General features: G+C 52.2%; 3 protein-coding genes across 3 annotated transcripts in view; 2 read left to right on the plus strand and 1 right to left on the minus strand.

Moving 5' to 3' along the window:
- The first annotated feature begins 10,893 nt into the window (after positions 1-10,893).
- Positions 10,894-18,173, plus strand: KLF11 (KLF transcription factor 11). The gene is made up of 4 exons (XM_084261674.1): positions 10,894-10,943; positions 13,137-13,391; positions 14,697-15,690; positions 17,635-18,173. Exons 1-4 carry the CDS (start codon positions 10,902-10,904, stop codon positions 17,937-17,939), a joined length of 1,596 nt encoding a protein of 531 aa, XP_084117800.1. The 5' UTR covers positions 10,894-10,901; the 3' UTR covers positions 17,940-18,173.
- An 8,612-nt stretch (positions 18,174-26,785) lies between these two features.
- Positions 26,786-41,035, minus strand: CYS1 (cystin 1; the record flags this gene model as incomplete). Its single annotated transcript, XM_084262230.1, has 3 exons — positions 26,786-27,243; positions 32,048-32,100; positions 40,781-41,035. The coding sequence occupies 3 exons, from the start codon at positions 41,033-41,035 to the stop codon at positions 27,135-27,137; spliced, it is 417 nt and encodes a 138-aa protein (XP_084118356.1). The 3' UTR covers positions 26,786-27,134.
- Positions 41,036-66,424: 25,389 nt separating this feature from the next.
- RRM2 (ribonucleotide reductase regulatory subunit M2) overlaps positions 66,425-69,653 on the plus strand; it is a gene marked incomplete at its 5' end in the record, with an annotated part of 5,579 nt that continues 2,350 nt past the window's right edge. The window contains 6 exons of the mRNA XM_084262405.1: positions 66,425-66,535; positions 66,628-66,705; positions 67,003-67,134; positions 67,285-67,401; positions 67,917-68,050; positions 69,020-69,114. Of these exons, the coding sequence (XP_084118531.1) occupies positions 66,425-66,535; positions 66,628-66,705; positions 67,003-67,134; positions 67,285-67,401; positions 67,917-68,050; positions 69,020-69,114 (667 nt within the window). The remainder of the gene's footprint in view (positions 66,536-66,627; positions 66,706-67,002; positions 67,135-67,284; positions 67,402-67,916; positions 68,051-69,019; positions 69,115-69,653) is intronic.

Raw genomic sequence — 69,653 nt, forward strand, 5'->3', positions numbered from 1 at the left:
GGCTTGCCAACGCTCTGGGTACCGCGTGCTCCTCTCTCTGCTCAGTGGCCAGAGTTGAGCAAACTCTGGATGCATCCACAGCTGAGGGTGTGTGAACAGAGCCTGGGGGCTCCAATCTGAGGGGGAGAAGCCAGCCTGCAGCACAGTGCTGGAGAGACTTGGCCAACACATACAGGAGTCCACTGCCTGCAGCCACGGGACTTGCACCCGGCCCGACACTGTCACGCTGCTCGGGCTTCCCTTCTTCGGTCACAGGGAATAATGTTACTATGGCAAGGGAATTTCTTTTTTAATTGATACATGGAATACATATATATTTACACATTTTTATTGAAAATGGAAGTTTTATTACAGAAACTCGGTCTAGGGTCAGGGAAGTAGATGTAGAGTTTCCATAGAGGTAGGTTTGACATGAATGTTCTTTCTTTCTACTGCTTAATGAAGTATGTGAACTAAATCTGACGATTGTTTTCCACTATAAGATACTCTGGGACACGGGTCTTGTAACAGTAGCAGCAATGTCATGTATGTTTTATGAAACCTATTTTTTGTTTTGCCTGCTGTTTTTTAATTGAAAATGTATTTTAAACCAAGCTATTAAATTTTATATGTCTGTTTCTAACCATGAGTCTTTCATCTGGTAAATGCAGCTGCCCTTTGCCCTTTATTTTTCCTTTGACAGGGGATCGATAAAACAAAACCTCAGCAATCAGTTAGCAGTTTCTCCTCACTGCAGAAGAAAGTAATCCCAATGCCAGTTAGTCCCATTCTCTGCTTGATTTTATCTGACGTTGTTCAGGGTTATTGGGCACTGGAACAGGCTGCCCAGGGAGGTGTTTGAGTCACCAACCCTGGAGGTACTTAAAAGATGGGTAGATGTGCCCAGGGATATGGTTTAGTAGAGGACAGGTATGGTTGGACTTGATCTCAAAGGTCTTTTCCAACCTAGTGATTCTGTGGGTTTTGAGCACACAGAAGCCACGCAGGAGCCTTTCCTTCCGCAGTAAAACCAAAAAGCTGTCTGTGAGGTGCGGGTGTGTTATGGGTGGGCGATGCCTGATGGTCTCTGCCAGAGGCTGAACAAAAGCGTCTGGGGCATTGCCACCATGTGCAGCGGTTGGGGGTGTCTCCCGTGGCTGCAGGCCTGGAGGGGGGGCTTGCAGAGGTGCCAGCTGCTGTCCCCGGTCTGAAGGATCGTCCCATAGTCACCTGCCTGTGATTGCCACAGGGAGCAGTGGGTGCCCTTCCCCAAGGAGCTACAGCGCACCACCGGTGACTCTGCAGGCATTTTGGCTTTCCTGAGACAAACACACGTAATTCAAGCCCCAGGTAATTCTCCAGACTAACTTGAACACTGCCCCTGCTCCAGTGCCTGGAGAGGTGCTTGCTGCCTTAGAAAACACCTCTGGGAGCTTTTGCTTTAGCTGGCTCCCTGGCCCCTGCAGTGGTGGGGGGGGGCTGCTCTGGGGAGTTCTGGTGCCGGCACCTTCCCCATTGCTGGGCTTGTGTGGGGGTGCCGGGGGCTTGGGGGAGCAGTGTGGGAGGCAGGAGCTTTCTGGGTGAGAAAAAGACAGGTGACACTTTATTTACTTACTCAGCTCTGGTAAAGGCTGTGCTCATGCAGTGTGTCCCTGGGGTAGGAAGGTGCCGTGGGATATTGCCCAGTAAGTCCTGGGGTGCCCTGGGTGATGCAAGGGTGATGTAAGGAAGGCTGGATTCTGCAGCTTGTTCAAGCATATTCTGTCTATACATAAAGTTACTTGCAGGAGCCTTTTCTCTTGCTTTGCATGAACATGGAACTCCCCTGCTCCTCCATTTGGTTGGGTTGTTATTTTAGATTATTTGGTTTGTTGTTATGATTAAATTATTGCATGTAGATGACCCCTCAACTAGAAGAATTGCTCTGATAAAATATGAGCTCTTACGACTTGCTTTGCAGTTTGTCCTTGGGCTGCTACTCCCCCGCTGCTCTTGGTTGGGGATCCTCTGCCTAGTTGGTGATCCTGCAGAAGGGATAGTTCAGCTTGTCCTCTTGGGCAGCTTCAGTAGCAGCTGCGGCCGGAGTGTTTGCGGGGTTTTGGATTGATGCTGGGGCGGTCGTTGGGTTAGGGCGATGCCCCCTCACCCCATCGATCTGTTTGCGCACGCGGCTGGTGGATGCGCTGGCTGAAGTGTTACTTATTTTGGCATCTCTCCAGCACTCAGCAGGCACCGGGTGCGTGTGCAGGTACCGGCCCGTCACCAGTGCCACCGGAGGCATCGTGAACCTGGCGCTGGCTGGCAGGTCACACGTGGTTTGGCAGGTGAGAAGCGGGAAAGGTGCGTGGCTGAGCCTGACACAGCTCTGGAGGGCAGGAACGTGGTGGAAAAGTGTTTGATGGCTGGAGGTGGGGACAGCCCCAGGCTCAGGGATCGGTGGCAGACAGGGATGACAGAGCATGGTGCGTGGGTGGCTGTTGCCGCCAGGCTGGAAAAGACAGCGTAAATCCGAGTGAAATCTGGAGCGGGGGTGAAGTGACGTGGGGAAAAGCAGATGATTCAAGTCCTGTTGTTCCTGAGTATGAGAAAAAGGAGCCCTGTGGTTCCACAGTGTCGGGGAAATCAAGTCCCAGGTCTCCCCAGTGCCCAGTAGGTGAGAGGAGCTGGTTGGAGCCTCAGTGTGGCTGCCCTGCTGAGTGCAGCCATAGTTTGGTGGCTCCGTGGCTCAGGGTGAAGAAGCCACAGTCGGTCCTGCCGCTACCAGGCAGCTCAGCTTGAGCCAACTTGCCCGCTCCAGCCCTCACATGTGCCTGGGCAGAGCCTGCTCCCTGCCGGGAGAGACACGCTGGCTGGAGCGGCTGCTGTCCTATGTGCCACAGGGCGATGCTTGGCCCTGCTCAGAGAGGTGATGGGTGCCTGGGAGCAGGGGTGCAGGGATCGGCTCTGGCTCTGCCAGGCACCTGTGCCAGCGGCTCTGGGGCTGTTGCCAGCGCCTGGTTTGATGCGGCTTTTAATTCTGTCATGAGGGTTGCTTGATTCGGGCTTTTTTTTCCTTAAAGTAAACAATTGCATGAGCTTTGCAAACATCAGTAAGTAAACAAAAATGATCACTCGTTGGTCAGGTCTGCAGATCGTGTCTCAGAGCGTGCTCCATGGCTCTTCTCGCCAGATATGCCTTGCTTTGAGCCTGACAGCCAGCGCTGGCCAAGGGTTTTTTTTGGGGGGGGTGTGCACTGGGACCCCCACCTTGTGGGTGCTGGGGCCCTAAACCAGCCCTTGGTCCCCTGCTTGCCTCTGCTCCGTGTGCTCAAAAAAGACCTTGGGCTGGTGGGGAGGGGCTGGCCCAGGCTTGTCACGTACAAAGCCCCAGGTCAGGATAACACGTGAGCCAAAAGGAGACAGTTACAAGAGCAGCGATGGCCAGACGAACGGAAAATCCATCGTTGCTTCAGTCACCCCTCACCCTGCCGCATGGCCAGTCCCAAATGAGCTGGGCACCTCTTGGCACTCCTGTGCTGAGTATGCCTGCAAGCGATGCCAGGCCTGGGCAGTAGCTGGGCCATGCCCATGGCGGAGCTCAGCAGGGGTGACGGTTTTGGGGGAGAGGAGCCCAAATCCACCTGATCTCTGGTGGGCACAGCTCATCCTCACTTGTCCCTGCGTGTTATGGGGCCAGGAACTGCAGCGCTGCCCATCCGTGGCTGGCAGCTCCCTGGGGAGCCCACACCGACTTCCATTGCTTTTTCACAGGAAAAGTTTGAGCCCTCCTCTGGGGCTGCGCAGGAAGTTTTGAAGATGTCTCGAGAGAAAGATAAATTTAAAAGATAATTAGGACTCTGAATCACTCTTGCTTTATTTTTTTCTTCTTGCCCATCCCCAGTTCCTGAATGCCTGGGGTTAATGGTGCTGTTCAACATTTTTCTGTACTTAATTTCTTGGCAGCTTCTCCCCCATCACCCTGCTTTGAAAACCCTCTCTCCCTGCTCCTCAAGGTTTTCTTCACGCTGCATTACACGTATCCATTACCCCACTGTTGTTTTGCTCCGAAGGTACAATCTCCAGGCTTTTAGGAAGCATATTGGAGCTCCCCGACGACGGCGCTCGGGCGGATGTAATCCGGCGTGACAGGCAGCATGAATGCCATAAAGTGCAGAGATAGCGGGTGGAAAGCTGGCCGGCGGGGACCTGCTGCCCACAGTGGTGCTGGGATTTCATCCCCAGGTGAAGGGAGGAGGAGGAGGAAGGGGAAAAAAGGCCCCTCACAGCCCAACAAACCTGCCTTTGGCACTGAAATGGAAGCGTGGACTTCTCAAGGGATTGGGATCTCTGTTGTGCAAGAGGGGTGGCACCAAGTTAGGTTTAAGCGAGTACCAGTTATGACAAAAAGAGTCGGGTCGTGTTTGGCGGCCCAGCCAGGCAGGATACTTCACTGAAGCAGCACGTTCTGCTGCTGAGCAAGGGGGTGGAGGAGATTGAGTCATCGGTGATCAGCGATGCTGCCGGGGGAAGCATCACCAGAGCAAGAATTGTGGTTTTCCAGCTCCTTGGCTGGAGCAGGGATGGGATGCAGATGTCACTGGGGCGAGACAGCCTCCATAGGCACTGGAACAGGGATTGAAACTGTCAGGAGACTCAGTTGCTACTGAAAAAAACCCCAAAGGCTCAGAAGAACGTAGATGGCTTCTATTCACTCAGCTCTCAATGGCAAAAGTCCGTGTCAGCAGCAAAGCCCTAACATACGCGTACGTGTGACGCAGGCAGTTAATTGTGAAGCACGGGGTTAGCTCAGCGTTACAGGCACAGAGCACGGGCTGGGCGTGTAGCCAGCAGCTGTACGGCTCCAGTGCAAGCGCTGGTGAGGGGTGTTCCCCTCATCCCATCTCATCCCAGGCCCGTACCCTCCTTTGCTTTGGCTGCTGTTAAACAGGAATGCATCCCTGTCCCCACATCTGCCGCCCATTCTGCTGCCTGTGGCTCTGCTTGTGCCCCCTGGCAGGAAGGTGATGTGGGAGGGGGACACAGAGACCGTGTGTTTTTGGAAGCAACGCTGTTCCACCCACCAGAGACAAAGGGGGAGTGTCTGGTGGGCGCAGATAGAGACCCCCATGACAGGAGTGGGCACAGCGCAGGCCATGGAGGCTGAGGGGAGGGCGATGCTGCAGCCAGGCACCTCGCTGGGGAGAGGGGTTTATTTATAAATGTGGCGGGCTAGCGATCAGGTTGCGGTTCGGCTGCCAGCGCGGTGTGACAGCTAGCTGCCATGCCGAGCGCTGGGCACAGCAAGACGCGGGGTGGCACGCACGCAGGTGCTATTTCAGGCGTCTGTGGTATCTTACAGGAAGCAGCAAGCCAAGCCGAGCTCGCGGAGCAGGGCTACCTTGGGTTTTATCTCCTGCTTATCTACTTGGGTCCCCGTGCGTCTACGAGCAGCGAGATAGGGAGGTCTGTGGGCTGGTGGCCTCACAGCCAGGTTCTTCATGCCAAGAAACGTCTGGAGGCAAGAGGGGCTGAGCCTTGGTGGCTGCGAGGACACCCACGTGCAGGAGGGAACATGACTCCGTGTTCGGTACCGAGGTCAGTCGCTTGACGGCGGCTGTCTCGCCTGTCCTGTGCACAAGCTCTCATGCATACCGCTGCCCAGGTACACCCTGGCTGGTCTCCTCAGCGCCCTTGTGTCTCCCTTCCAGAGGTGGCCACTGGCTGCAGCCCAAAAGAGTTATTTTTTTACATGGGTCTTCCTTGTTTGCGATGCTTTGTCAGGAGAGAGCCCAGGAGGGAGAGGCCCTTTCTGCATGGGAGTGAAGGGGGCTGCAGGACAGGTGGTGTGGATGGGAGGTGCAGAGGGATTAATTCACCTCAGGGTCAGGAGGCACCATGGGGCTGGGGCAGAAAAAGTACAGGTGAGGCTCTAGCCAAGGAGTAAAACAGGCCCTTGTTTTGCAGTCTGCGTAGAGACGAAGCAGCGACCTTTTGTTGGGCAGCCGCTGACCTCCCTGGCATGTGACAAGGGCCCGGAGGGGGAAGCCTTTGAGGATGCTCAGTAGTGTCTCAGGTTTTCAACATGACAGGGTACAGAACTCGTATGTCTGAGCCACACAGAAACTCCTCTGGTGTCAGCTGGGTGACCTGGGGGCAGCATGAGGAATGGGGAGGAAATGCCAGGGTCTCAAACAAACCCCAAGAGGAGTCAAAGCAGATGACCCTTTGCGAGCTGCCTGCAGCAGCTGTGCAGGAAGACCTTGTCACCCACCTCTTCTGACTGCACGCAGACCTTGGCTGACAAAGAGACAAAAACAAGTAGGACAAGACAGGCAGATGGCCACAATGGGTCAAATCCCCCCACCCACTGACCTTCTTCGGGCTGGGCACCAGTGTATGTGTGCACACCAACGGGCTGGAGGAGACAGCAGCACTAGTACTGGAAGACATTCTCTCTGACCTCACTAGCTGTGCCTGTGAGGTCACTCCTGCCCGCTAGAAGCCTGTGGTACCGGTCAGCCCTGGCCATGAGCGGGAACAACATCCGCTGGTCGAGAAGCCAAAGTTCTCTGCTTACACAGGACCTCTTCCCAGCATCCGAGCGCTGCACAAAAACACTCTGGAGTTAATAAAAGGTGAAAGATGATTCAGGCTGAAACGTGTTTGCACAGAGGCGTGATGCCTGCCCAAGCAAGTCGTGAGATGACCAAAAGAGGGGAACATCTGTCAGCGTTGCTAATGCTTCAACCTGCTGCAGAAAACACGCGTGGGTGGTTAGCACTAGTACTGAGGTCAAGAGAATGGTGAAAACGATGAAGACATCCACTTCAGCAGAACAATAAACACATAACGTGTCATTTTTATTTTTGCTGGTATCTGAATCCATCCTCTGGTGCCACTAAAACAAGATGAGGGCACGACTAGCAGCAGTAGAAAAACCAGATGGTGCACTCACGCGAGCAGCCGGTGTGCTAGCGCGTCATACTGCCATCACTTCATCGTGCCTGATACGCTGGCTCAGCTCCTCACCTGTAATCGGTATCTGTGGATTGGATTTGTTTAATTCAGTAAGGAGGATGTTCCACATGCTCGGAAGGAATCTGTTTGAGGGGTGGTTTCACTCCGTGGTGCTGCCAGGTCTCAGGAAGTTTGATGCAGTCGGTACTTTTTCAGGTGGGAACATGTTTTTGGGAGTGGAGGGGATATAAAAAAATAATTGGCAGTGCGTGTTTATTCGGTAAGCACCCCGAGTCCAAAAAAAAGTGGGATATGGTCTGTGTGACTCTTCTCTTAAACCCTTCCCTTTTGCTGTAACCTGGCTGTGTTTCCTTATGCTGGGCTGGCTGCTCACCCGCTCCTTGGACACTCATCCACGCACAGAAAGCTCAGGCTGCTTCTGAAAGCGGACACGAAAAGACACAGGAGAGGAAAAGGCGACTTTCACCTTGCATCAGCTAGGGCTGGCCCCTGAGGCCCGTGCCTTCCGTCCTCCCTTTGGGCAAAGGCTGCTGTGTTGCAGCCTGTCCCTGCTAGCAGACACATACTCAGTTTGCCAGGGAGGGCTGGGGCTGCTCAGCAGTGGCCTGAGGGGGATGGACACCCCCTTCCCCCCCACCCCATGCTGTGCTGTTCGATAGCCCGCAGCCATTAGTGAGATGTGCCCTTGGGTTGCTGGCAGCGTGACAGCGCCCAGGGGCTGCACGTCTGCACTCCCCATCCCTCCGACATGCTGCCTTGCACCGTGCTTGCCTCTCTCCATGCCTCGGGAGCATGGCCTTTCTGCTCTGCAATGCTGCTGGGCATAGCAGCAGGCATGGGAGCAGCCAGCCACTGACCTGTCTTTGCTGGTGAGGAAAGCAGCGACCCATCAAAACGTGCTTCGCACAGGCCCTCAGAGCCTGTGGAAAAGCACCTGGGTTTATCGTTGCTATTGCACCAGGGAGAAGTACTCCTTGTTGGTCTGTCTGGTTTGGGATTTTCCCTGCTCTTTCTCTTCCTTTCCCTCCTCTGCCCCTCAGGGGTACCCTGTACACAACTCGGTGCCCGTAACTCCCTTCTGTAACTCTGCTACTCCCGCTGAGGTCGGTGCGGTCAGCGCTGGGGCGAACCCTCACTCCCACCCCATCTGGGGGCTGCCGTGGCCATTCCCATCGGCTCCTTTGTTCACTCCATGGCAGGGAGTTTCTCCTCTGGCCACCGCCACCTTCTGTCCAGCGAGGGTGTTTTAAGGCAACAAGGGGCTGCAGCAGCTCCAACCGCTCCATCCTTCAAGCGCACAGTGGAGAAGGGAGAGCGGCCAGAGAGATGTGTCCTACACATCCATCACAGTCTTTCCTTTCTTCTGAAGTACCTTCTCATGCCTCCTGCACGGTGCACAGGCTGTAATCATCTGTATTTACTGACTCCCACCCCGCTCGTGAGGCTGTGTGTGCTCCCTACGGCAGCCAGCTGCTGCCACCGACATTGCAGGAACTCGAAAGCTGCACCCAAGACAAATGCTCTGGTCTATTTTTAGCTGCTGGTAAACATAAGGAAAACCGTCTGAGCCCGTCACAATCTTCCTCTGGTCTCTTTTGAACTGTTTGTTGTGTAATTATCTGCAAAAAGGGAGGAGTGAGGGCTGCCTGTGTGCCCTGCTGTTGTTTAGCCGTCTACAGAGTTAAATGTTTTCCCTCCGCCTCGCACACATGTTGGGCTCTTTGCTCGTCCTCCCGGCCAAAGGGATAAGATAACCCGAGCGGAGCCTTCCCAGCCCTCCACCAAGGCGACGTGCATCTGCTCCTCCCTGCATCGAACAAAAGCCTTGTCCATCTCTGTCAAAGAAAGCTTTTCCCTGGAGAGTTTGCCAAGAGCCTGGCTTAAACAGGCTTTTATAAAACTCACTCGTACGTGGGGACCCAGATCCAGGGGGTACTGGAGCAGCAGGAGCATGGGGGCATAGGCTGGGGTCACAGCAGGCAGGGCAGTGGCCACCAACAAGGCAGGGGTACGTAGGCTCCTCCGAGGTCTTTGGAAAGGAGTACTAGGGATATTTGGGCCCTGTCCCAGGTTATTACTGGCTTCAGGAGGGGAGCCACAGCCAGTGTGGATCATCGCCCCTCTACTGGCCCTGGTCAGGCCCCACCTGGAGTACTGTGTCCAGTTCTGGGCTCCTGGTACAAAAAAACCTACAGATGTCCTGGAAAGAGTCCAGCAGAGGGACACAAAGATGATTAAGGGCTGGAGCATCTTCCCTATGAGGAAAGGCTGAGTGAGCTGGGGCTGTTCAGCCTTGAGAAGACTGAGAGGGGATCTGATCAATGTTTATAAATATCTGAAGTGTGGTAAACAGGGGAAAATGGCCAGCCTCTTCTCAGTGTTTGTGGGGACAGGACAAGGGGCGATGACCTCAGGTTGGAGCACAGGAAGTTCCACACCAATGTGGGGAAGAACTTTGAGTGAGGGTGACAGAGCCCTGGGACAGGCTGCCCAGAGGGGTGTGGAGTTTCTTTCTCTGGAGATACTCAAGACCCGTCTGGATGCCTCCCTGTGTGACCTGTCCTAGGGACCCTGCTTTGGCCAGGGGTTGGACCCGGTGGTCTCTGGAGGTCCCTTCCAACCCTTAACAGTTCTGTGATCCCGCGAGTCTGTGATCGGATGTTGCTCGGGAAGCGGTGCTGCTGGTGGAAGCCCACGGTGAAATCGGTGGGTGTAGCAGAAATATGGAGGAGCGAGGGAGTATTAACTGGGTTAATCTTCACCTTAGTGCAGCCTCGAGAAAAGAAAGGGGGGAGAAGCAAGAGGGGGGAGAGGAGGAGGAGGAGGAGGAGCAGAAGGAGGAGGTGGTCTGTCAGCCGTTAGGGCTGGGGGCTCAGTCTCATACCTCGGGGTAGGAGGAACAAGGGCATCAGGGACCTTCTGGGGCAAATGGCTTGTGGCTGCACTGACACCCCCAGTCCCCATGGGACAGCACCCATCCCAGCTGCGGGGTCGGGGATGGCGGGGAGCCCTGGAAACGGGGAATGGAAGAGAGATGAGGTTAAACGCAGCTGGGCAGAAGTGCAAAGAGGCGAGGGGAGGGATGGAGGGGCAGGGGCCGTCCTTTTAATTCGGTGTTCGATGGGCTGGGAAAGGAAGGGGATGCTGAAACGTGCGGGGGGGGGGTGGGGGGGGAGGGGGGATGCAGGGCCGGAGGTGCTGCCTCCCGCATCCCCCGCACGCGGAGGGCAAAGGGGGATGTCACGTCTCGGGAGGGCGACATGGATGTACCCCAGCCCGGCACGCGGGCGCCCATCCCCCCCCTCGTCGTCCACCCCCCCCCCCGCTGCGGGGGGGGGTGTGGACGACGGGGGGGGGGGATGGGCGCCCGCGTGCCGCGCCGCACGCACGGCGGGAGGGGGAGGGGAGGAGCCGTGCCCCGCCCCGCCACACCCCCGCTCGCGCGGGCATTCCCGGCCGCCTCCCCCCTCCCTCCCCCCCCACCCCCGGCTCCGACCTTTCCCCTAGTTTCCAGCGCGCGCTCCCCCCTCCCATCGCGGGGCCCCGCCCCTCCCTTTCCCATGCCCGCCCGCCGAACGCGCCCACGCGCCGCCCTTCCTGCCGGCAGCCTCGCGGCACGCCGCGATCACGCCGGCCGCCGCCGCTCATTGGCCAGGAGCCGGCAGCGGCGGGAAGGTGATTGGCGAGGAGCAGCATTCCCTCTCCACCCCCCCCCAACCACCTTCTCCCTGCCGCCCCCGCCCCGCCCCGCCCGCGTTGTCTGGCGCAGGGAGCGCTCCGACGGGCTCCTCCTGGCGCGCGGGCTGCTCGGCTGCCGGCGGCGGGGGAAGGGAAGGGAAGGGAAGGGGAGGGGTGGGGAAGGGAGGCGGCGCGGCTGCTGCTGTGTGCGCGCCCCCGCCGCTCCTCCTGCTGCTGCTGCGGCTGCTGCTGCTGGTCACACCGCCGCCGTCCGCCGGAGCCACGCCATGCACGGCTCGCCCCGCTCGGAGATGGGAGATGCGTCCGCGGTGAGCGTGGGGTGGGCGGAGGGGAGGATGAGGCGGCGGGCGGGCGGGTGTCCCCCGAGCCGGGGGCAGCCGGGGGCAGCCGGGCACGTGCGCTGCGGCGGGGCGCGGGGGCGACCGTTACCGCCTCAGCGGGGGCGGCGGCCCCTCGGGACCGTTACCGCGGGGGCGGGTGGCCCTGGTGCGGTCGGTTGGGACTGTTACCCGCGGCGGGGAGTTGTCGGTCGGTGCCGTTCCCTCAGGGACGGGTGTTGCTCCGGTCACCTGCGGCGGGAGAGGGGGTGGTGGCTCTCCCGCCGCGGCAGTTTGGGGGCGGCGGCGGCGGGGCGGGAGCTGCCTTCCCCCTTCTCCCCTTCCCGCCATCCGCCCCTCAGCGGCGCCGCCCGGCCGGCGGCACCCGCCGTGAGGCGGGGAGCGGGCAGGGGTGGCGCGGCCCCGCGGGCGGGAAGGGGCGCTGCCCGGCTGCAGAGGGGGGGGGCGGACCGGGGCCGCGCTTCCCGCACTGTCCCTGCCCGCCCGCCCGCTGCCTGCGCACGTACGGCTCCGGCAGCCGGCGGGGTGATGTGAGGACAGGCGGCCAGGCGCGGTTAGCCATTTCCCTGGCAGCGGCAGACCCTGGGCTGCCGCCGCGCTCGCCTCGAGAAACGGCTTTTTTAGGTTTGGGGCTGCTGGTTTGGGTTTGGGTTTGTTCGGGTTTATTTGAAGCGGTGAATATTTTATTTTTTCCTCCTGTTTCGTGAGGGAAAACTGCTCTCCTGAAAGGTGGAGCTGGCAAATACACATCTGCTGGCTCGTTGCCTTCGGTCACGCTTTGAGAGACACAAGCAGGCTTTCTGCCCGCTTAGTGCAAAGCCTCGCCTGGTGTGGCTCCTGTTTGACAGGGGGTCTAGGTCTAGGCTTGCAGGCGACATCGGGTTTTGCCTTCGTTCCAGCCCTCCTTGCTTTCCTCGGAAATTCTTAGAAGTCCCTCTCAGAGCAGTTAATTGCTTCAGAGTGCTTTAACCCCATCCTGCCCTCAGCCTTGACATCTCCGTGTGTGGTACCTCCTGCTTTAGGCGAAGGTCCTCTGTGAGTGTACTACTGGTATTTGGGTCTATTATGTTCTAACGTGTTTGCCATACACGTCCCTGCAGTGGAGACAGTGTCCCACAGCTTTGTGTCTCTGTGGCAGGGATCGTTCCACTTAACTGGGTAACAAACCTCATTGACTGAGGTGTAAGTGATGTCACCCAACAAGAATGGTTCCCTCTGGGTCTGTAGGCCATGCTGATGGTGGTGTGCGTGGTGGTGCTTTTTTGGTAAAACCCTTTTGCTGCAGTATAGAAGTATGCTGTATAATAACTGCGGTGGACTCAAGAATCATGGTCAGTGCTCCTGAATCTCAGCCTAGAGACAGAAAGAGTTTGAATGCTTAGTTGAGACTGAGTGATAAACCAACAAGCGCATCATAGTTTTTTTGGAGTCTTCTGGAGACACCTAATGAAGTTTGGGTAGCCTTTCACAGACAAGTGTATTGGGCACACACATGCGAATTTTCTTGTGATGTTTACATTTGGAAACAGTATGGTTACATTGTCTTCATGTTTCCTAGAGCTCATTTTGGGATGTTGAGCACCTATCATACCTTTCCAAACTACAATGCAAACAGTTCCCAGTGCACTTTGAAGACTTACCTTCCTTCCCTCCACCCACCCTGGCTTTCTTATTGGTAAAAATAAGATTAAAATGCTTCTGCAAGGTGTGGTACTGTGAATCAGTAATCATACCTTAAAGCATCTTAGTGCCAGCTGAAATTTACCTTCTGAATGCTACCAGAATGATGTTAGTGCTGAATAGCAGTTGTCTTTAGCCTTGTCTAAAGGGGGTTGCAAGTCAGGGTTTTTGTTTGCATGCAAGTGTGGGATGTCTTTATTCAGAGAAGTGTAATGCAGGAAAGTAACTCTGGAAATGTGAGCTACAGCTTGTCTGTTCCTTTCACACAAATCACACATTTTTTTTTTTTGTTTTTGTTTTTTTGGGTAACGGGTGGGAAGAGGAGCTGGTGGGGGAGGGTAAGAGTTGAGCTGGTTGGTAAAAGTCTTGCTGCAGGCATGGGATCTGTTTCAGATGACCTTCATCTCCGAGCAGACAGTATGTGGGTGGTGTCAGCTTTGTATTCTGACTTGTCCTAATAGCCAGTAATCCGATTATGTTTAGGTTGACATTGTGGACATCTATGAGTCTATCCGCGAGAGGCAGCGTCATGACAGCGAAAGGTCTACCTGCAGCACCTTGGAGCAGAACGACATTGAAGCTGTTGAAGCGCTTGTTTGTATGAGCTCCTGGGGTCAAAGATCGCAGAAAGGTGACATATTAAAGATAAGGCCACTTACGCCCTTCTCAGATTCTGGTGATTTCACAATGCACGCTGAGGCTACGTCTGAATTACCAAAGGACTATTTATCTACGCTGGTAAGAAAAACATGAATGCCAAATAAATATGCCTGACATCTGGGTGTTAAACCTCTGCAGTGTTGTAACTTGGCTGGAAGCATTGCCTTGCTCAGGTGCCACTGTGTGGAAGAGCGAGGGTGCAGCCAGTGCTGTGTGTGTGTGTAGCATAGTGAGGTGGGCATATTGAGTTTGTTTTTTTTTTTTTCTTCTGCCGTCTCTGGCATGGCAAAAGTAGGGGTTTGCTCCTTTGTTAAGTCTAGATGTGAAAGCCCTGCTGACAGGGTATTTCATTTGTCAGGTGTGCTGAGGGTGCTCTTAGGGTGTTTTTTGTAGGTTTCGTGGAGTGCTTCAGGTAAGGATGGCAGTGAGCCTCATTGATTCACACTGACTTATCCGCAAGCGTTGCATGAAAAGGGTTCTTGATGACATTTGGCTTTGCTCTGGTCATTGTAAGAGAAAGTACAGATTACCATTATGAAATAGACAATTTAATTAGTTTCTATGCTATGTGTTTGTACATGTAGTCTGTTATTCCTCCAGAGCGTTGCTCTACTCCAGCTGACTAATGTCTGTTGAATCACAAGGGGGGTTTTTTTGTTGCACTTTATGTTGCAACAAAAGTAGGTATTAAAAAAGGGCTTGGTGCTGTTCATGTTTCAGATGTTGAAGGCCCATTTCAGCTCCTAATATCAGGAAAGTCTCAGGTAGCATGGCAGCTGGTTGATGGACTTCTTGTAGGCCTGCCATTCAGAGCTAGCACTGTCTCTTGAGCAGCACAGGAGATAGGCATGAGTTTTCAGTGGTAAAGGAGAGCTGGTGGCAGCGAGAGAGCACAGAAGGAAATGGATGGATAAGAGGGGAGAGCCCTGTTCCATTTGCATTTGTCTCAGGAGTAGCCACCAGCCAGTGGGGTAATCATTGATAAAACATCTCAGGCTTGCTGGAAGCTTGACATTGAGATGGTACTGTATTGCTGTCTGCTTCTAGTCGATTTTCTGTGAACAGTGGAGCACCTGTAGCCTCTTACAGGCAGTAAGGCGAGGAGAAAGGAATGAGAGACTATTTTGTAATACAGTGAGTAGACATGCAGTGTTTTATGCAGGTGTACATCTGCCTCACTGCCTTCCCTTTATTATTATGCTTCTGAGCATATTCAGAATAGCCATCAGGTGAGACAATGTATGCTTCAATCGGTTTGTCCCAAGAGACCAGTTTTGAGGTTCTAGGGAGGGGATGTCGTTTTGCCTTTCTTTTACAGTAAAGAAAGTGAAAACTCGTGCTGTGAAATTGCACTGCTATATCATGGTGTTATGTTCTTTACAGTGCATGACCCCTCCGCACAGCCCTGACTTTGTTGAGATGTCAGCTGCTATGCTCCTCTCCTCGCAAGTCACTTACTCCAAACCAAGGACTGTCATGGCAAACACAGCTGCCTGCTCAGTCACATCAGCGACCGGGGCCTCTCCCATAACCAAGCCATCTGTTACCAGCGTGGAGCAACAGTGCAGCCAGAAGCCAGCAACGTCTGAATCCTTTGCCCCTCAGCCTTGCCGGGCCATGGCAACAAGCGTGATACGTCACACAGGTGATAGTTCTGCTTACCATCACATTCCTGCTGTGCAAGAGAAAACAAAGGTAACTTCAGGCTACAGCACTGCCAGGGACTGGTGTGGAGAGGAGGACCGAAGACATTCCAGATTGCCGCAGGTCACGTGTGCTGCAAATGATTTAATTAAGAAAACCTCTCCAGTCCATCAACCTTACACGCATGACTCCAGTGATACTGTGACCAATAAAGATCAGCTACCAGCCCGGCCTGTTTCGCCACAGACCCACTTACCAAAGACTTGTGAGACCGACTTGCAGAAAAGGGCTACCCCAGTGACACCTGCCCCGGTTTCAAGCCCCCAGGTTCTCTGTCAAATGATCCCTTTAAATGGACAAAGCAGTATGATCAACGCCTATGTCAAGCCTTCAGCTCCAGCTGTCTCGACTCCCATGAAACCTATTTTGCCACAGACAGCCCCACTCTCTCAGCCTGTACTCATGGGACCTTCTGTGCCTCAGGGGACCGTCATGTTGGTTCTTCCACAGACTGCTGTCACACAGCCACCTCAGTGCCCTCAAACAGTAATGACTGTTGGGAACACCAAGTTACTGCCCCTTGCTCCTGCTCCCGTGTTCATCGCTTCTGGTCAAAGCTGCACCCCTCAGATGGACTTTTCCAGACGGAGGAATTATGTCTGCAGCTTCCCTGGGTGCAAGAAAACCTATTTCAAAAGTTCCCACCTCAAAGCCCACCTTCGCACCCACACTGGTGTGTATGACAGGACAGGATTTTTGTTGCTCCAGCGCTGGCTTGTGCTGGGGTGCTGTTTCTGGGGGTGGGAGGAAAGGGAAGAGGCAGGTGATCGGGTAGCTCCCCCTCCTCTCAGAGAAGGGAGGAATGTTTATTCTCCGCTGGCAAGCAAAACAAGACAGACTTTGTTCTGAGACCTCAGCTGACCCTGTAGTATTAGTTGAGTTTCACATGCTTTAGTGGGAGCAAAGCTTTGCCGTGTGTGTGTGTTTAGATTTGTGTGGAATCCTGCCATCTGGACTAGATCGAAATGATCTTGTGCAAGTCCCTTTTCAGGGGCACGGAGAGGTTTGCTGTAAAAGCAAACCATAGTACATGCAGTTGGTCTTAATTGTTGCACAAGTAAAAGAAAGAAGGTCAGAAACTACACAATTTTCCCAGAGTTTTGTCAGGCAAAGTGATAAAGCATTGAGATTTTGGTGCTACTGTGTTAGGAGGTAGAGCTGCTACAGGAATGTTGCAGTTTATTCAGTTACACAAAGGGAATTTTAAAGGTAAATGAAAATTAATTGTAATTGTGAGCTGATTTGCTCTGTAGATGCTGGTCGGTGTGGAGACAATATGCTGTGTTTTACCCTTTTTCTATCTCCCAGGTCTTGTTAGGGTAAAACTGAGTTCTTGGGGACTGTATTTGATGTTGAGGGATAGGTGTAGCCAGAGGTTGGTACAGAATAGCTCATCCAAAAGTTTGTCTAGTTTTGGTTTTCCTTGGCTTTTTTTTCCTCACCCTCCCTTGCCCTGCAGACACCGTGATTTATTGGATGTCAGGTTCCGTGTCAGGTTTTAAATTAGTTTGACAGATTGTCTCTGCAGCTCCTTTGGGGAAAGAGCTTAAACCCTGTCTGAAGCTGATAATCCTTGTAAACCAGAGCTCAGAGGTAGATGATGCTGCTACTTCTGGCTTGAGAGTAAGTGCTGCAGGCTGCTGAGCTAACCTGGCACTACAGGATAAATGGACGAGCAACAAGTGTCAGCTGATGCTGCTCCATAGGGAGGCTGTGTGTGTCCCTGTACCACAGTTAAGACTAGGGGATCTATGGGAGGTGAAGCACACTGGCCAGCCCATGTTACAGGCTTGGGGGGCAGAGTAATCCAGCCTGCTTTTCCCTGCATGCTGAGTAGCTGGGTGGTATCACATGCAGCAAGGGTAGAACTTTACTCTCACTAGTTGAATGAGAACATGTCTGTGGGCCTTCCTTTCCACTGGACACATGTTCTGCTCCAGTTACTGTAAGTTTGAGTCATGTGGTAGATGTAAGCATCTTGAGCCTTATAATCACGTTTAGTAGGTCACGTTGTTTAGGGTAGGTCTGATGCTAAGCAGGAAGAGCAGAAGCTGACATGGACAGCTTTCCTGACTGCTGTCATTCCCAGGCAGGCAGTGCTGCTGTCTGCTGGACTGGTGGCTGCGTGGGGGTGGCAGGGCAGGCCAGGGCTCGGTGGTACCCGCTGGGGCTGTGTGCTTGTGTGTGTAGGACTGGGGCACTGGAGCAGCGCGTCTCCAAGGCTCCCATCCAGGCTTCCTCTTCACCTGCAGGATTTGCTGATGACGTGCAGCAACCATAGAGCTGTGGTCACACGGGGATGGGGCACAGGGTTGCTTCTAGTTCAGTCAGCCAATAAGGTAGCTTTATGAAGAATATTTTTCTTTAAACTGGGGTTTTGTACAATTAAAAAATAAACTTGATTGAAGAACATCTAATACGAGGGGTAAGAGGGAGTAAGAAATAATGCCAGCGCTTTTCTCTGAAACACAGCTTGAGCTTAAACTAAAGTTGGCTGCACACTTGAGCAGTTCCGTGGAATTGATCTGGTTTTGCAAGGCAGGATTCAAGTTAGTTCTTTGATAAAACTGTAACACAGCTTCTCAAAAGTAAGTTGTGCTTCTTTTCTGTCCTGCAGGAGAAAAGCCTTTCAGCTGCAACTGGGAAGGCTGTGACAAGAAGTTTGCCCGCTCAGATGAACTGTCGCGCCACCGGAGAACTCACACGGGAGAGAAGAAGTTCGCTTGTCCCGTGTGCGAGCGTCGCTTCATGCGCAGTGATCACCTGACAAAACACACCCGCCGCCACATGACCACAAAGAAGATCCCCAGCTGGCAGACAGAGGTTGGCAAACTCAACAGAATTGCCACAGCGGAGAAGCCGAAAGGCAGCAGTGCTCTGAGTATGCTCATCCCCGTGCCATCGTCTGTCTGTCAGGGCTAGTGCGAGAAAGCTCCTTTTCTGCAAACTTTCTGAAAATCAGGAAGAGCTCTGATGGCTACAACAAAACTGACAATGGCTTCCCCCCACCCCCCATGTGTTTGTGCATACTTTATTTTCCTTTAGGTCCTCTGTTAATAATGCTGTGTGAAATCTATTGTGTCTTTCCTCATCCCTTCCCTGTTTGTTTTTTTTTTTTTCAATACCTGGGCAAATGCAATCACCAGCACTTCAGGAAAGCAGAACTCTCTGGAAATTACTTTGGCAATAGGTTAAAGTCACTTGTAATGCTTGCTGTTAATGTTCTGATGGACAGTAAAACAGGGTGATTTTTAATTTTTATACTAGTATTTTCTATACCAAATATATTTTGTATTTATTCATTTTGGTTTTGATATGCAGGCAAAGTACTTGACCTGCATTAGTAGAGGGGTGCAGGGTGAGACCCAGAGTTTTGGGTAAACCTAAAGAATTGGGTTCAGAGCATTTTGTAAACGCATAATATTTGATGACTTGTACTGGTTGGGATTTTCACACTTGCAGATCCTGATCCTGCAATGGGCTGGTGCTGTTACACCCTCCTGATGCAGGTGACATTGGAGATTTGAGATCTAAGTGTGTTGCCATTTTTAAAACAAACCAAACCAGAAGGACTTTCTTTCAGAAGCAGGGTGTTGAAATCCTCAACATTTTATAAACTCAGACCCTTTGCAAACAGTAGCCGCTGTGACTTTCGGTGCAAGTTTGACATACTGGGCATTCCAGAGTCCGTGCCCCCACCGAGCAAAGTTTGGAGGAGCTGTACTGCTCTGGTGGAGGTAGAAGCACAAACACTGTTTCAAAGCTTTGACACTACAAATTATGCTTTACATCAGTCCTGCTAAACCAGCATATCAGAATCTATAGAAAAATGCAAAAATGGCAAGATAACCCATGAATAATTAGCTGGGTCTCCATTTATAGTTTTGGTTTTGAGTACAGGAGAAATAGAAAATTAGGGAGTTTTTTATGTATCGTGGATGCTTGTGCACCTTATAGGAAATTGTTTGAGGCTTTCATTTACCTGTATCAAAGCAACAGAGGAAGTACTAATCATGTCTTGACTTAAGAAATAGCCACCATGTCAACTCGATGATGCTTTTCATGTGGCCTTATACTTATCCACAGTACTTTGTATAAAATCACCCTTTTCTATTAAATGAGATATGCTCCTTGTTGAATGGATTTTCTTTTACACCAGGTGTAGCTGTGGCTCAGAATTGGAATCACTGGCTGCTGTGTTGTAATGGCATGGTCTTGAGTAACAAAACAAAATGCCTGTAGCACAACTGGACTGCTCAGTTTCCGTGGTGTGGAAGGATGTGCATACCTATTGTAGCACAGCTGACTGTTGTGCCATGAAGTGCTGGGTGTCCTTTTGCTGTGAGACAGACAGCTAGCTTGCTTGCTGCATGAAATATTGCTATAGTGTTTGCTCCTTCTGGACTCTTCTCCCTTCAGGCATTCCTGCACTGAAGCGTAGCTGAGAAGGACTATTTATCCTGGATGTGTAAAATGTGGATGACTAGGAATGCACTATCTCTTGTACTGTTCTGTTATGAAATCCTGGGTTTGCTTCTTGTGTGGGCAAAGCACAGTTCTCCTCTAAATGCAGGCTTGAGGCTCGTGGTCAGCACTGCCCTAGCACTTCTCCCAGATAGGCAGAGACCCGTTTCAGTTGAAAGCAGAAAGTGTTGTAATTATTTACACTTAAGTCTGTAATGAACGGTAGCAAGTTTTCAAACTGCACTGAATTAGCTGATTGTGCTGTGTGCTGGAGCTTTTGTGCCTGACCTTTCATGTGTCCACACCCTGTTCACTCACACACTGACATCCTGCTGACGGCAGCATCCATGCTGCTGAGTGCGTGGGCAAACCTGGCTGCACGCTCCAAAGGGCTCACCTGAAACCCCCTTCCTGGTAAAGTGGGTGCTCCTAGTGCTGCACCCATACCCTGTTTTCTGAATCCCTGTGGTGGAGAATGACATTGTGTCTCTTTCTTTTTCTGTTGCTCAGCAGTCCCTCAGAACAAGAAGCTTGACTTTTGGATGCTGTTTAGCATGCTTATAACCAGGGGAAGAGTGTCTTGTCTTAGTCCAGTAGCCAGTTTAGAACTTAATTATTTCCTTTTTTCATGGACTGTTTGTGGTGTTCACCTGAGCAAAGCAGTTTGGAAACTCGGGTCTTAATGAACTTGTTACCTTGTTGCATCACGGTGGGGGGCAGTGATGGACTGGAGAATATGGAATTTCAAAAAGTGTGTGTTGCGATGCGGAAAAGCAGCTGCTCCCTCTTGGTTGGGCTTCCCTGGCCTGTGAGGTGTGTGCTGCCTCTTCCCACCCCTCCTCCTTCTCTCGTGGATGTGCATGAACAGCTAGCTGAGCTGTAACGTGGCTGCAACTGCTCCCTTTGCTTTCTGTTCCTTCTGCTGTGTAAGGGTTGTTTGTGGATTGAGCATGACTGGGGTGACTGCTCTCTTTGCACTTTACTGCCTGAACTACGTTGTTCAGTCTTTTTATTTTGAGCCTATATTTTAAAGAAATGCAATCACATTTTTGTACCTGTTTTTAACTTTTATTAAATAAAAAGTATGTCATGTGACTGGTTCTAAAGCGTAAAAAAAGGTGAATTGCAGAACTCTATAAATCCATCTGGGTGGAGTTGTATATCTAGGCCAGTGGAAGACTTTGGGGCTCACGTTTTGCTTACCTGTAAGGCAGGACTGTTTGGGTTCTGCTGGAGATTGACCAGTGTTTGTTTACAGCTCTACACAAGGGCTCTTGCGTGTTTGGCAGAGCGTGTGCACCGCTGCCAGGGTGTGGGGCTTTTGCATGCTGCCTGAAAACAGAGGGTCTGGGGGTGCAGAACTCGGTTGGTGTGGCCTGCAGAAGCTGTTGACAAAAGGCAACAGTCTGAGCACCACTGTCAGCGTTGCAAGCTGTGCAGGGCACGAATGCTGGGAGTAGAGAGATGAGCGTTTGCCTCGAAAGCTGGCGGTGTTAGCCCTGGTTCTTCCTGCCCTGTGTGCCTGTGCTCCGACAGGCTGGGTGTCACCTCCAGGTCTGAGTTGGGGAAGAGGTGACCAGCTGCAGTGATGGCAACAGCAGTTACTTCAAATTTTTAAGCAGCTCTGCTGTTTCTTCCCTTCTGGCCAGTTCCCAAACGCAGCACTGTTTATTCCCAGCAGGGTCATGTTTTAATGGAAGAGAAGGGGAGGGAGGAGGGGGTAGTGACACCCGCTTTCCATCACAGCCTTTCACTGTGGTCAGAGCCCCTTGGAGAGCACACAGAGCAGTGACTCAAGGCTTTACCAGAAGAGAGCACGTGGTTCTTGCAGGTGTGTGGAGGGAGGATGAGAAGATCCTGTGGATGGTCCTGCTTGCCCCTTAGCAGAACACCTGGAAGAGAGGGCTTTGCTGTGGGATCAGTGCTCTGGGAGGTAGCACAAACCCCGCAGCCCCTGGGCTGTGCAGGTCTCTAATGCTTTTCTTTCCCAGGGGAAGGTGTCCTACCTCTGTTCCTACCACAGTTTATTAAGGAAGATCTTTTTTCTGAGCATCAAGTCGTACCTTAATACTGGTAATTTTGGGGATTATTTTTATATTGTCTCCCTTCCTTATGTGAAACATGACTGTGGATTTCACGGTTCTGTGCTCATCCTTCTGCCTTGCTTTAGATCTGAGCTGTGGTCTGAGCTTTCTGCACAGCCAGGTGTGGTCGGTGCAGCTCCGGAGTCTGGAACAGCTTTATGCTGTGAGAGAAAACTTGCTCGTGAGAAAGCTTTCCCAGCCACTGCTGTGCCAGCACAGGCATCGTGCAGGGCTCGATGTCTTTGTTTTGCAGCCATTCAAAATCCACAAAATCTGATAACTTTCTAAACCCAAACGCACGTGTGCTCAAACGTGTCCATTGCTCCGATGCTGCATTTTGCAGTTAGGCCAGCATTGCTTTCCTGCCTGTGGTCATACAGCCAAACCTTCACCTTGGCAGCAGCGTGCCTTGTCCTGCTTGCAAACCCCCATGAGCAGCGGTCTGCCTGTGGTTGGGATACTGGCAGTGCGAATCTGTTCTGGGGCGGTGGTGCTGAGTGGGCAGAGGTGGCCTGTGCTGCTGGGCGGTTGCACGCTTGGTGTGCCCCTCTGGCTCGCTCCCCAATTCCAGCTGTGCAAGCTGTGCTCAACGTCCTTTGAAGGATAAAGGCAGGACTTCACCTGCCATCTCCTGTGACCTGAATCCTACCTCAGTGTTACACCTGGCTTGAGTTCATCCACTGAGATAAGTCTTTGAACCAGTTTGGAAGTTTAATCCGTTTACCTCCCATTAGTGCCTGGCAAGCAGGCAGGCTGTGGCTGTGAGAAGGCCCAAAGAGTAAATCCTGACTCAAACCCCAGCAACCTCCAGGCTAAGCAAGGTGCTTCAGGAGGATGCTGCAAAGCCTCAGCCAGGTCTGCCTGCAGCCCGTGGGATTGCCTTCCCTGCAGCTGGGATGTTAGCACTGAGGCATCTGCTTTCCAGGCTGGTTTCATCCTCTGCCAGATGCAGCCTTCCTCAACCTCTGCTTCAGTCCCTGAGTGCAGGAGGAGGAACTCAGGTGACACTTACGTCCATGTCTGTGCACAGCTGGCACATGCAGGAAGGGTGAGGAAGCAGGAGCATACCCTTTCCTCAAGAGAGTTTTCTTCTGGATGTGAAGAACACTTGAGGTTTAGCTTTCTGCCTCGTAGGGTCTCTCAAGTTTGGAGTGATTTCTCTTCTGCTGTTTATTGGTGCCCAGATAAACTCACTTCACCCCATGCAAATAACTGCCTGTGTCCAAATTGTGTGTGTGGGAAAAGCCCTGTTGTGGAAGAATTCTGTGCTAGGCAGCTGGTACTCCGCCTCCCCTGCCTCCGGTTGGGAGCTCCAACACCCTCCTGGGGCACAACACCAGGGCTACATCTGGGGCAGTGACTGCATCAGCTCCGAGGGTCTGTGTCCGGATAGTTCAGCTGAAAGCTTGTGGGGGTTTGATCCTCACAGGAAGGCGGTTGGGGAAGAGCATTCCTGGGGCGGTGAGGCTGCCACCCTCCTTTCTGCTCTCATATTGAGAAGGTGAGTAGGTGGCAGCAGGGCGCAGGATGTGATGTATCAGGGAACTAGTAGTTGCTCTGGCCTCAGAGATCTTGGCAATGGGATGCTGGCAGAACGTATGGGAACCATCTGTATACAGCGGGCAAAATGACCAGAATTCAGGGTTCCCTTCAGAGATAGAGGTGGACAGTAAAGACCTCCTCACAATCTTGAGGAGGTATGGTTATGGTGCTGGTTGTCATCATTTCTTCCCAGCCATCTCACGCAAGCACAGATCGAGCCACGTCTTTTTCCCCACTCAAGTCTACTTATAGTTTCTGGCTGAATTCTTGAGGCTTGTAGGAGATGTCACTGGATGGCTACATACCATGTGAAAGAGAACTTGCTTTCTAAAACTGCTCTAATGCCGGTCTGTTTTCTTAGTTGCTCTTTGGGAAGGAGTTCTGCCCATTTAGTGTGCTGCTGACAAGGCAAAGCTCTGCAAAAAAGCAGCAGCATCCACGGCCAGTGCTGTCACAAAGAAGACCTAGCTACCAAGAAAGGGAAAGAAAGGATGCAAAGCATTTGTTTGCATGTGGAAAACCCCAGATTTGAGTGAAATTGAGAGTGTGAGTCAAGTGTGCAAGCAGGTTCTGTAGTTTCAGGTTCAGTGGTTTTGTTGTTTTAAAGCCTTGGGTTGAGTAATTAAAAAAATACAGTTTTAAAGCTTTTACCACCAGAATCATTCAGCTGGCACCTTGCTGCATGGCCAGGTCAGAAACCTCCCAAACTCGTGGAAGTCACTGAGCGTAGAAGTGGTGAGATCCCTGCAAGTGCTGAAGAGTAATTTGTCACCATCAGCTGAAAAATGCCCCTCTTCAGCCCTCACAGCACCCGCAGTTTTGCTTGCTTAGAAATTACAGCACCAGGGGGAGGTGTGTGCAGACAGCCCGCTGGCCAGCAAGGCTCTCACACCTTTTGGGCTGGGGTGAAAGACAGCGCGCAGCACTTGTCTTTGTGAGGCCAGTGAGGTAGTGACGTGGTTGGCAGGCACGGCCTTTTGTTAACGCTTTATTCACGAGGGTTAAGAGCCTTGAGTCCAAACCTGTGCTCAGCTGCCCTGTCTCACACTGTGTGCTGGGCAGTGTGTGGGTCAGACAGGTGGCTGTGAGTCAGTCTGTGCCTGTGGCTCAGCGCACAGCACTGAGCGCGCATCGTTCCACCGCACAGAGAAAGCCTGCAGGGCCATGGCGCTGTTTGAGGCCACTCCTTGCATCCCCAAACTTCCTCCTCCCACCTTTTCCCTGGCTCAGTGACTGTCCCAGCTGCGTCGCTCCCTTCTGCACCCTCCCGCATTCCCACAGCTCCTCCTTTTCTCTCGGTGACGTGGGACAGGTTACCAGTGAATCCCGCTGCGCCTTTATTCTGGGTGCAGGCACGTGCCTGTCCCTTGGCTATTTGATAAGCCAGTTTTGTGAAGGAGCTTAATGGTTTGCTGTGTTCAGAGAGACGTGTGTCAGCCAAGTGAGAATATATTCAGTTTAGATCTTTTTAATTTATTTTTTTATTAATCACTCTCTGTGACATTGTCAAGGGCTTTCCTTTCGGAGAGTCTGGCCCCTCTCTGAGAGGCCAAATGCTGTCTCAGAGAGAGAAACGCTGTGTGGGAAGGCAGGGCAGGGGCAGAGGGACCCTGGGGGAGGCAGAGCCCTGGTCCCTACCTGTGCCATGCTCCGGGATGGAGCTGCTGGCTGTGCCTGGCGCGGGGGCAGCTGCCCCGATGCCCTGCCTGCTGATGTTGCAACATGGTCTGCCAGCAGCGTGGCTTTCCTTTGGGTTTGCTGCATCACCTGAGGGCACCCAAAAGGATGACGTGGCAACAGGCACCCTGGTCTCCTGATAGGGGAAGCTGTGACCAAGGTCCTTGAAGCACCTCCTCAGGCATGCTGGAGACTATGGGACCCTCAATGCAAGGAAGTTCTGGGCCAAAAGACTGAAATCCAAATTGAGGGGAGATCTAAAGCAGTGTGATGATTAAAGCAAGACTGGAATGCCATGGCTGGCTGTGGCACTGGAGTCAGCAGGTCTCCCATGTTTTCCTGCTTTCCACAGGCATGTTCTGCTCACCCCAGTAAGTCTTTGAGAGCTGCTGAAAACTGGTACAAGCTCTGGGAGATTTGGCTGCTGATCCTTGACATGCTGCAGTGAAACTGTGTCCCTACCACAGCTTAGCAGCATTAGTAGGTCTGAAATTGGGTATTCCTACCAAAAAATAAAGTGCCATTACTCAAAATTGGATTTTTTCAGGAGGGTTGGAGAGCCCTTGGTCCAGAGGGCCCACCCAACTTTCCCCAAGCTACACAAGGACAACTGCTTTCTACTCCAGCTACATCTGGGCCACCGAAGTATGACAGAATCACAGACTGGTTTGGGTTGGAAGGAACTTCAAAGCCCATCTAGTTCCCACCCCTGCCATGGGTAGGGACACCCTCCACTGGTCCAGAGTGCCCAAAGCCCCATCCAACCTGGCCTTGAACACTGCCAGAGAGGGGGCAGCCACAGCTTCTCTGGGCAGCCTGTGCCAGGGCCTCACCACCATCACAGGGAAAGATTTCTCCCTTATGTCCAACCTAAACCTGCTGTCTTTCAGTTTAAACCTCATCCTATCCAGGTGCCCCAGCTGGCATGCAGGGAGCTCTCCCCTCCAGGCTTGTGTAGCTTTGTGGAGGTTGATTTCCATGTCTGTGGCTGCAGCTCCCAAGCCCCCAGGCAGAGCACAGCGGCCAGCTACACTGGAGGCTGTCACAGGAAGGGGAATGGAGCGTGAGGATGTGTGCCAGGGCTGTAATCTGGTGTCTGCCTCACAGCATCCCTCCTGCCATCCTCCAAGGATGCGTTTTGTTCAGTCTGCAGGTACTGAGAGGCAATATAGTGTGTGAGCTGGAGAGCCTTTTTTCAAAACAACATTTGATGCCTACACAGAGCACAGGTGCATTTATTTCTGTTTCACAGGTGCCAGGAATTACAAAGGTGTTAAAATGCAGCAACTGAACTGTGCCCCGCTGTCTCCTCCTGCACTTACACAGTCTATGGGAAGATTTCATCTGATGTCTTTTACGTTTCAGCTGAAGACAGAAATAAGGTATTTTTCTACTTCTGGTAACAAGCAGCTACTCATAATACATTAAGATGCAGGGAAAATAAAGGCAGAAAGCCTAAAATACCAGGCTTCCCTGCCGGGGAGCACTGAAAATCTGCAGTTTTCTCAGGAGAGGTGACTTTGTGCAGTTGGCTAATGGTAAAACATAGTGTGTTTTTTCCTAGGTTACCTACGAGAAATAAGCAGGAAGGCCAGGACTGATCATTCTGAAAACTGATGGCAAGCAGCTGCTCTGCAACAGCCTGTGAGTCCCTCACACAATGGGTCACTGCCGGCTGCAGCAAGGCAGCACCGGGGCCGTGCTGGCTCCCTTCACTGAAGGATCCATGCCAAGGAGCCCCAGGTACCACACCAAACCTGGCACCCTGCCCCGAAGAGATTGTGTGAATCCTGTGCTCCCTGCTGGCTCCCAGGAGCCCCTTTTGCAGCAGAGGTGGGGTTTGAACTCTGGGGTGGCACTGCCTACATGCTGGATGGACGGCTCACTGCCCTTTTCACCTTGCACCCCATGCTGGGGGCCACGTTCAAAGAGGCAGTACCAGACTCAGAGCCGGAGGTTGCGCAGCGCAAGGAGCGAATTTGGCCTGTTTTAAGTGGCAGGAACATGAATTTCAACACTTCCAGTATGACACTTCAATCCTGGTACGTCTTCATTTGTAAATACCATTTAGAAATGAGCTTCTCAATATTGATTTGCAAGTTGAATTGGTCCCTTTTCCAGTGGCACCAATCAGAAATCAGCAGTTGGGGAGGATCTTCGTGCTCTCACCCAGAATTGGTCAGGAGGGCTTTCTCCTCCATGCTTCCCAAGCAGGCATGTGCCTCTCAGGTTCCCCATCCCTTCGCCACCCACCTCTCCTGCGTCGTCTCGCTGTGCGAGGGGTCGTTTTGTCAGCAGCAGCAGTTTTGCTCCCGCGGGGCCTCCAGGAGCTGGTGGAGTGGGGGTGGGTTCAGCGGCAGTACTCCCGCTCGATGCTTGCCATGAGCTCCTCCTCTGAATAATCGTATGATACCGTGGACTGTCCTGAAGGCTGCTTGCTGCTCCTTTGTGGGCACCTGCTGGGGAATGGAATGAGTTACTGGTGTGACAAAACAAGGCCTGAAGACACGAGGTGGCCCTTACTTCACTGCTTTTTTTTTTGTGAATGGAAAGACTGAGCTGCACGTGGCTTGTGGAGACGCAGATACTCCGTCACTCTAGTTCTCACACCTCACAGGCAGATGGCTTGCTGACATTTGCCATCACTTGGCAGCTCTTTCAGTCTGTGAGTTCATTCCAGCGCAGCCCTTACCATGCCCCAGATCAAAGAACCTTTTGGTGAGTAAGGTTGGAGGCCCAGCTGAAGGACTGCATAACCTTTATGCTGTTACAAGTGTTAAGGTTTGATGCAGGAAGGGATTCTTTGCTTGGTTCTGTAAGGGATTTGAATTTCATTCAAAACGTCAACAGAGCTACCTCAAACTCTTCTTAAGGCTTTCATGTATTTTCACATCAGCACAGCTCTCCCATGAGTGGGAACTGATGCATGATTCAAGGGGGAGTGGTATGGGGTTTACTGGTATTATCAGAGAGTGGTTCATGTTGGGTACGGTGGAAACCTGTCCCTGCCTGCATGAGGGAGAACAGTGGGAAGTCTTCTGCAAGCTTTGACCACTGTAGCTCACAGTCCCAAAAACATTTTCTTGATCTTGCCCTCCAGGACTCAGAGGAGACAGCAGGATGAATTTGGTCACTAGAAGCGTCCAGTGAAAAACAAAAAGGGATGAAATCACAGCAGCTGCCCCAGTGCAGGGAGGTAAATGTAGAGTCCTGGAAGGCTCCTCCAAGGAAACTCTGTCATACCAGGGAAGTGCTTTCATAAGCCCCAGATGTCTTTGATGGACGAGAACTGCCATCCTTGGGCAAGGGAGCATCTCCAACGCTCCTAAAACAGGCAGCAGCCAGTCTCCTGCCACTGTCACATGAAACCAATGGCACCAATGCAACCTCACCTCTGTTCTTATCTGTCCAGGTCAGAAAGGCTTCTGCCCGCTCCAGCTGCTCTGACCTAGCTGTGCACCTCAGAGACAGGTTGCTGTTTTCCCTGGAGCCTCCCGATGACCAGCTGGCATGGCAGCTGGCTCATGTGGGTGTCCTACGCTTACGTACGCTGCCTCATGCCCTCAGTGGCAAGTTCTACTGGCAGCAAGAGAGCAGCAAGAAGGATTTAGCAAGTAAACTCCCCTGCTTGTTCCTTTTACTCGTTTCCCTTCTGAGGGACTGCGGGCAGTCTGGTTTCCACTGTGGTATATGGGAGCTGGGAGGCAAGCAAAGAGTCCAGGGGCTTGAACTACACACCAGCAGCTAGGAAGCAGGAATTTGGAAAAGGAGACGTGAAAATCTGACCTTAACACACGTTTTATCGATTTCAATTCTGCGCTGTGACAGTTCTTAGAGTAATTTTATGTGATGTGATGCTTTAGGGGCAGAGCTCTTGGCAGGGGGCGTGAGGGCCCACAGAAGAGTCATTGTTTCTCTTAGTGGTTACGTAATTTCACACTGTTAATTATTCCCAGTGCTTTGGCTTGCATGGTGACCTCCAAACATGGGAGAAAACCTCCAGGTAGAATTGGATTTTCACAGGTGCGCTGTGAAAAGAGAAAAGCAGCCCCCACCTACTCTAGTACATCCTGGGACTGAGAGGGATAGAGGGGACTGTAGTTATCACAAGGGCAAAAGAAACAAGTTGCTGCTCACGTTCTCTCTGTTGTTGGTGTAAGTTCTGTTCCATTTAATGTGGAAAAATGGAAATCAATTACAATACTAGCTCTTCTCTCTGCATCAAAGGGAAGCTTCTGCACCCTGAGGACAGCAAGCAGAGAAACAGGCCTTTGGCTGCACAGGCCTCCATCCTTTGGAGGCTTTCAAGAACCGATGGGTCAAAGCCTGGAGAAGTCTGGCCTGATCTGTCTTGGAGCAGGAGATGGGACCAGAGACTTCCTGTGGCCCTCCCACCCTGAACCTGGATCTCAAATGTGCAGCTGCCCTGCCAGCTGCTTCTGCTGGTCCTGGAATTAAGCGGGACGCTGTGGCGGGGAAACCCAGAGCGTAGGACATGGACAGGATGGGAGCTGGTGGGCTACCAGCCTCCCCCTGTGCTCCCCCAGCAGGAGAGGAGGCACCTCACTGCTCTCATGGACACGCAGCCAGCGCGGCAGATCAGGGCTTGTGAATCCAGCTGATGGACGTTAGACTTTCCAATTTGGAAAACAACAGGACAGTATGTTGAGGGGAAAATTTCTGAACCCCCAGGTGTTCTGAGGGAAGAGAGAAACCTGGGAAGGGGCAGTGCTGTGAGTGAGAGAGTTAGCTGAGGACTGCATGAGAGTGGAATTTGCAACCTGGCAGGACAGCAAAGAACATAAAGGGTCAGTGTAGCTCCACTGGTGTTACTGTGCAGGCACCTGCGTATCTCCTTGCTGAAAAGTTATCAACAGCATGGAGGGAGTTTAGAAAGCAGCAGTAAAGTGATTTAAGGGGCTGGAGTGAAGCAGTTTCGGAAAGAGGAACATGAGAAACGTGCTGTGACGCAGCAAAAGGCCTCTTTCTGTGTTTAAAGTTCGTTAAGGGGAAGCAGTTGTTGTTTAGTATTTTTTTTTTTTAAATAGGAAGACAATGAACTATGCAGTGAGGAGAAGGAAATGCAAAGGGTGTCATTAGACCAAAAGCGAGCAAAGCACCTTTGGGTGAGATCCCTGTGGTGGGGACAGCTGGCAGTGCCACGTCCCTGCTGCCAGGCAGGTGCCTGGGGTGGGGGAGAGCTGCCCGCAGGCCCTGCTGACTGTATCCCTGATGGGTGCTGAGGGTGACAAGCTCTGGGGTAGAAACCCCCGTTCAGCGCCTGAAAATTAGGTTGGGGTGAATCCAGGCCACTGGGTTTTATTGTTTTGCTGAGAATGGGAAAGTCCGGGGTTAATCATTAAAATGCCTTCTGCAGGACCTTGCAGCTGAAAAATAGGTCAACACAACGCCCCAGTAACTCTGCCAGCGACACGAGCCTTGGCAGCGACTGCGCGATCGTTACGGCGTTCCTGCGCTGTGTCATCCCGCCCGCGGACTACCAGATGCTGGAGAGCGGTTCACAAAAGGATCGCGGCGTGGGGAAAGAGAGGTAACACAGCTCCATCTGGGATATATCCCACCAGGTTCCCGTGAGCAGCAGAGGTGTTCATTAGGGCCTGGAGTAGATGCTTACGTGGTGTCACACAGGAATGTTTTGCGGCATGGGAGACGCACGCCTACAGCATCTGTCTCGCATGGCTGCTCTCTTGGCAGACACTGTTATGTCTCCATGTCTAGGTGGGTTTGGGTTTTTTTTTTTTCCTCCCTGCTTGACATCTATTTTCTTCTTTAATTGGCTTCATGGGAATTTCTTTAGTCAGCAAGTCTGTCAAGATGCGGCTGCTTTTTACTGCCTGTGCCATGAATGTTTACCTAGAGTAATCCTAGCTGCAGAAATGTGAAGGATGAGACACCTACGCACATTAACCGCTGTTTCTGGGGCTTTCTTCAAAATGCAGTTTTGCTGGACCAGTTCCAGACAAACGTCTGCACGCAGCTCTTGCCAGCAGGAGCTGCAGCCCTGCTGATCCCAGGCGGTGCGGGCACTTCGCATGTGAGCTGCGCCACGGGACTCTGACGTGGGTACAGAGCGTATGATATCAGAGTGAAATAAGGTCCTGCTCTGTCATCCCAGATCAGAAACGAGCTTCTGCCATCTCAGGTCTTCCCTTTGCATGTGAAAAAGGGAGAAAGAAAACCCAGGCCAGAGCCCTGGGGCTGGGGACCTCAGTGGGAGACTGGGCAGGGCTGTGTGTGCACCCCAGAGGACACTGCTCGGTTGCCATCACAGCCCAGAGCCCATTAAGGATGCTGGAAAGCCCAGGAGAGCCTGCAGTCCCCACGAGAGCGCCTGTACAGGCCTTGCTGTCAGGAAAGCTGAGGGCAGACATGTTTTTCAATTGCTCTGGAAACCAGCAGCATCTCCAGGCAGCTCCCTGCCAGCACGGAGAGAGAGGAGGGAGAGGAGGCTGGTGCCCAGGCTCGTGTCACCTCCAGCAGCGCCGGTTGGCGTTAGTAGGTCACGTAGCATGATGCAGCGTGGTCTGCTCTGCAGTGCTGCAGGGAGGAGGGGCTGGATGGCAGTCAGAGAACACTTGGTGGTTGAGAGAGTTGCCTTTCAGCGTAAGAAGACGATGTGTTAAGATGTTTGCTCAGGTTTTTTAATTTCATATGGGTTTCTTTAACACACACATCTCACTGCTCCCATCAGTCTAGGTGCAGGCAGAGCTGGAGGCAGAGTCTGCCTGGCAGCCTGTGCAGATTTCTGATTTCCTTTGTCTGACAGCCAGAGCATCAGGTCCCCACCATCCCCCTGTCCCCGAGGGACGCTCATCTCTCTAGCTGGTGTAGCATGGGAGTGTCTCCTGGGGTTTCTCTAGTGATTCCTTGGGGGAAAAGAGATATCCTTCTCTTTTTCTACATGCCACAGAGCCCTCGGGTGGCCTCGGGGTGAACCGGGGCCTGAGCTACTGGAAGCAATCCTCCCCCAGCTTTCACAAGCTCCTTCAAGGTGTTTGTGTGACATGTGAACGTCCTAAATTCTGCATTACCTATGACCAGGAGTGAATCTCTATACTATGTTTGGGCAGGCAGTTCTCTTCAGGCAGCACAGCTCCTGGATTTTATAGGGCTGGAAATGAGTTGACACTATTCCCAGCTCTCTCCTTCACAGTGGGAGGCAGGGATAGCTTTCCCCTTCATGCTCCCTTCCTTCTGCTGCTTTTCCTCCCTGAAGAAGCAACAAAAGCCTGGGATACTCACTGACAGTCGGCGGTGTCATTCTCTGGGCCTGGTGGGCTTCTGGTTGACAAGGCCTGGAGAAGAACAAAAGTCACATATTTCAGTTACAACATTTTAAAGCTGAGGGAGGTGATTCTGCCCTTCTACTATGCTCTGGTGAGACCCCACCTGCAGTTCTGTGTCCAGCTGTGGGATCCCCAGTACAAAAATTAAGTGGAACTCTTAGAGCAGGAGCATGGAAATGATCAGAGGGCTGGAGCATGTCTCTGGTGAAGACAGGCTGAGAGAGAGTTGGGCTTGTTCAGGGAAGAGAACCTTCTCTGAGAAAAGAAGGCTCTAGGGAGACTTTACTGCAGCCTTCCAGTAAACAAAGGGGCTTACAGGAAAGCTGGAGAGGCTTTTAACCAGGGCCAGTAGTGACAGGACAAGAGACAATGTCTTTAAAAAGAAAAAGTGGACATAAGGAAGAAGTTTTTTACAATGAGGGTGGTGAGACCTTGGCACAGGCTGCCCAGAGAAGCTGTGGCTGCCCCCTGCCTGACTGTTCAAGGCCAGGTTGAAAGGGGCTTTGGGCACCCTGGGTTAGTGGAGGGGCACCCTGTCCATGACAGAATGTGGGACTAGATGGTCTTCAGATGTTCCTTCCAACCCAAACCATTTTTTATTTCTACGAAACCTATCTCTGTCTATAGCAGGCCACATCTGTCGTGGTTTAACCCCCAAAATAACCTCTGTGGAGACAGTACAGACACAAGAGTGTCCCCTTTACTAACCACCTTTTCCATGTTCAGGGCACCTTGGTGGCTACAGGCTATGGAACTGAAATCACCAAATGTAAACTCATTAAACCTCCTAGTTTTCTCACAAACACACACTGTCCTGCCAGCTGACAGGTAGCAGTATGGAAAATACCCTCTAAGGAAGGAAGTTATGGCACCACAGACCCAGGTCTTTGCACCTGACAAAGCTGCTTCCCTGAAGTGATCCATCTGGAGTGAAAAATCCACTGTCCCTGTGCTGGAAGTCCACAAGAGAAGTAGTGGATGCCCCGTCCCTGGAGGTGTTCAAGGCCAGGTTGGATGGGGCCCTGGGCAACCTTGTGTAGATCCAGGCCTGAGGTTGGTGGCCCTGCCTGTGGCAGGGGGGTTGGAGCTCTGTGATCCTTGGGGTCCCTTCCAACCCATGCCATTCTATGATTCTAAGTTTCCAATGGGACACCAGGGGGGCAAACAAAGCCAAACCTAGCAGTATTTAAAATGGGAAGGAGATGGGACCCTGTGTCTGTCTGAGCCCTCAGTTGGACCAGTAATTAAATGCAAACAGATGCAACTGAGAAGAAAATAACTCCCATCATTTTCTACTTCTTCACTGTACTCTCATGGGGAAGGGGAGTGGGACAGGAAGCAGGGCTGTGGCTTTGCACAAAAGTAGACCTATATTGGCTTATAATTTTTTCTGAGCTGCAGTCCTAGAGCTGGTGGATCTCCTTCATACAAGTTACCCTGAGTCTCATAATGACACGAACAGATGTTACATGCATAACAGAACCAAAGTGAGGACCTGGCTTCCAGAAACAAGAAATTAAAAGTTATGCCATAAGTATGGAAAAGAGGAAGATTTTTCTGTACAGGAGAAAAGGGATTTGAAGGAAGCGGGGTGGAAAAGCTCACAGTTCAGAGACATCACCTATATATATCTGCTGTGTGGTGTTTCTACAGGGCTGGTGGGATCAAGCAGTTCATAGAATCATAGAATATCCTGAGCTGGAAGGGACCCATAAGGGTCATTGAGTCCAACTCCTGGGTTCACACAGGTCCAGCCAAGTCAGAGCGTGGGACTGAGAGCATTGTCCAGCCACTTCTTGAACTCAGTCAAGCTCAGTGCTGTGACCACTTCCCTGATTCCTCAGTAAGATCACGTATCTGCTCTTGAAATAGCTCAAACCTGTGCTGTCCTGAGCTCCAGCAGTGCTCAGGGCTGGTGCTTGTAAGTGTGGGAGCTGGAGATGGGAGAGACCCCCCTCAATAGGCAGTGTTGGTAGAGAGATGATGGCGTTTGTGCTGATTTGTCAGTTGGTATTGGTCAGGCTTGTATGAACTCTCTACAGGGTAGAAATGTCCACCTGGGTGTCTGCCATTGTTGTGTGGCACCTGAGAGGAGACGCTTTCATTAGGTGAGTTCCTTAGCTGCTTCAGGTGTGGGTGGACAGGAGTTGGGGTTTAAACACAGTGGTCTGAGGCTCTGCTAGGCAGATAGATGCTTGGCAGCAATGTCTTCAGCTCTTCCCTGCTTCTGGGGTGGGCTTCGTGCTGGTTGAGCAGGTGATGGGGAGCTGCAGCAAAGACACCTTTCTCGCTGCACTGGGTCAATATTTCTTCCAGGTGAGCCATAAGCAGTTTCCATTTCTGGAGCTGGGAAAGGTGGCTGCTCCTGGAGTCTTTCCCACCCTAGCTGCTTGGTTAAAATGACAAACTAAGTCTCCGTTAAATACCTGTAACACCTGTGACACCTTTCCGAAGGAAGCCTGCCTCCTTCCAGAGGATTCCCTGCTCTCTGCCAACATTTTGTTTCTTCTGGAAGAGCCTGAACTGTTCTAGAAACATCTCCTGGGTCTGAGCAGAGATGAGGCTGTGTGAGAAAGCTGATGGTGAGGGAAAAGCCTTCCTGCCTGGTTATTTAGCATCATCTCTTGGCAACCTCCCACAGGCGACAAGAGCAAGCGGCAGTGCCAGGAGGATGCTGAGGGCTGACACTGCAACGCAGCATGGCCTTCATCCTCACCATCACCATCACTTACTGGGTTACTGCTGCCAGCCCAGTTACCTCCTGCCAGGCAAAGAGCATCACTCCTCCTCAGCACTGAGGGGAATACAGTTCTCCAGGAGTGCTTTGATGCTGCTCTTCCCACAGGGAGAACCCAACTTCCAACACTTCTGGGCAAAGGACGGGTTTGGATCATTCCACCAAGGGGGCTGAACTCTACAGTAGGCTGTCTCTTTTTCCTTCCCTTGTGGCTGCCTCCTCCACGTTACGAGCTGTACGTGTTGTGTGGGCGGAAGCCAGAATTAATTAGTCATCAAGACAGGGCAGCTCTGGTTATCAAAATCTGCCTCTCTGTGCAAAGTCAGCTCCCACCTTCTCCAAGGGGTCTGCCAGCAGCAGCACTTATTTCCCAGGAGAACTCGACGTTGGTGCAGGTAGAGCTCTCCTGACGTTTAACCATGAGGAAAAGACTAGTGGTGAGTGAAAACAAGAGAGACCCTCAGCCTCTGGCCTCCCACCACTGTCAGAGCCTTCAGAAGCTGCTCAGAATTCACCTGCTGGCTCTGCGATACCCCCGTGACACCGCGCTGGGCAGGATGCGGCGCAGGGGCCGGCGCAGGCAGAGGCACAGTGAGACCCCACCCAGCCCGCCCAGGCTGCTGTAATGGGCATGTTGCAAGTGCAGCAGGTAATTGCTGCTAGCCCTTTGTGTGGGTTAAGATGATGTGTACATCGTGACACTTGAGTATTATGGGTTCCTATCCCGCAGCTAAGTGTGTAATTGCTGGCCTGGCTGGCCTAGGCCCTGTTAAGAGATAAATGAAGTCAGCTTCTCCTTTCTGCAGCTTGCAGCCATCTTTTTATTACTCATCCAGGAGGCAGTGTGTGTGTCTGTGTGTGTCTCTGCCTGTCTCCTTGTTTTCCAGTCTGTTCCCAGCGCAGACATCTCGTGCTGGGGTCTGTCGTGCCACAGAGCCCCCATCGCCCCACGCCCCCACCTCCTCTGGGTTTCCAGGCTTGCATATTAAGCTCACCCAGCATGTGCTTGGGTTTAATTCAACATACCAAGAGGTGAGGTGGAGTGGTTTGACAGCTGCAGCACACACAGTTCAGCGTCCTTCGTGTAAGGGCAGCGGCTCCAGGGAGAAAGATGGAGCAGAGAGCTGGAACCAGGAGTGATTTCTCTTTGCTGCATGCATGACCCAGCTCTTCCAGGGCTCAGCTTCCCAATGTGAGCTGTGGTTGGCATTCCTCACCTGTGCTCCTTCTCTTCTCCCCTGTCAGCCCTTGCAGCTGTGGGTGAGCTGGGTGGGAACACCCTCCCCTGGGACCCGCAGGGTTGTCTGGAGCTGTGCACCTTCAGGGTCTTTGAACTGTCCCTGAGCTGCACTGGAACTGGTTGACTCAAGTCTCACCTGTAGTCTCAACCTTGTTCTCTCCAAAACTGCATGGTCAAATTCAAGCAGCTCCTTGAGGATGGGCCCTGTGCTGGCCCCTGAGCCATGCACAAGCATTGTTTGGGAGACTGCAAGTTGGCCCAGGCCAAAACCGTGTCTGGGACCATCCTAGCAGCTCAGTGGGGCAAACCATCGTGGTCTGATGCCAGGCAGCCATCATGGTATAGCTTACTGGTACAGATACAGGCCTGAGCTAGGACAGAGACAGAGACCCTCAGCGGTCCTGTCACGTATAAGGGAGCCCAGCGAGCTGCTGAGCCACCTAAAGCATTTATGTGGGAGCGGTGTGGTCCCCGCCAGTGCTGCCCTGCTGGGCTGTGGTTTCACAGTGTGGCTTCTCTGCAGGATGTAAGCCAGCGCCTCCTTCCCTGCCTCCTTCCCAAATTCATCCTCACAAACACTCTGTGAACTGGGCTGGGGAACCAGTCCGAGCTGAAATGAAGAATCCTCCCCTCCCTCCCCCTCAGAGAGGAGGGAGGTGATGTCAGCGGGAGCGCATCACAGATGCGGTTTGCAGCACAGCTGCAGATGGCTGAGCTGGTACAGCAGAAGGGCAGCACCCTCCAGCGACACCAGCAAAGGATGTGGGTGGCTGTTTTCAGCCATCGCTGCTGAAAACAGCCTCTCATGAACATGCAGCTGCAGTTATTCCTGCCAAAAAGAATAATAATAATAATAAAAAAATCTAGCCTACCTAGCAGTAGGTACCAAAGGGATGTATAACCCCAGCTGCATCCCAGGTGAAGCACACCCAGCCTTGCTCCAGTCTGCAGCAACATCCTCTGGCCAGCGAAGGAATTGGGAGCGGGCGGTGGATGGGAAGCAGGCAGGGATGTGGGGAGTTCCCAGCTTGTCCTCTCCTGCCCACTGAAACACCAGCCATTCCCTGCATACCCTGTGTTTAGTCTGTAGGTTGGAAATGGTTCCAGGGCAAAAATGAGTTGTGCTCTGACAGATGATGGTGGGAGAAAAAAATCCCACATAGTCAGCAGTTTTCTGAGTCCAGCTGCGACAGCTGTGCTGGGAGGGTGACACTGGCTGAGGGGACAGCACAGCTCGCTGCCCGCTGGGCTTTGGTGACATTTCAGGTGCTTTTAAAAAGGCAAGGAAGGTAAAGCAAAGGAGAGGAAGATCTTTTGCTCAACAGCCACCAGATCTGTACCTGGGAATGAACTGCAGAACCTGAAATAATCTGACTTCGGACTTTTCCCTTAGCTGCTTCCCTCAGCTGATTGGGGTTCAGGGGGTCCCAGCTGTAAGGGTTCAGCTGGAAAACACCTTTTCAGAAGTTACCCTGGCCAGCAGAACGTGGCTCCCTATGTGACTGTAGGAGAACATCTTGTCTTGAGGGTGTTTTTAACCATTAATACAACCAGGAAGAAAATGCTGAAATAAACTGCTAACAGCACTGAAACAGAAAGGTCACATTTCTGCTGAGGGAAACGCATTTTAACAAGAGTAGAAAAATAAACCTGTCTCAATTCCTGTAAGAAACTAATGGGCTATGACATTAAATGTCCCCATAGGGCCCCTACGTGCCTGCAGCTGGGGCCAGCCAGCCACGAGATGACGCTGCGCCACGCCAGTCTGCAGAAACAACATTCAGCTGGCTGGAAAAACCCACACAGACCAGGCTTGGAAGACTTGGGAGTTTTGGAAGTACATGATAGTCCCTCTAGAAGACAGCACCCTCTACCTGTCTTGTTCCCATGCTACAACTGGGGTGGTGGGCTTACTGTAATCACACTTATCTGCAGTCAGGAGGGGTGATGGTGCCATGGAAGAAGGGAGACCCTAAGACATCTGTGGGTTTTTTTCCATTTCAGGAAACCAGTGGGGAAATGCCTGAGGCCACGGCCTCTCCCCTGCTTCCACCGAGCGCTGCCACTTCTTCTGTTGAGCAAAGAATGTGGAAAAAGCATGTACAACCAGACAGAACTGAGGGCAAACCTGAAAATGGACATTTGATGCTGATAAGGAGGTATTGGGGTCTGCTTCAAGCTGAGTTCATGATGCCCATCAAGATTTGCTTCCCAGCCTGTTGATGTGATGTGCTTTCACTCTTCTCTACTCCCAAGTGCTATCTGAATGCATTAGGGGTGGCTCAAGACTGTAAATGCAGCCACATCCCTCTCCACCAGCCCTTGCCACCTGACCTGACCACCTATCAGGTGCATTGGGGTTCAGATGGGAAAGCAGTGTTGATGCAGATCACACCCAGGAGAAACCCAACTATGAGTTGAGCTGAGTCCTGCTTGGAGGCAGCTACCTTCTTCTGGCTGGTGGCAAACCTCTCCTCCCAACAGCCAGAGTCTGCTCCTCCACAGGCTCTTTCTCATCAGACTTTCTACTGTAATATCTCCTCCTCCTCCCTCATCATTCCCCCATTCGCTCTGCTCCATCAACACATCCTGAAATTTCTTTGCTCACCATCCAGTTTGCACAGCTCAACAGGGCAGAGCAAGTGAGTCCCCACAGTCAGACAGAAATCACAAATGATCTGGCTGAGAAACTGTCAAGACTGGGAGAAATTGCCCTAAAAATTTCTAGCAAGGAACTGGTGACACAATGAAGCTGGTATCCCTTTCCAGAAACCTCCTCCAACGGCCTCATGGGAAGGGTGGAAGTTTGCCCAGTGACCTAAAAGACTAAATTGCATCCAGTAAACAAGCAAAACTCAGTGCTGCAAACAGCTCCCTCCCTCCTTCCTCAGGGTAGTGGCTTTTTAGGCCTGGAGAAGTCAGGATGGTAAGCCCATGACTGCTGTCTCAACAGGACCGTGGCCATCTGAGGTTCAGGGAAAGCACTGCCAAGAAAAGCTTCAAATTTGCCCTGAAAATATCTGAGACTTCTCTTGTGTGGCTTTTATATTGCTGGAAAACAGTGGTAATTCTTTCAAACAACATGCCTGGGTGCAACCAGAGGTGTGAACTTCCTTCCCAAACGAGGCATTAACAGTAGCTGGACGAGGAGACACAAGATGCTGGGCCTCACAGTCACCTCGTGGGTGACACAGTTTCATGCTGCACCCACTTGGCCACACTGGGTGACCCAGATCTCACGAGCACCTCTATGCTGCAAGGCTTGATGGTGTTCCCACCCCGGGTTTGTGCTGGGGGTGACTACAACCAAGGGGATGCTATGGGCTCCTCACTGTCCCTTCTGCCAGAGGAGGAGGTATGGCATGGTGACCACCCCGCTACCACCCCAGGGGCCACATCTTAAATTCCTCATCCTTTCTGTTTTGCCATTAGCTCACTAATATCTACCTCCATGGAATATTGTCTGTCTACTGGTTTTTTAAAGCAGGATGGGGGCAGCTCCGTTGCCGTTCTGCTGGAATATCCAGCACTTTGGAATAGAGCTAAAACACTGCTTTATGCACAGGAAAATTCACTGACAACAGAAGTACTATTTGTAAACATCCAGTCATGATATTTACCTGAGGAGGCCGAGGGAAAACACACACCAGCACCTCGATTCCCATAAGTACAGATAAAAGGGGGAGGTCAGGAGGACTGTTCATAAAACAGGGTCACCCGAGGAAGAAAGGGGCGTTGGCCTGAGCTCACATACGTACTGTGGGAGGCTTTAGAGTCAAAAGGGCAGGGAAAAAAATACGGCAGTACAAGATCTCTAACTTTTTTCCCCATTTCCAACTCTTTCTTTGAGATTTTTCTTAAAAACTCGGCTAAAAAAGGGGTTCTCACAGTGAACCTAACGGCAAAATTATTTTTGCCATATCCTAAAGTCATCCTTAGCCCATGGACATGCAGTTTGGCAGTGGAAATGAGACACTTCTAAAGAGGGAAACTGAGGCACACGAGGCAGAAAGCTCCCGGGTCCTAAATACTTGTTTCTATTCTTAAACGTCTCCAGCCTGGCAGCTTGTGCACATCTGCCCGGGCAGCGCTTGTCCTACAGGCAGCACGCAACTCCCGAAGCCGAACTGGGCTAGAAGAAGCCGGCGATGCCTGGCCTCCTCGCCAGCAGACACGGACACTGCCGGTGTTTTGGAAGAGGGGGAAGGAGGAAAGAGCAAAGCAAATGTCAGCTCCCTCAGAGGCAGATCCGCTGCTGGCCGAGCAGCAGAAGCCTGAAGTGCTTCCCCGGGTCGCGCCGGGCTGCAGCGGGCTGGCAGGGGGGCACCGGCAGCCTTAGGTTGGCGTTATAAGGCTCCGCTGACAAGCCCGAGCCTGAGCCGCGCCTGTCCAAGCCGAGCTTTTCCTTAGGGCAGGAAAAGAAACTCTGACCAGCCCGAGGGAGCTGGGAGGGGACGGCCCTTTTCGGGACGGTATTTCGCTTGCCCCAGAGAGAGGAGAAGCGAAGAGGGGCAGCAAATGGGTCCAGCCCGGCCCGCCAGCCGAGACGGGAAGAGCCTGATGCCATTTCTGTCCGGGGGGAGTCGGGCTGCAGCGGGCAGCCTCGGCTCTGGGACCACCCCTACCGCGGCAGGGGATGTGGAGCCCGGGGCCGCCGCCGGGAGCATCCGCCCGGGCGCGGGGTCCCGACCGGGACCGGTGCGGGCACTTACCGCCTGCTCGGGCGGGGGCCCGGCGCTGCCGCCTCCCGCCGCCGCCTGCCCGCAGCGCCCGGCGTCCCGGGGCGGAGAGATGCCGCCGGCGGCCGGGGTTCGGCGGCCGGGGGCGGGCAGCGCCGCCGCCTCCTCGCGCTCGGCCAGCATCGTCTCCACGAGCTCCCGGTCCGCCGCCGCTCCGCCCGCGGGCACCGCTGCGCCCGCCGCCGCCCCCGCCGCCGCGCCCCGCCGCCGGCTGATCCCGCTGCCCATGGCCGCCGCCGGTCCCAGAGCCGAAGGGCTGTGCTGGGGGAGGGGGGGGGGGCAGTGTGGGAAGCGCTCCCGGGCCCCGCCGCCTCTCCCGGCCGGGGCGGGCGCGGCTCTTGGCCGCTCCCCGGAGCCCGGGTCTCTCAAAGCTTTTTTTTTTGGGGGGGAGGGGGGAGAATCCCACCCAGAAGCGCCCCGAGGGCCAAGGGAAGGGCCGGGTGATGCGGGGGAGGGGTGCACGGACCTTTCTCAACACAGTTTTTGGAGTTCAAAGCATGGGGCAGGCTGCTGCGCTCCCCGCTCCTGGCAACGCGCTCCCCCAGCCTCCCGCTCTCTGCAGACATGTCCCGGGGCTGGGGGTAGCGCCGGCACCCCCGGGACCGTGCAGCAGGAACAGCAAAATCCCTGGCTGGCTTCAGGCGCCCCTCCCTCGCCCGGCTCTTGCAGACCTTTGGAGGACACCGCAGCCCGGACGATGTCTTCCCGGGGAGGTTTTGGGCACCGAGCGGCGGTTCTGGCAGCCTGCTTGTGCCGGGGAAATCTTCCACCCTTGGACTAAGGAGAGAGAGTTTTGGGGAAGGTTCTGTGTAAGGGAGGGGACAGCTGGGCGCCTCTGCCAACCGTCCCCATGGCTGGAGCCACTCTGCTTCCCAGCAGACACTCTAACCATCCCCGACAGCTTCTTCCCGTCTTTGCTTCTGAGAATGAAATATTTTGCACGACTGCTAGCTGCTCTGGAAAGCATTCCTCCCGTTGAAAAGGACCTGCCAAAGGCCAGGCCGTGATTTCTCCCCGGGGGGCTAAGTGGCTGCTCCATTTTCAGCACATGAGCTGCTGCTCCCCCTTCTTCCAAAATAGGGGCTGATAAAAGCAGGAGGGGCAGAGGTGTGACACCTCCCACTGATCCTCATCACCGATTGCAATGATTGCATCTACCTGTCACTCATTCTGCTCCTTCCTTCTAAACCACCAAGTTAAAGCCCAAGAGTTTGCAACGCAGGGGTTGGAGGCCATGAACGGTCAGATCATTGCCAGAAGGATGCTCTGTGGGAAGAGAGGGTCAGGTGGGAGTCTGGGGTGCAGTGTGACATGCAGGGCCTGGCTCCAGGGAAGGGGAGCTGATGGAGAAGATGCTTTGGATCATAAGCAGGTCTTGGAGAAAGGAAGAGTGGTAGGGACTGGATGCTGAGGAGGAGAAGGGGAAACTGAATGTGGAATTAAAACATGCAACATATGAAGTGGCTGAAAGATGCAAGGTGAGGAGCTGCCATGATTCTGCTCTGACCTTGGAGACACACTTTATGAAGACCTTGCTCTTGGCAGGTAGACCAAGGCATTTCTGAGCCCTACTCAGCATGAACGGTGTTTGAGTTCCTGGGCTGAGGTTCACCATGTGTTGCACATCCCTCCCCAAGAAGAAAGGCTCTGCAGGCATCAGGGACAAAGGCATTCCCAACAAGAAGGGAGCAAATTCCTCCTCTTCCTCCTCCTCCATCCCCGCAGACTCTCTCTGTAGGACTGCAGCTTCCTGGAAAGTTTCCTGGCTGCCCCCATGGAAACAGTTCGTTCCAGGGCAGTCCCTCAGATTCGTTTGGAAGCTCCTGAACCAGCTGTCAAAACAAGCCAAATGCCCTGCGGTTGGAAGCGGCTCGCTGCCGGAGCCAGGGCAGCGTATGGGCAGCGGTGACCCCGAGTGCTGCTGTGGTTTAGCAGCGATGCTGAAGGACTCGGGGGCTGTTTGGAGATATTTCCCCACTGCAAAGACTTTAGGATTGCTGAGAATTACAGAGAAGGTTTTCCAAGAGCTAAAACACGTGACTTGCCTGGAAAATCAATGGAAACAGGCTACCAAATTCCTCTTTATGACAGACCAGTGGCTTTAAACACCATTTCCCAGCAGGACTGGTGGGTAATATCTTGGCTGATCTTCAAGAGCAAGGGTTGGTGCGTAGTGCTAGTGCCAAGTATGGCATGTGGGTCAATTTTGGATGGCACCCAGCCAGGCCGGCAAGGAGCCAGGAGCCTTTGCATCCGAAGCGCAGCGTTGAGACAGATGGAGCTGGCTCCTGGCTTTTCCTGAGTCCTGTGGGAGTCCAGGGGCTCTTCTGGAGGACAATGCTGGAGCTGCATGGTAGGTGGCTTCTTCTGACTTCTGCTGTGCTGGCACCCTCAGCCTCTGATCTGGGAAAAAAAAGGGTGTATGCTGATGTGAGGTTGCTCACCTCTGCCAGACAGCACCCTTCGAGCCCGGCACTCATTTCTTCTAATGAAATAATGACTGAGATATGTGCATGTATATGCATGCACACACACACATCTAGGCTTAGTAACACCCAAATCTTGCTGAAACCATCATGTTTATTTCTGTTTACCTTCGAGGGACACGGGATTATTTTAGGATTGCTGGTACCCATAAGCCACTAGCTCTGATTTGTCCTGCTGCATTATTTGACAGGAATTCCAAGGCCAACAGCCAAAGTGGAGTCAAGACATGTGATTGCCTGGGCAAAAGGGGACTTTATTTCCAATTTCTCTGAGTATGGGAGTAAACCAGACTGACTCTGCTTCATCCCCTGTCTGGTTCCACCCCCACACTACAGGCAGGGCTGTCAGCTGTCACTCTGCTCTTTCCTGACATCCTTTCATCTCTAAAGGGACTGGGCATGTGAAAAATTGTGGCCAGGTTGCTTGTTCCCTCCCTTGTCCCCAGCTCCTGGTAGCTGTGGGATGATCTCACAGACCTTATCCCACACCTCATCCCCACCTCAGAGGGAGACCCCAAGTCCCAGGCATTCCCTTTACAGGAGCCAAGGACTTGTTCCTCTGCCATTCAGAGCCAGAGCTTCTTCCTTCCTGAGGACTCTGGCTTCTGGTTCCAACCCCTGGAGCAGCTCCCCAGCCACAGGACAGACAGATCTTCATTAGCCAGTGCGAGGACCGGCACAGCCCATCCCTCACAGAGCAGTGTGAGCATAAGGCAGGGATGAGGGGGACAGGGACAGATATCAACACACCCTCTGCCCCACGGGCAGGTTCTCCTGGCAGGAGCAATGCCTGGGGAGGGTCCCAGCACTTGGGAGGGGACGTTGTGCCTGGGCTGTTCACCCCGGCAAGGCGTGATGGGCAGCTGTGGCGCTGCCAGTAGTTATTATGGGAGCACTAGAGAGCAAATGTACAGAGTTTCCTTGCTGGGTGAAATAACAAGCTCCCTCCAATACAATAACCAAAACAGAGCCTGTGGAGCTCTGTTTTTTCAGGTTTTTGTTCCCACCAGAAATTTTCCAGGCTATTTGCAGTTAGTTCATTGAAGGAGCTGATCTCCTAACAATAAACTTCACACCATGTGTTTAGGTTTTGTCTTCTTTCCTAGTTATACTCCCCGTATTTTCAGCAAGTCTTCAGCAGAGATAGATGCAGTCCCTTGGTGTAAGAGCTCTGGAAAGCTACAGGGGGTTTTGTGCCCATCTGTATTAACCACAGGAAGGATTGTACTTCGAAGTTAAGATGCATCATGTCAGACTGAATCTCTCCCTCTTGCTCACTGACTAAAAGGGTGGTTTCTCCTGTGCTGTCCAGGCATCCCAAGGTCCCTCTGCAGGGTACCCACTTTCCTGGGATGTGGCATGGAGAGATGCTGCATCTTTCTGGCTGCCCCTCACTGCAGCATGGACGCTGGCCCACCACTGCCAGGATCTGGACCCTCCTGCCTTGTACCATGAGGACACACTGGTGAGTTTGGAGCAAGCCCAGGGATCTTGGCGCTGATTTTTGCTGTGGATTTGTTAGAAGCAGCCCAATGAACGTCCATCAGAAGTTTGGTTAGATTTCAAACTAGCTTAGGCAACTTTTGCCATGTTGTAAGAAGAAAATAATAAGATGTGATCTCCATGGAACAAACAGAAATACCTTCATCTTCTCCACTGCAAAGTGCTGGGCTGGTGTTACCCTTCAGTGAACAGGTTTATTTATTAATCTGTCTTTCTAGTATTAACTTGTGTGTAGCAAAGGCAATGTGCACATTGCTCAAAGTAGAGCCAGCCTCTCACCTGGCTTTCCAAACCTTCTCCCAAATAGCGTCTTGACTTGGGTTTTTCTTCAGTTTTGACCCAAAACCTCCTGCAAAATCAATTTCTAATTTTGACAATTCATCAGGCCTTTGCTTCAACACAGACACCTCCTGTCCTGTGAGTCTGAGCCACATCCTGACCTGAAATACAACACATGGAAAAGGCTGGGCTTGAGAACTGAGCACAGAGCTGGCGCTCTCTGCCTGGGGACCCAAAGAGGGTGTGGGAGGAGGGAATTGGCTTTGCTGCCACAAACTGTCTGGAGAAAAGTAACTGCAAGAGAGAGGTCAGTGAGACAGGGAAAGGTCCAAGAGGCTGAAGTGGAAGGTGGTGATTAGGAGTTAATGCTCCTAAACCTGCCCCATCCCTTTCACCAGCTGAGATGAGCTGGAGAGGTGGGTGTTTCACAGCAGGGGAGATCCGTTCCCTTGCTTGAAGAGCCTTCCTATAGCAGAACGGCACCAGGATGCAGCTGGGAAACCACAGCGAGAGGAGGGATGGAGGTTGCCCCTGTGTAATTAGTAGAGTTGGCTTTGGCCCAGGACTGGAGTTTGACTCATCTAATTTGCAAAAAACCTGCTGAGAACAGATGTTTAAATATAAAAGCATCTTTTTTAGGAGTGTCCTTTCAACACATCTTGGATTTGACTGCACCCCAAGCATTGCCAGCGATCACTCTTTTCCTGCCTGCTTCCCACATTTTAAGAGGAGGGCTCTGCTTTGTTCAAAGCCAGGAGAAGAGAACAAAGACCCAGCCCAGCAGAAGAGTTACACTTGGTGTGCCTCACCACGCTTGCTTTCTGCAGTCTTTCCTTTGGGAGCGTGGAGGCCTGAGAGCTCTTCCTCCAGCAGCAGCTGCAGCCGGCTCCTGCCCAAGCCTCTCTGCATGCAGGAGAGCCAGCTGTGACACAGCTGGAGATGACGGTATGTCCCATATGAGCAGCTTGTGTGCTGACAAGACAACCCACTTCTGTCAAGTCCCTCTGTGAGGCTCAAACTATGGCCAGATGAGCAAAAAGGCCAAAATCACGCTGCCACCCGTGGGGGGGGAGGGTTGCCCTCAGGCATCCTGTGGGTGAGGCACAGCACCTTGCAGGGGAGTTGGTACCCACCAACACAAATGTTGGTGATGTGCTCCAAGCAGCAAGTTGCAACTCAAACTATAACTTCAAGTCAGTGACCATGGACATAGTTACCAAGGTGGGAGGATGCTTTGAGCTGTCTGTGTGGTGTTCACGCCCCACTGGTAGCATAAATGCCCCCCTTCCCCCATCCTCCCCTGGCCCCACTTGGATCCTCCTTCGAGTCTGGCCCATTTTCCTCATTTCAAGCCTGGCTTCCCCTGGCCCTCCCCTCTGTGACTCCTGACCCTGCCGTCTCTCCAACTGGGAGATGCCCCATGGAGATCATGCCCTTGTCCATCTTGGGTGGGCTGCCCTCCTGCAGAGCCCTGCTGGGCTTCTGCTGTGGCATGTCCTCCTCCTCTTGGTCCTAGTGCTCGAGGTAGGACTTAGTAGGTGGCCTGTGGAGCTGTCTGCTTCTAACTCTGCTGGGTAGACACAAGGGTGTAGGGAAGCAGAAGAGCTCCACAGAGATCTTACGGGTGTATGAAGCTAATCAGGAAGAGATGGACCTGTGAGATGAACCTTCCCTTCCTGGCAGGAACTTGGTTCTTGTTGCAGTTTTGTGAGATTGTTTGTTGTCCTCAGTGTGGACAAGGTTGAAGTCTATGAAGACTGGCTGACGTCAGCAAGGCTAACAGCCCCAGCATCTGACAGGCTAAGGGATTTCAGCTTGGCAAGATCTACATCCCAGATTTCAACAGAATCAAATGTGCTGGGCTTAGACCTCAAGCAGGTGACACCAGGCCTGGGCAGCAAAATGTAGCATCACATCAGAGATTGTTGTCGGTCCCCTTCACCAAGCTGGGCTGTCCAGAGGCCTCTGACCAGGCATGTCTCTCCTCTTACACCTCTACCTGTGCTTTCTGTGCCAACCTGACAGCCTGGAGCCCCGCAGACGAGGCAATGAGGCCAGTGTAAACCGCTGTGACTTGAGGCACTGTTGGGTTTGCTGGCACCCAGCCATGCACCCCTTCTCACCACCAAACTGGAACTCCTGATGTTGAAGAAATATTCTGCTCTTCAGCTTCATGGAGCCAGGGTCAAGCCCTGTTTATGCAGGGAAGCCTGATAGAGAGGGACCACCAAATATAGATGCAGTCAAACTGGTTTAACTTGCACAGAGGGGGGAAATAGCTACAGCTAAAACCGACCCGGTATTCAGCCACGCATCTGAGTTATGGGAGAAGACAGGGTTATCCCTGGCAGCACAGCATGCTGACTGTCCCCCTGTGCCCTTAGCCCACTTCAGGCTTGAGCCAAGCCTGCGTCGCACAGATGAGCCCTCATGTCAGGTTTCAGGGCTCAGCTCAGGGAATAACTCGCTGAGCGGCTGTAACGGGATCCTGCAGGTCCCGCCTGGGTATGCACGGCCTGGTGCTAGCAAACCTCTGCCTCCTAACGAGCCCCAGAGGCAAAGCAGGGTTGTAAGGAAGATCTCTGAACCTGGCCCATGACAGGACACATCCAGCTCCAGGGTGGGGTGGAGGAGGTGGTGGAAGGGGAATCACCAAGCCAGGCTGCCTGGGGGAGAGGCAGGGCAGGACTTCCCAGGGCTTTATCTGAAAAGGGCGGTGGGAACAGGATGGGATTGCTTGTGCTGGCAGTAACAGTTCTGAAGAGACCTTCCTTTCATCTACCCTGGCTTTAAAGTGCAAAACCCTGTGCTTTTACCTCGAGGGGAAGCCTCTGCATTCTTCTAGTTGAAAGAACTCCAGGTTTTGGTAATACACATTTGAAGTGACTAATGGCAGGGAAGTTTTAAAAGCATTTCCTTTATAAAAAAAGTCAACCCACAGAGCATGTAGCTCATGTACAATATACCTCTTGGCATGAAGCCCTGCTGTTCCAGAAGGCAGGCCTGAGGGTCGGGAGCACAGGGATTGGCGCTGCCTTTGGCTCTGTGCTGCCGGGAAGTTACAAAACGGAAGTTGGAGAGCCAGGATTGCTCCCTTGATCTCCCCAAAATATGGGTCACACATCCAAGGCTTTGGCTCTCAGTGACTGACTGCATCTTCTCTGAGAGGCAAATCCGGAAACGCAGAGTAACTTGGCTGGGATCAGAGATGGGCAAATCAGTACTGATGGTAGGAAAAGTTAACTTTTCCAGCTCATGGAAGAGCAGAGAATCCAGCAAACTGGTTTAGCTGAATCTCCACATGGGAACATACAGCCATTTTAGATGCCCTAGGGATGTCCCACCTGGAAGGGTCTCTGGTCCAACCCTCTGCTAAATGCAGGGCCTGCTGGGTTGGGCTGCTCGTTGTCTTGTCCAGTATTCAGTATCTACAAAGATGGAGACTCCACATCATCTCCATGGAACCTGGTGCAGTGCTTGACCACCTTCATGGTAAAAACTCATCTCCCTTGTTTCAGTGTGTGGCTGTTGCCTCTTTCCCTGTTGCTGAGCTCCTCCGAGGAGAATCATGGATGGTGTGACCAAGTAGAACACTGCCATTAGCTTATATTTGGACAACCAAATTCCACCTTGGGGGTGAGAGTGTGTTTTTGCTAATGCACATGCAGTCTGTCTGCATGGGGTGGGGAGAACAACACACGGCCCAGCTTCTGGCCTGTGGTAACAGCTGAACTGGCTGGTAGCGCTTTGCTGTTTCGCCTTTCCCACAAGTGAGCTACTGAAATCCTCAGGTCCTTTGCTCAGGATGATTCACAATATTCATTTGCATGACCACCAGTCACCGGCTGTCTCAAAATGTCTGTGTGACATTTTCATGGCCATGCCATGACCTGGCAGCCTTACTGAAGAATGGTGAGGGGCAGGCTGTGACCCCCCAGCCCAGAAGCCAGCTAGGCCAGGAGCACAGGATCCTGTGCCCAGGCTGCCTACTGGGATGAATGTCTGAGCTGCATCTAAGACTGGGAAAGTAAGTTGGGGTGGCAAATAAACGCTGGAGCTGGAGTGAGAGAGAAATAGGAGACCACCAAAGCCTGATTTCCTGTGCAGTGGTAACCATGGGCCTGGAGCAGGTAACCACCATGAGTCCCTTCCTACCCGGATTTTCTTGTGAGCCGAGTTTGTAAGGATGTTTTATCAGCTGTAGGGCACAAACCTGCCAGGTTTTAGTGGCAAAAACCTTCCTGCTGGGAGGAAGAGGCAAATACTGTGCATCCCTGGACCCCAGAGGGCCCACCATGGCCTGGATCAGCCCCATGCAGGACCATCAACCTGGCCAAGGGGTCCAGCAGCCTCTGGGGAAGGGGTCCTTCAGGTCACTTTCCCACAGCCCCACTGCTTTTTGGGAGCCCCTGTCTCAGCACAGAGGAGAGAGCCTGAACATCATCCCCCTCTGTCCCCTGCCACCAGCAGGTGACTCCAGGAAAAACTCATGTTCCTGGTGTTGAGCTGGGAAGGCAGATGTGTGTTGTGGGATGGGGCTTGGGAAAAATCTGGGAACTGTTTCCCCTGGATTCACCTGTTTAGTTCACCCTCCCTTCTACCATCTGAGCCCCATGTGCTCGGCGCAGGCCAGACCCATGCCCTCACTCCCTGCACTTCCCAGTGCAGTTGGGAAGGTCAGCTTTACACCCATACCTCTCAGCCTGGAGAACAGTGTGAAGAGACTGGAGCTGTAGAGAGGTGGCCAGGCCATTATCAGCTGATCTCTGGCTATGGACAAGGCCCATCTAGCTTCATTTTGTGAGCAGACCCCAGGGACCAAAGATGCTCTGCATAGAAAAGTAATTTCAACCAACACTATGGGATCTGTCACATTGTCTACCCATTAGCTGTAATCTCACAGGTGATTTTCCTCTTCTGTTACTCTGCTTTTCTAAAAGCCTGAACTGTTTATCACCAGACAGGACCTTAAATGACCCTCTATGCCACTGGTTTTAAAATTCTTTATACAATACCATCTGGGCACCATCTCTGCAAAAATTCTTCCTTTTCTTCCTCTTGGCCCTGTTTAGGCAGCTCCAAAATGGTATGAAATGTCTGGATCTGTTTTCAGCACTTTAGTAGTGCTTGCAGTCAAGTTTGTCCTTCCAAAACATAGAGAGAAGTTCCCAGAAGAAGGATGTCAAGAGCCTGAGGTATTTCTAGAGATTAGTACTGAAACAGCACCTGACAGGGATCAAATATATTGGAACAGGCTGCCCAGGGAGATGGTTGAGTCACCATCTCTGGAGGTCTTTAAAAGAGGAGTAGATGTTGTACTTGGTGACATGTTCTAGTGTTGGACCTAGTAGGGCTGGATAGATGGCTGGACTTGATGATCTTGAAGGTCTTTTCCAGCCATAACTATTCTATGATTCTATGAAAGGGAAACACTTTTTTTTTTTCCCCCCAGGATATATCAAAAGATTTATCTGCTGAAGGCCTTCAGTGATCTTCATTAGCAGACCATATGGAAGCTCAATTGTTTTCATCAATTGCCTTGACCCTTGATGATCAGAGGGCCAGAGCAGCAGTCCTGTGAAGACAGGCTGATGGAGTTGGTGGGCTTGTTCAGCCTGGAGAGAGCAGGCTGCAGGGAGTACTGAAGCCTTCCAGTGCCTGAAGAGGTCGACAGGAAAGCTGGAGGGGAGCTGTTTATCAGGGAGTGTAGGGATAGGACAAGGGATGATGGGTTTAAGCAGAAGGAGGGTAGATTTAGATTAGATATTAGGAAAAGCTTCTTCCTTGTGAGGGTGGTGAGGCCCTGGCACAGGCTGCCCAGAGAAGCTGTGGCTGCCCCCTCCCTGGCAGCATTCAAGGCCAGGCTGGATGGGGCTTTGGGCACCCTGGGCTAGTGGAGGGTGTCCCTGCCATGGCAGGGGGGATGGATGCCTCTGTTGACCAGTCCTGAAAAATGTATTTGGTTTAGCCCAGAAGACACTTAATCTTCTGTCTGTCCTCCACTCTGATGTTCAGGAGCCATCTGAACCAGGCTTCTGTTCCATGAGGGCAGAACATGTTTCTTACTTTTTTTAATAGTGGGGTAAGTAGTGCTCACTGCATCAGAGATGGTTATGGCAAGTTGATTTAATGTCACTGAGTCATGAGCCAGTCAAACTTTTGCCTACTACCTGCTTCTTCTGAGACATGTCAGGGCATCTGTAAGAGCAGAGCATACTTACATGGAAATAATAGGTTGCTTAATAACAAGGACTTTTTGCTGAGCTCTGTGAAATGCCCCTTGCAAAGGCTGGGTATTAAAGTCCTGGAGACCTTGCTGTAGTTTGTGACACTAATTATAACAAAATGAAACTGTTGACATGTGGTTTGCCCGTGGAAGCGTTGTGCAACCATTAGTTAATGAAGCTTCTCTGCCCTGTTGGGGTGGATGTGGTCACCTCTGTTCTGTGAGGGGTGAAATGGAGAGCGCAGAGATGGCTTGTTAGCTGCTATAAATGCTTCCCACATCCCCAGAAGAGCTTCATACTACATCTCCTGGTAATGCAAGTAGGTTTTGGTTGTGAAGTAAGCACAAACTTATTTAATTAAAAAGTTTTGTGTATTTTTTACCTTTAAAACCACAGTTACAAAGAAGAAGAGGCTGCCTACACCTCCCATAGCTGGCAGTGTGTTGTATGATGAGTAGATAGCAGCTTCTCACTCTGCAGAGCTCGAGATCAAGTGAATCCCCACAGCGTTTCTGCAGGGTCTCCCACTCAGGTGGAGCTACAGGCAGAATTGTCGTGTCTCCACTAAATGCACATGTGTAACACATGTAACTGCAAAGCTCTCAAAGCCTGTGTGAAACAGAGCGGTGCCAGTGTGGGTTTTGTGTCACGGTGATACCACTTCCCATAGGGCAAGGCGAGGGTTTATTAACCCGTGGCCCTCACAACCCAGTGATCTCAGTCTGATGGAAAGCTGTGAGAAAAGTGGGCAGCCAAGGGCAGGGCCCCACCACTTCTGGCCACACACGGCTCCCAGCAAGACTTGGAAAGGTGAGAATTTAATTGCAAAGTGCTAACTCAGAGACAGGGTGCAGGTTTTTTTTCCAAGCCTGAGTGGTTTGTGTGCTGGGGAGCAGGGCGCGGGCTGAAAACGAGCCTGGCTATTAGCATGCTAACTGCTCCTGTTTCATCTTCAGGATCTCATTTGACACCTCGGTGTAATAAGGATGGAAATAAGAAATTGTGTGCTATAAACTCTTGTGTGTGGACACGCTTGGTGCTGACGGCAGCAGATTTCCCATAAGGCTGTCCAACGCCGTGCTGCTTTTGGCTGAGTCAGTCCACAAGCACCAGCAAAAAGCCTTTGCTCAACTATTGGCAGCGTCTCAGGAGCTGTTTGGTTGAATGCAGCAGATCTTCATGCTCCCTTTTTATCTGAGGGGACCTAGATCTTTATTTTAGAGATGTGAGCCTCAGCCTATCGTGGCAGTAGGTTTGGTTGACTTTTGCAGACCTACTGAAACAGCAGGGAGACCCCTGAGGTCTATGGAAAACATGCAGTGAAACCCACTGGTCGTGGGTCTCTGGCCTTGCAGGGAGAAGACCAGGGTTTATTCTTCGTTCTGCTCTTGGTGGCACAGTGATCTGAGAAAGGCTCACACACTCTGGTTGGTGGCTGGGGTCTGCAGGCGTGCTAGAGCACGCTGCCCAAAGTACAGGCAGAAGATGCCAAACACTGGGCCCTGCTGTGTGCTTGTGTCCACCCCTATGTGCCCGAGTGGAGATGTCTTCTTCACCTGTCTGAGATTAATTTTCTCATCCCTGGGATACTATGTGGTATGACTGGCATGCAGTGACCTGCCCCACAGCAGCTGGGTGCTTGGTCCAAGAGATACGCTTGTACCCTCAGCCATTGTCTCTGCCTGCTTTTGCAGTGTTTCTAGCCAGTGTTTTTGCAAGAACAAACCAAATGAAGCCATAATCTGAGTGATCTACAACCTCCTGAGGTGGAGAAGTCCTAGACCAGGACCAGAGGTCCATGACTGGGAATACCACCACATTCCTGCAGTGCTTTGGATGCCTCTGCAGCAGGATTGCTTACAAATCCTGTAACACATTAACATCAGCTGCTTTAATATTGATTTTTTTAGCTGCAGGAATGATGTGATGACTTTCGGAGTGTGTTGCTCTTACAAGTGTGTCCTTCAATTGTCATTTTAAGACACGGGGGGAAAAGCCCTTTTAAAAATGGATTCAATAACCTTTTAGGAAGGAGAAATAACTGTACATCACCTGGAGTGACATGGGAACTTTTCAGTGCTGTGACTTGTTATTTAACTACATTGTTTTCTTCAGCTTTTTTGCAGTACTCAGACTTCTGCAGGGATTTTGGACATGGCTGTTTCATAGGCTGAAACGACGTCATGGGAATCTGCATTCTACTAGAAATACAAGCTGGTATCAGCAAGAGTCTGTTGCTTTTCATCTAGCTTCATCTTGAAAATGGGGGGAAAAAGAAAGGAAAAGTCTGGTCTCTTAAAGCAGTTGTATGATGGCTTATTCCTGTTCATTTTGAATATCGGGTACAGGCATCTGTAAGACAGTCATCATTCTCTTGGAGTCTCAATGTCCTTAATTTTCATCTGATCATAAATGAGCCTTTTAGCCCTTAAAGACCCAAGTCTGCTAATGAATGCACGTAGGCTTGGGATTTGTGTGTGGTTGGAGTTAAGCAGGATTGCAAAGAAGGACACCACAATGTGGAAAGTATCTGCAGCAGCAGTCTGCTTTGGGAGGAAGGAAGGAGGATATGATTTCTTATTCTCTCTTTCTTTTTTCTCCCCTAGAGTTTATTTTTACACTGTTTCCAGAAGAACTTCCCATAAAGAAGTTATTTAAGTTTGAAACTAGGCTTCTGTAAGCTCACCAGGCAGAGCTTTCCCCTGGCTCTTGTTTAACATGGATTAGACTCAGAAGTGGATTTCTGAAGGCATTTGAAGTACAATAATAACAATCTTGAAAAGACTGTGAGTGGAAGACCCTCCACCCTTCCCCTGGTGAATAAAGCACAGCCATTTGATGCTTAACTGAGACCAGTGAGCTTTTCTGGATTAGAAACTTGTTTTTCCTAGCTCACTGCCTAGAGGCTAATTTGGTTTTAGGTCAAAAAAAACCCAATGAAAACCCCCAACCTCATCATGTTTTCCCTCTCTCTAAACCCAGTCTGTCTGGAATCATCTTTTTTTTTTCCCCCCAATGCTCAATGTAAATCACCTGTAACCAGCTGTACAATATTTCAGCAGATTGAACCGTCTTGGCCAAACAGTGAGAAGAAACTGTCTAAAAATCTGCTCCTAAACTGTCACTGCTGGAAGCCTGTGGAAAGGTGATAACGCAGGACAGGGGAACATTCATCCAATCGGGTGACAGAAGCCACTGTTTTCTGTCACCTCAGCATATGGGGATTTTTATGAGCACCTCTCAAACAGCCAACATCTGAAGCGTGCTGCTACCTTTTGGAGTCAGGAGCAGATCCCAGGGGTGCAGCCATCAGTGCTTTCATCATTGACACCACGCAGTTTAGAACGCGGATGCAGGTGGAAATTGGTTACGGCTTCAGCCAGCACCAGGCACCGAGGGAGGCTGAAAACCTGCCTACAAGGGTGGTGCATGCCTGGGAAACCTCTGTTTGCCACCAGGACGTGTTGCAGGTGGCAACCGGGGTGGTTGTTGCCCAGCACCGTCCCTGACACAGAGCCTGGGTCAGGCCCTGGGATGGAGAGGGATGCCCAGCTCAGCAAGACTGCCCTCCCTGACAGGTCCTGGCCCTCAGGAGTTACCACCACTGTGCAACCTGCTCTAGGAGATCCTGCTTTAGCAGGGGGTTGGACTAGCTGATCTCCAGAGATCCCTGCTGACTCCAACCAGTCTGTGATTCTGTGACTGCTTTTGCTTTTTGTTTAGCTGTGCCCACCCAGTTTTGAAGGTGTCACCTCCCTGTGCTTCTTGTAGCTCCTTGAGGATGCTGCAGCTGCAGCCTGGGAAGCGGCAGGCAATGGAGGAGCAAGCTTTCAGCTTGCTGGGTCCCTCGCTAGCCCTGCCAACTGGGGGGCTGTGCCAGAGCCCCTGAGGGGTTGGCCACTGCTTCTGTGCTGGGCACAAAGCCCTGATCGTGGGACATGCCATTGCCTGAGACTTCAGAAGTAGCTCAGAGGTTTGCAGGCTGTTCCCAGCGTGGGCTTTGCTGTGTGCACAGACACACTGCGTGCGAGCAGAGCATCACTACATGCCTGACGCAGTGGGGACATGCCTCCTCTTGCCTCAGCAGCAGCAGCCAGGGCTGGCATTAGCCCCTGACCTAAATTTAGCTGTCTTAGAATAATTAATAGCCGGGGGGGGTGATGTTCCCAGGTCTCATGGCAGCTGTGAAAGACTTTCCACGGGTTGTAAGGAGGCTCTAGCTGGGTCCTGCGGTCCTTGTTCAAGTAAAGCCATCTCTGTGAGACCAGAAGAGGGAGGCCGGTGCTTGGTGGAGTGCCTGCACCCTGCTGCCTGGCTTTGGCAGGGGCGTGGTGTCCCTGATGTCCCTGCCAGCACAGAGGTGAGCTTGTGGGAGGCCTAAGGAGGAATAAGGGACTGAGGTACCTGTGAGATGTTGGTTTTCCAGCCTCCCACTGATATAACACCCCCACATAGTGGTTATGGTGACAACTAAGTCTTTAGTGGGATAATGGCCCTTCTGTCACTTCCCGGAGGGAGAAGGGGACAGAGAGTAAGGACCACCCCAGCAATATGTGGTGGAGGAGGTTTCTTTACTCTCCTGCCCTTGGATGCTGGGCAGTACCAAGGTGCTTGCTGGGGTTTTTTGCACATTGGTTTGAAGTCCTGCTATTGTGGGAGGCTTTTCAAAGAGCCCAAAAAACGCTTTGCAGCAGTTTTGAGAGACGACCACACTGACCTCACTGCCTCTGGACCTTGATGGTGCTTTGTTCCCAGCTCTCACCTCAACTCACTGAGCTGTAGCTTGCAGGGGCACTGCCCGTCGCCCACTGAAATCTGAGCTCATCCCATGAAATTGGGATCAAAAGCCCCAGCTGACTCTGGAGGCTGAGGAAGAGCCGTTGGAGGGAGGTGTCAATGGCTGGGCTGTGCTCCTCCAGGCCTGGACCACAGTCCAGGCAAGCAGCCAAATACTTTTTTTGGTGTGACAGCAGGGTGGTGGTTACTCTCTACATCGTCAGGTACTTGTATAAATGCCCAGCTGCTAAATAAGTCTGGGTTTGCTATATTTCTGTTGTGCCTCATCAGAGCAGATGATAGCTGTTCATCTTCTCTGTGGTAAACGGGAGCAGGGCCAGCTTAGCACTGCTGAGAGAGGTAATAAACTTCTCCCGAGCCGTGGTTGCTCCTCCTGTGCTTGCCAGGCAAGGTCAGTGCAGCTTTCTTCCCAATTTAACTGAATTTTTCGTGATTTGTGGCTGCAGTCAACCAGACTGACTTGAAAAATGAAGCAGCTGTGGGCTCTCCAAAATTACGGACTGTGTTCCTCATGATCCCCAACTTGCCCTGGAGGTAACGTGCTGGAGAAGATGCTGCCTTGCTGCATTTTTGGGAGAAGCAATTGAAGGTGTCTTTTTTTTTGTGTTGAGCCAGTTGACAAAAAGAGGCCAAGAAGAGAGGTGGGAGCAGACAGACTCCAGCCAGCCGAGGTGAGCCACCTCGCAAAGCCCCTCAGCACGTGCTGCAGTGCAGGTGTGCATCACCAGAGAGCTGCTGCCACTGTCACAACCCCAAGCTCTGCTGCCAGGAGCAGAGCACAGACACCCAATTCGGCAAAGAGTCGGACAAGAGAAGCTGATTCCCCTCCAGTGTTGCAAGAGAGGGCACACTGGACCAACATCGTGGTTTTCTTAGTGATTCCATAGGAAAGCAGCGTGAGCACATCAGGGAAAGGCACATTTTCCTCATGGCAGTGGTGGGAGCAGGAAATGTTCATCCAGAAATTAATGGATAGTTTCCTGTATCACAGCAGTGATGTGGGAGACAGCAGGGGGCTGCTCTTCACTCTCATCTGGTGAGGACCATTCCTCTCAGCACCCGAATGCCTGTGTGAATATGTATTTTCCTGGTGGTTAAATAATTCCTTATGACAGCAGGGACACAGGAAACTGGTAATGGCCTTAATTCCTTCTGCTTCCTCCTTGTGACCCTCCTTTCTCTGGGATTTGGGGATATTTCTGTATTTAGGGGGTATCGAGGGGTGTTTTGTAGAAGCGGCCTGACGGGACAACTTGGGGCACAACCAGCACCTTGTTCTCCGCGTGTTCACAGCTTTGAATGTAGACTCAAATGTGGGTGGCAAGTGCTTGTGCTGAGATACAGCATCACAGCAGGCCTGGGGCACGGGTGGAATGGAGGGACACTCGCCTTCAGCAGTTCTGTGCCCTGAGTCCAACCTCCAAGAGCTGTGAAGGGGGTGTGTACCCATTCTCACTCTGACCTCACTGATGCAGGACCCTTCTGCCTGGTGGTTCAACCCCACAGGGACTGGCTGAGCTCTGGTTCTTGGGATATTTCAGAGGTATGATCAGTCTCTTGCTTTCCTTCACCATTTCATCATCTCCCCCGCAGCACTAAGTGTGATAACAAGGAGTTGCTTGGGAACAAAGCAACTGGTCTCCAGCCCTGTCCCCAGATGTCACCCTGTCCTCTAGCCTCTCCCAGAACCTTCTCCCCTAGGTGCCCTGGCAAGCACTTGTCTGCAGTGTTACAGGCTATGATTTAGCTCTGGAAAATAAGGGTTAGGCCTCTAGGAAAGGAGCAAACATGGCCAAAGGAGCAAACCCTAGTAGCAGCCCTCTGTGAAGACAAAGGAGGTGGTCTTGCTCCAAGACTGGCTAGAGGTGGAAAAGGCAGAGCTGTCAGCAGATACTTCTGTTGGGTGTCTTACTGTGATGTGAAATATTGCCTTCGCCCCCAGTAGCTGCAAATGATGTTATCAGTGAAAAAAACAGCTGAAAAACTCTAAACCACTACGTTTTAATAAATATTAACATCCTGCCATTCCAGAGGGAGGGAAGGGCTCCAGGAGGAGTCCCTGTGTAACACCTTTTTGCAGTGGGTGCAGCTGAAGTCAGCTCAGCTCAGCTAGCAGGGCTGCAGCCTGCACCCCTCTGGGCTCATCAGCTGGGGAAAGGTGAGAAGGTGATATCAGAACGGAAACCCCAGCGTCAGGGTGTGCAGATGTAACCCCATGATTATCTCCATCTCTGGTACTTTGCGAAGGGTTTTGAGGATGGCCAGCAGGAGATGGGGAGAGTGTGTTCTGCTCAGGGCCAGGGCAGCTGCTGGCAGGAGCTCAGGCTGGTTGAATATCATTTCTTATAGGGGATGAAGGATCTTTCATTATTTGCTTTACTTTGCTCTGTGTAACTGGGCACAGCCCCTACAAAACCATGCCGTAGGCTGGGTGAAACTTCACCAGATCTGTGTGCATGTGCATGTGTGTGTCCATCTACCAGCTGAGGCCTGAGGCAGCTGCAAGCAGATGGCAAAGCTTCTGACACTGAGCTCTGGAGAGCCTTCTGGGATGAGTGCTGCCTAAGAGGGGCCAGGAGATAAGCGAAGATACCAGTTCTGGTTCTTGGGACTCCTCTGTCCTCAGCAGCCAGGCTCCAGAGGAGATATTCACGCCTGATGCTGGTGTCTGTGGGGACCCTGAGGGGTCTGCAGCATCTTTTCTTAAGCAACTTGTGGCTGCACAGGGAGTGTTGATCCATCTCCTCCCGGGGCCATGCATGACCCACCCCCTCCTGTGTGTGCAGCCATGTGCCAGACACGGGTGCCATGGAGGGGTGAGGGGTTGTAGAGAATGGAAACATATTTGATAGGACTGGTGCAGGCAATGTGTCAAGAAGGGAGGGTTAAACAACGAATATGGGGGGGGGGCTGGAGAAAGGAGGAGAGGGTGGATCCCTTTTAGGGTTTCAGAAGGAGGAAAGTATGGGAAATGCTGAATCTTTTAAAGAAACTGTGTCTCAGCTTCAGTGAAAATGTTAGAGGTCACTGAACCCCGAAATGGGGCGATATGTGGTGGAGCAGGTACGGGGGATCTCTCTTGGCTTAAACTTCTCCTGTTCTATGAGGGTTCTTTTCTGCTGGTTACAGGAGACCAGCTCATTCTGGTGAAACAACGTCAGCTACTGATTTATTGATGTTTTCACTGTTAATGCTTTATCTTAAAGGGTTTTTCCCCCCTTTCTTCAGTTCTGTGTGGCAACAGGCACAGGTGGGGGGAATTAAGCAGCTGGTGTGCCCTTGAGCTTGCTGCACAATGGAAGAGCATCTTGATGGATGACAGACAAAAGAACTAATAAAATAATCTATCCTAATCCTTTTACCCTCAGCAAAACTTGCCAGTAACTGCTGAGGAAATCATAATGTGGCTGAATAGAAGTGTCATGTGAAGTCTTGAAATCATGACCACAAATTGAGGAATCTACCATGTCCCCAGGAAACCTGTTTCAACCCATATTAATCAGTCCTGAGAAGAATTTCCTTTCTGAAACCGCTTTCTGGTTACTGCTCAAAGCTGTAAGATCTTATGCCTTTCTCACCCCTTCCATGGATTGATCACAGCAGCACTGGGTCAGGGTGGTTATCAGGTTGTTCCTCACCAAATACAGCAGCTTTCTTTGGAGTCTTGCTCCAGGGAGGGCTTTGGAAGGCTCTAGTCTGTCCTGGGACTGTCTTCTGCTCCCACATTGTCAACACCCTTTCAAACCTTTGCTGAGGGACTGGGCACAGTGAGTGGGTTTGGTTTGAGATAAGGGTAGTGCGTGTAGATACCCAGACACAGGCTCTCTCTCTGTCTCATATCGGGTAGCCTGACTCAGTTGCCTACATATGGACATTGGTGACATCTGAGGGGCCCCAAGGGGTCTGAGGTGTATGGCTGGCAGGGGTGACATGGGACATATGGAAGACCTTTTGGGATCAGTGAGGGCAGGAAGGATGCTTTAGGATGTCTTGGGTATCCTCAGTGCTTACACACCCCATCCACGGGTAGACACCTGCCTTTGGGTGGGTGAATCTTGAACTGAGCCCTCCCAGGGTGCCCCACAGATTCCCTCCCAACTGCATGCAGGAGGGAAGCAGCGCTGCCTCCAGCTGCAAACCTCTGGTCTGCACCGCAGAGGACCTGATTTGCCCCTGACCCAGGAGCCCCTCTCTGTGGGGGCAGACCAGCATTTCATAGGCACAATCATCAGTTTTCTTCCCCAGTGCGTGATCTTGCATTTAGGCTTATTAACACCGAGGGCAGAGGGAGACAGGCTGATCCCACACTCATTATTCACCACCCACCACATCTTCCGCAGGAAACCTTTGCAGACAGTCTCAGGACACGGAGCTGGCAATGATGTGCCCCTACAATGACTTTCTGAAGTCTATCAGTTAACGTTCTGTTGGTGTCACAAAGCAGTAAATCAAACGTGCCCTGATAAAGGAAGGGGGTTGGTTTGACCAGTGTGACTGTACGGCTGAAAGGATAACGACTGCCACTCTCTGGTGTCCTGTGTCCCCACACAGGCCTCAATGTCATTTCATATCAGGTCTGCATCAATTTCTCCACCTGTAGCTATCCCTTTGACTGCAAGTGCAATATAAAACTCCTTTTCTGTGCTTCCACGTCCCCTGAGCCCCACAGGCACTTGCCTCTGTCTTTCTAATTCTGCCTTAACCTGTTCTTTTCCCCCAGTTCCAATTCCCAGGGCCAGTTACTGCCTTCAGACATAGGCATACGCCTGTCTCATCTTGCACTTACACAGAGGCACTTGGGATTTCCCTGACTGCTGCCTGTTTGTGCACGTGGACTGGCCAGGCAAGCAGTCCCTTGCACCTTGCCCTATCACCATGGGGTCACTGCTAGACCCCACAGTGAAATTCACCCTGGTAGAGCAGGTATGGAAGGAGCCTGCTTTTCCCAGCCCATTTTTTGGCATAATTGCAGTTGAATCCTGACAGATACTGAACCTTCACAAGCTCTGCAGGGAAGTGTCTGGCAGATGCCACTTGCAATATGTGCAGTGGTAAGTCTGCCTTGTTTTCTCTGCCCTGCTGGAGGGGTACGTCTGGCACCTGGAGCAGAAAAGGGCCAAAATGTTGTACCATCCTGAAGACAAGAGGCAGGATCCTTTCCCAATCCTTTCATGCCAATCTTAACTGGGTGTTTTTTTGGGGTAAGCATGGCAGCATACACCAAAAGTCTGGTGGTAGGAGGTGTCCACTTTATTGAAGGTAACATACATCTGGGGGAAAACATTTTTCTGCTGGAGGTAGAAAAGGTCATCAGGAGCAGGGAGAGCAGGGATGGCTGGTACCCAGGACCCAGAACTTGCCTGCAGGTGAGTAAGGTTTGGGTGATAACCAAGCTGCCTACCACTAATCTGGTTAAGAAAAATGATGTGCAGTCCTGCCTTAGTCTCCTCAGTTACTGACTTTCATGATTTGAGGTTGGTTTTCTTTGAAACCACTCAGAAGTCCAGGGGTGCCCCTGTCTGCTTTGCCTCGATGGCAAGGTTGTTTCCTGGAACAAGAGGGGAAGGAAGGGCAGCTCAGACCACTTGATGCAATGAGGGAGATGCATCAGAAAAGCTGCTGTGGAAGGGCCATTCTAAACATAAACAACAGGAGCCCGCCCAGACCTGGGCTGCTTTCCTCCCTTGCACAGTCCTGGATGAGCAAGTGCTGAGGAATGTAACCCTGAGGAAAGTTCACTGAACTATGGTCCATGGCGACTGACAGGCTGCTAGAGCAGGAATGGCCTGTCATTTCCTGGCAGGAGATCAGCCACATTCTCTGGGATGAGAGTACAGAAGCCAAACCTCAAAACCTGCTTGAGGCAAGCTAACGGTGGGCCAAAAGTCTTCTGCCAGTACCACTGCCGCCTTCTGCTGCAGGGAACAAGGGGGCACCACCAGAAAGGAAGAGTGATGACCTTCTATAGCACATGTGTGGACGCAGTGCTGGGTCCTCCAGGTCTGCAATTTGCTCACAGATCGCGAGGAAGGCACTAAAACCAGAGGTGTTCTTGCACATTACTGACCACTGATGACCAGCAAGTGGGGCAGATAGGAAAGCTTGATTTTTCCAGCTCTTGAAAGGCTGTTAATATTGGCTCCTCTACCTGGCACTTGTGGAACCCTGTCTGGAGCACTGTGCCCAGCTTCACCAACAGCAAAGAAACACTGCATCCAGTAACACCATTATAACCCCATGTGTGCTAATATACTACCTGCAGGCTTTGTCCTGAGAACTGTAAATGGTGGGTAAGGACCTTGAACAGGCGAGAAACTTGGTTTTAAAAAAATTAAAGACAGTGGGGATGCTAAACACGTGAGGATTTTGCTTTTCAACAACCACTCGTTACCTCTGGAGAGGCCAGTCACCGGGTAAGCAGGTTGCTCACAGGCCTGCAGGTTAATGGGCTGCATCTGCAAATGTAACATCCAGCTAGGATGAAGGTAATTAAGATTTTTGTTTTGTTCTGCTCTGGGTTTCTTTGTGAAACAGCCTGCTAAAAGGCCTAGGCTCAGCAGGCAGAGTCCTGAAGCTGGGTTTTTGCAGTCTTCCTTCGAGTTATAAACCCCGCAGAAAGTGGAGGGCAACCAGCTCTCAGTAGCAAGGCAAAGCGTTGGGGGAAATTTTTCAGTCAAACTGTTACAGTTTTGGTCTAGTTTTTGTGGCTTGGATCGGTTCCTGAGAGATGTGGAGAATCTTTCTCAGCACAGCTGGGTGGGCTTGTGAGGAAATGTGGAGAGCGACCTCCAAACCTGTTGAAGAAGTGGTGGCCACTGAGACCACCACTCGTCACCTTGGCAGTATGGGCTGATGGCTTCCAACAGCTCACCTACCCTGTCTCAGCTTTAGATTTCTTCATGCTGCATGTGGAACTCAGGTTTTGGGATTTGCAAGCCTAAGCAGGGACCCTCCAGCGTGACGCTTTATACAGATACTGACCTGACCAGGCTGAGCCATGGGTGAGCATTTCAGGATTCCACATGGATGAATGCGGATGGATGAGGCCATGCAAACACATCACCTTCCTCAAATCAGGGGAAAAACATCAGCAAAACACTGTGCCCTCAGCTAATGATTAGTCAGCCCATATCTCCTCACCAGCTTTCACCAATTAGACCAGCTGCTGCAGTGGTAGGAGGCAATCAGCAACCTGGAGCCCCTGTCCTGGGGGCAATCTGCATTGAAATGGAAGAAAAACAATCCTCTGGGAAAGACAGACCTGAGCAGTGTCACCAGGTAGGTCAACTGAGAGCTGAGGCAGTACCCATCACGACAAGATATGATGGGGATGTGAGGTTGGGGAGCTCTAAGCTGCGCTTGGTGGGAAGGGGCTTTGCTGTGCTGGCATTGTGAGTAGCACAACAGCAGTAACTGGGGCAGGGGCTGTGGCTCAGCTCCACCATGAGACATGCCAGGGTGCTGGGGTCCTTCCTCTGGCTGAGACCCCAGGTGTGGAGTGGGATTTGTGGGAACAGCGTGGTTACACAACACCCTACAGCTGCCTTGCCCAGCTGCCTGGGGCTGCTCTTACTTCTACCTGTCTGAGCATCTGAATTCCTGGAAACAAAGAAGGCATGACTCTAAGTAGGGTTTGAGGTTTTTTTCCAGCACGTGGCACCCCACTTTGGGGCAGAAGTTGGAAGCGCAGAGCATCCTTTTACTCACCCAAAAAGAGGGCATGAGGCAGATGACATGCCCTGAAGTGATGCTGAGTGCTGGTACCTCAAAGGTGCCTTGAACCCAGCTCTGGCAAAGGAGTTTGCTTGACAATGCTGGTCCTGAAATGCGTTTCCACCCTGGTGGAGAATGTAGGTGAAGGAAGTAATTGGGCTAAACTGCTCTAAGGGGAAAATTCAATGGGGATGCTCATTCCCAAACACCATTCTGCTGCAGCAGTGCAGGGCTGCAACGTGTCTCCTTGCAGACCCTCTCTGTGCTCTCCCAGGTGTTACTATCCCTGGGGCAGGGCTCTGAGCCCCTGCCATGGCCTTCTGAGGAGAACACCTGAGCTGCAGCAATAGACTACTATTGCATTGTGACAGGCCAGGGCTTTGTGGGCTTTTATTGGGGTGGGAGGGCAAAGGAGTTTGGCTAGGGTGGGGAGGGTGCTGCTGTAAGTCTCTGCCCCCACCCTCTCCCTCCTCTCTGTTCCCAGCAGCTGCAGAGGTGGCAGGAGATAGTAGGATGTTACATGGGTGCTAGCAAATGTTTTGGGAGCTACGTGATACTCCTGCCCCTGGGATCCCCTGTCCTGGGAGAGGGCAGGAGCATGTCCGTGCCTGTCCAGGTTGTTCTGCAGTGCTTGCTCTCCTGGGATGAAGAGGTATATTTAGTTTTGTTTATTGGGGTGTATATTTAGTGCAGAAGGTCCCAGGAAGCATCTCCCAGATGAGTGCCTGCATCAGTCTGATGTCCTAAATAGGACCAATAAATGCCACAGGTCTCTCTGCTGGTAATTTCTGATACGTCCCAGCTGAGGAGAGCTCAGACCCAGATTGGTGACCTTGACACTGACCTACTGATTTAATAACCTTGAATTTACAGTGTCAGAGGTGATGCCAGAGAGGAGCGCTCTTGTTTTTCCTCCAGATCTGCTCATTACAGCAGTCAATTTAACACAGCATCATTAGAGTCAAAAGGACCATACTGACTCGCACGAGGACTTGGTCTTCTGCTGCCAGCCAAGCCCAGTGCAGTGCTGGGCCTCATAACTCATCATCTGGGTCCCACAGGCTCAGATAACAGTGATCACTTAGTGTCATTCAAGGACACTGTGCATCCCACGTGGCAGAAGAGCCTCCAAAGTCTTGTTACGCTCCTGGTTTCACTAAAACTGCTTTAGGGAAAACGTTTTGGTTGACAGGAGTGAGTCCTTTGCAGGGTTGGGTGAGGGGAATGTTGCTCAAATAAGGGCAGTTTGATGAATATAGAATAGTTGGCCACGAGCCAGCAGTGTGCTCCAGGGGCCAAGAGGGCCAGTGGGATCCTGGGGTGCATTGAAAGGACTGTGGCCAGCAGGTCAAAGGAGGTGATGCTTCTCCTCTACTCTGCCCTGGTCAGGCCCCACCTGGAGTACTGTGTCCAGTTCTGGGCTCCCTGGTATAAAAAAGACAGGGATCTCCTGGAGAGAGTCCAGCGGAGGCTATGAAGATGATTAAGGGCCTGGAGCATCTTCCCTACAAGGAAAGGCTGAGTGACCTGGGGCTGTGCAGCCTGGAGAAAAGAAGACTGAGAGGGGATCTGATCAATGGTTATAATTATCTGAAGCGTGGGAGACAGGCGGAAATGCCCAGCCTCTTCTCAGTGGTCTGTGGAGCCAGGACAAGGGGCAATGGCTGCAAGTTGGAGCACAGGAAGTTCCGCACCAACATGTGGAAGAACTTTTTCCCAGTGAGGGTGCCAGAGCCCTGGGACAGGCTGCCCAGGGGTTGTGGAGTTTCCTTCTCTGGGGATATTCAAGACCCATCTGGATGCCTCCCTGTGTGACCTGTCCTAGGGACCCAGCTTTGGCCAGGGGTTGGACCAGATGATCTCTGGAGGTCCCTTCCAACCCCCGTGATTCTGTGAATAAACCAAAAGCTGATGTTTTGAAAGAGGGTGAAAATTCACTTCTTCCTCCCTCCCACCCGTGCCTCCCTTTCTCCTGCTATTTTAGGAGGCACAGGCAGCCATTTCCTCTGAGAAGCCGTTTCTCTCTCTGGGGACAGTGAAATCTGTCCCTAAACGCCGGAATCGAGTGTCCAAAAAGAAAACAGATCGGCGGGTGTGCGGGGCCAGGCAGGAGACAGGGACAGCGGCACAGGCGGAGGGCAGGGTGGCGGTTCCGCACCTCCTCCACAAGCCCGGCCTGCGGCCGCTCCCGCATCGGCCCCGGCACCCTTCACGGCGGGTACGTGTGTCGGGCCCGCCGCTCAACCTGCCTGCGGCCCGGCCCGGCCCCGCGCCCCGCCCGGCTCCCGCGGCCGCGCCGCCGGCTCCCGCGCTGCACCCCGCGCCGGGCCGCGGGGGCGGGGCCCGCGCGCCCTTCCCGCGTTTTCCCCGCTCCGCTGGCGCCAAAGCAAAGGGCAGGTCCCTTCCTGCTCCCGCCGCCGCCACAATGGGAAGCGGGGCGCCGGCCGGCACGCCAGCCAATGGGGGAGCGGGGGCGGGCGGTGGCGGGCACGGCGTGTGCTGTGAGTGGCCGGCCGGGAGTTCTGGCGCCAAGTTCGAAGGGAATATAAAGGGCGGCGCGGGCAGCCCCTACTCCCGCCGCTCAGTTTGCCCTGCTCGCTGTTACCGCCGCCATGCTCTCCTCTCGCGTCCCGCTCGCCACCCGCCAGGACCAGCCCCGCCTGTCGCCTATGAAGAGCCTGTCTCCCATGAAGAAGCTGGCGCTGAGCGACAAGGAGAACACGGTAAGCGAACGGCCGCTGTCCCGCCTGCTGTCCCTCCCGCTCCCCGCCCGGGAGCGCCGCAGCGGTCTCACCCTGCCCTTCCCTCCCCGCAGCCCCCCGCGCTCAGCAGCGCCCGCGTTCTGGCCAGCAAGGCGGCCCGCAAGATCTTCCAGGAGGGCGACGGGAAGCCGGTGAGTGCGGAACACCCGGGTACCGCGCCCGCCCTTCTCCCCTTCCCCGGCGACTCGCGTTCCCCGCTGCCCTGTTCCCTGCGGGTGCTCTCTCCTCCCTGCCCCGCGGTGAGCTCCGGGGCTACCCGTGCCCGCTCCGTCCGGCCGGGTGCTGCCCCCACCCGCCTCTCTCCCTGACCGGGCTGTCCCACCCGCGGCCCCTTAGTTTCCCGCCAAAGCCCGGTGTTGCCTCAGCCGCCTCCGGAGCGGCCCCGCCGCTGAGGCGAGCCGAGCCCGAGCCTCTCCCTGCCGCTCCAGGTGCCGCGGGGAGATCAGGAGGAGCCGCTGCTGCGGGACAACCCGCGCCGCTTCGTCATCTTCCCCATCCAGTACCACGACATCTGGCAGATGTACAAGAAGGCCGAGGCTTCCTTCTGGACGGCGGAGGAGGTGAGGGGGGGGGGGGGGCATGCCCGGGCGCGGCCCTCCCGGCCTGCTGCTCCCGCCCGCAGGCAGAGCCGGGCAGCCTGGGGGCTCGGGTACGGGCACAAGTACCTAAAGCCCCCGTCTAAATTCCTCGCTTTGTTTTGCAATGCGAAGGTGGACCTTTCCAAGGACATCCAGCACTGGGAGTCCCTGAAACCTGAGGAGAAGTATTTCATTTCTCACGTCCTTGCCTTCTTTGCTGCCAGCGATGGCATCGTCAATGAAAACTTGGTGAGTGGGGACACGGCCCTGGTGGGGCCTCACTCGTGAAGTGATGCTAACATGTAACTACAGGCTGGATGACGGCTGCTGGCTGATCTAGCTGGTTTGGTGGGTCATGTAGGATTACAGTGTGTGATGCTGTTTTACATGTATTACCAAGTTGGGGGTGCTCTTACAATCTGCAAGCTAGCCCATTCCCTCACAGGGCAGTGAGCTGTTGCCTTATGCTAACAGCTATTTCAGACCCCTTCTTCTGCTTACCCCTTCTCAGTGCTGTTCTCCCTGATGGGGGTCTAAGTAAAATTAAAAAGTGTTCCCATTTTTCTTGGGGCCAAAGAACAACTCATGACTTGGAGCTGTGAGAGGCTCTTGCTCTCGATATTGCTGTTAATATGCTGCTAATGATCCATGTGTGCGATCAACCTGAAGAGGCTTGTGTGGCCTGAGTAAGAGGCATTGGTGCCGGCAGCTCTGTCCTGCAGCGCGGTTACAAATGCCTTTGCAAACACATCTATTTCCTCTAGGTGGAGCGGTTCAGTCAGGAAGTGCAAGTCACAGAAGCCCGCTGTTTCTATGGCTTCCAGATCGCCATGGAAAACATACATTCAGAAATGTACAGTCTCCTAATTGACACCTACATTAAGGATTCTAAAGAGAGGTTTGTACTGCTTGATGATGAAAGGTTTGGGACTCCTTGAGTGTTGGGGTTTAAGCGAAGTCTATTAGCCACTCGGACTTTGAGGCTAATTTTAGGTTTTAAATTAAATTTGTACAAAATACTACTGCTGCTTAAGAGCAGCTTCAGAATGCCTTTCTTCTCTGAGGTATACAGGCAAGAATTGCTTAGAGTAAAATGGAAACCACTTAATACTGCAGTAGATAAATGAAAACATGTAAAAGATGGAGCAGTCAAATAAGGGGGTATATTAAATTACAGTAAGTGCTTGTATAGAGGTTCCCTGCACCCAGTAGAAAGCTGCGTAGGAAAGTGTCTCAGAATGACAGCACTTTATTAAAAGTGCCATCTCTAAAGCCCAGTGCATTTAGCTAGCACTCCGTGTAGTGTGTGCTGCCCATACTCACTTGACTGATTTGCTTGGGGGGGAGGACAGACAGCATGTTGCGTTTGTCAAAAAGTAGCTCATGTCCTTGATAAATATAGGCAAAAGTGTAATGGTAACCTAAAGCTAGATGTAGGTCCTTGAGCAGTCTGGACTTCAAATTATTCTGGTGTTGTCAGCCCAGCACTATGTTAAAATGTCAGGTGGTCCTGGGGTGCTGTTTGCTTAATTCCAGTAAGGGGTTAAGGAAGAGTTGTTTTCAGGAGAGCTTTGGTGCCTTGCCACTGGGAGGTGCAGGTTGTTGGGTTGGTAGTTTTGAAAGCCTTGTTCAAGTATAATACTTGATGAAACAGTACTCGTGGTTCTTTATTGTGGGAGTTGATGTGAACTGGTGCTGATGTGATGGCAAGGTGAGGAAAAGGTAGCTGATGGGGCACAAATGTGCTATTGCTACAGAAGAAAATGAGGAAGGAAGCAGAGCACTTCTATGAACAAGACTAATGCTGTGAATGTTTATAGTACTAACAGTGCTGATGTCCAATTCTAATGAGTTTTATCCTTCTCAGGGAATTTCTTTTTAATGCTATTGAAACCTTACCATGTGTTAAAAAGAAGGCTGACTGGGCCATGCGCTGGATTGGGGACATGAAAGCAACTTACGGTGAGTACTTCTACTGGAAGCAAAGTGGAGCTCCTTCCCTAAGTAAGATGGAGGCACCACCATTTCTCCAGACTTCACAGGGATCATTGTTGTCATGGGGGGAGTGTACATGCTGTCTGGTGTAAGGTATCAATATAATTCTGGAAATAGAGAACAACTTTCACTTGCAAATGAGCTACTGACAGGAGTTATGAACCAATAGTAGCTCATGTGGAGTCTGCATGTCTGGTCTATAGGATCAAATTGTAAATTGCTGTTGTGTCCAGAACTGCAGTGGCCATCTATCTAGCTCAAGCAGATGTGTATGGTTGGAGGCTGTAGCTCCTCTGCCTTACTCATTTTTGATGCCTTGCTTTAAAGGAGGGATGAGAGGATTATTTCACTGGTACTTCAAGCATTCTTCATGGCCAAATCAAAGATGCTTAAGGGAGTGATTTAGTGGTGGACTTGGCAGTGCTAAGTTAATAGTTGGACTTGATTATCTTGGAGGTCTCTTCCAATCTAAATGATTCTGTGAGCAGCCACTGACTTAAATCAGC

This window comes from Gallinula chloropus (assembly GCF_964237585.1).
Source record: "Gallinula chloropus genome assembly, chromosome: 3".
Taxonomy (NCBI): Eukaryota; Metazoa; Chordata; class Aves; order Gruiformes; family Rallidae; genus Gallinula; species Gallinula chloropus.

Excerpts from the sequence above, each read along its gene's own strand:
- KLF11 (XM_084261674.1), top strand. The coding sequence starts at position 10,902 with ATGCACGGCTCGCCCCGCTCGGAGATGGGAGATGCGTCCGCG. Across the intron at positions 10,944-13,136 it reads AGATGGGAGATGCGTCCGCG|GTTGACATTGTGGACATCTA; the intron begins GTGAGCGTGGGG and ends GATTATGTTTAG. Across the intron at positions 13,392-14,696 it reads AGGACTATTTATCTACGCTG|TGCATGACCCCTCCGCACAG; the intron begins GTAAGAAAAACA and ends TGTTCTTTACAG.